Genomic DNA, 60,948 nt, shown 5'->3' with positions numbered 1-60,948 from the left:
TGGTGGCAGGTGGATCTGCCAGAGGCTGCATCCAGGTCAGAGAAGCCCAGATCCACAGCTTGCACCCCCAGGCTGGGGGCGTGGGGCTGCCTGGTGAAGGGCTGCAGGTGCTGGGGGAGGCTGAGACTTTTTAAAAATTTTTTATTTTATTATTATTTTTTAATCCTCACCCAAGGATATTATTCCATTGCTTTTTAGAGAGAATGGAAGAGAGAGAAAGACGGAGAGAAACATCGATGTGAGAGAAACACATCGATTGGTTGCCTTCTGCATGTGCCCTGACCAGGGCCCGGGCCAGGGAGGAGCCTGCCACCCAGGTACGAGGTATGTGCCCTTGACCGGAATTGAACCCGGGACCCTTTGGTCCACAGGCTGACTCTCTATCCACTGAGCCACATTGGCCAGGGCAAGGCTGAGTCTTCAACTGTGGCACGTGCCTGGGACCTGGGGCAGGCTGGCTGACGGTGCCAGGTGAGGGCCTGAGAGGCTTGGACAGGGTGGAGAGACAGTCTGCGGCAGGGGCGTGAGGAACCTCGAGCACGGATGCCCCTGGGAGTGCTCAGGAAGCTGCATAGCCTGGGGAAGAGTTACCCTTCCCAGCTTCTCCAACGAGGCTCCAGGGAAGTTCACCGACTCCCTGTGGCTGAGCAGAAATGGAAGATCCCCGCCCCCTCAAGGCTTCCGGTTGGGGTCTCTATTCTGAATGAGGGTCAGCCCTGGGGCGGGGGTGGGGGGGTGGGGGGGTGTCGGGAGCCCTCAGTGGATACCGGGGCCACCTAACCTGAACCTGCAGCAGGAGGCAGCCAGAGGGGGCCCAGGTGGGGAAAGGTGGGGCGCACCACCCAGGGTCTCTGTTAGGATTTCCTGTGCACCTCGCTCCCTGGCTGGGCTCCTGCAACACCAGCCAATTGGGCTGCGCCGAGAGGGAGAGGGGAGAGAGGGGGCAGGAGAGGGGTGGGGGGATGGAGGTGACCTCGGGAGGGAGCGAGGCGGCTTCCTGAGCCCGGTACCCCCGTCCGTAAAGGGAATTTGCTGAGAGAGAAAGGATGTAATGACTCAGGAGAGAGTCTGCAAAGTGAGGCACGGAGGATGCGAGTTGCCGGCTGGCTCGGGGGAGCAGTTTCAGGACTGAGGAGCGGGGAGGGGCCGTCGGTGAGGCTGGATGTGGGGGCGCTGCGCAGCTGATGTAGGGGCGCCTCCCGGCATCCTGCATCCAGAAGGGGAGCGGGCGCCTGGAGGCTGAATTCACACGGGGAGGGGCCCAGGGAAGGCTCACATTTTCCCAGCATTTCTCACCCAGAATCACTTCCTTTGTTGAGCGGAGGGGGTGAGGGAGGAGGTGGAGGGCGAGGAGGGAGGGGCCCCGAGGTGCCGCCGCCCCCGCCCCGCCAGTGTGTGGAGCCCTGTTGTCACTCAGCCCCGTGCCCCGCGCCTGAGCCAGGTCCACACCGCTTGACCCGGCCTGGACCTGGACCTGGACCTGGACCTGGACTGGACGTGGACCTGGCGGGCTGGCCGGGCTGCCCGGGTGCCCCACGCTGGCGGAGGCTGAGCGCCTGGCTGGGAGGCTTGGACCGCTCAGGTGGCTGAGCGCTGCCGGCTCCGGTGACCTTGGACAGGTCTGTGTTCCTTCGCATCGGGCTCCGGAGGGTGCGGGAGGGCGAAGCAGGCGGCTAGGGAGCCCCCTTCCAGAGCGGGTGGGCAGCGCGGTCCTGCAGAGCTGGAGCGGGGCCAGGGCGCCGCTGGGAGCTGGTGCCCACGTCTCCGGTGGCGGTGGCGGGCTGGCGGGCGGGCGACACGGGGAAAGGGACCCCCGCCCCGCCGGTGTCAGACTCAGACCCCAGACCCCGTCCCAGGTGAGGGCAGGGTGCTGCCTCTTTAAAAGCGGCCGGGCAGAGCCTCCCGCACCATGTGATGCTGGCGAGGCTGGGCCAGTGCTGCAGCGGAGCGAGGACATGAGCTGCCGGCCGGCGTGGTGCCCGGAGCCCAGCCCAGCCCAGCCCCGCGCCCGCGCCCGTGTCCCCAGCTCTGGGCGGCAGCAGGTGCCCCCAACGTTGGGCACCACCTCTGGGCCCCCTGGCGGCCAGCAGACAGGCTGGTGAGCTCCTGGCACCCTGATCTGGGGCATTGGTGGGCAGAGGCAGGCTTGGGGACCTTGTGGGACGTGTGCAGTGGAGCGGGAGGGGTGAGCGCTGCTCTCCCAAGTTGCTGAATGAAACCTCGGGGGTGCTAAGGGGAGGGACAGAGACCAGGCAGAGAGAGGGCCAGGGGGTCTCACTAGCCCCAGCGGGCACCATTGTACCAAGTGGGCACAGCTCCAAGGGGAGGGAGTCCTGTCCCCTGTGTCCCCTGCCACCCACAGCCTCCCCACCCCAGCTTCCTGACCACAGGTGCCCCTCGCCGATGTGCCCGGCCTCTGCTCGCCATGCCGCCCATCTCGGCCTTCCAGGCGGCCTACATCAGCATCGAGGTGCTCATCGCCCTGGTGTCTGTGCCGGGGAACGTGCTGGTGATCTGGGCCGTGCGGGTGAACCAGGCGCTGCGGGACGCCACCTTCTGCTTCATCGCTTCGCTGGCCGTGGCTGACGTGGCCGTGGGCGCCCTGGTCATCCCGCTCGCCATCCTCATCAACATCGGGCCACAGACCTACTTCCACACCTGCCTCATGGTCGCCTGCCCCGTGCTCATCCTCACCCAGAGCTCCATCCTGGCCCTGCTAGCCATCGCCGTGGACCGCTACCTGCGCGTCAAGATCCCGCTCCGGTGAGTCCCCCGCCGTGGAGGGTCCTGGCCACGCCCATGCTGGGTGGCGTGAGGGCCCTCGGGAGAGGACAGAAGGTGGACACAGACCCCCGTAAGCCAGAGTCCTCTGGGCCAGGTGTCCAGTCCCCAGGCGGCCTCCTGCCCTCCGCTCTGGGTGCTGGGCTGAGCTGTGGTGGAAGCGGGAGGGTGCTGGTGGCTGGAGGATGGGACCCTGCAGTACCCAGGAGCCCTGAGCCAAGCTGCTGCTGTTCTCAGGGCATGGCCAGCTGTCCAGCCTCGGGTGGGGGTTAGGAGGACAGCCAAGGTGAGCGCTAGGTGGACGAGCTGGGCCCACCAGTCCCAGGGGAGCATAAGGGGAGCATGTTGCTGTGGTGGGGTCGTCTTGTGCGGAGGGTGCCGCCAGGAGCCAGACAGGGCAGCCTTCCCAGAAACACTCATCTCTGTGCCCGCCGGCTCCACCCTCCGGGCTGCCCGGGGAGCTGAGCACTCAGAGTCCCTCTGCCCCACTCCCACTGCCGGGATCTCGGCTGCAGGCAGGAGGAGGGAGAAACAGGGCCCCTTCTCTGGACATCCTTGTTCCGTCACAAACCCCTGCAGGTCTTTGCGGGTCACAGCAGGGGGACCCACGCGTTGTGTCCAGCAGCACCCTGGTGGGTGGCCTGGCGGTGGCCGTCCTCACGTGGGTGTCGAGTCCGCATGGGGCCCGTGCCCAGGACTCCCAGGCCACAGTCTCATCACAGGCAGTGCCTGGGCCACCAAGTGCCAGGGGATGCCCGTGCGGCCCCTCAGTCCCGCCAGGTCAGCAGCGAGGAGCTCTGGCCGTCGCTGGCACCTGCTTCCATATCTGGGACACGGGGCCTCTGGCCTCACTTGGCAGTCTGCCCAGGCAGGCCTGGCCGCCCACGTATCTCCCGCTTGCGTTCAATTCGTGGAACTTTGCGAAGCTTTTTTTCCTGCAGCATCCGCCCCCCCCGCCCCTTCTCACCATGATCCTATGGGAAGCACCAGTGGAGCTGGTGGAGGGAACACCGACACCCAGAGGGTCCTGCTGCCGTTGGGAGGGAGCCTGGGTTCCCCGGCCCCTGACTTCCTGGTTCCCCCACACCCAGCAGCTCTGCCTGCCTCCCCCGGCCCCCAGGCTTCCCGGGAGGTGGGGCCGAGACCGCTGCTGGGGGAGAGGCAGGGACGTGCCGGAGCCCCAGCCGGAGGGCACTGAAGGGCCTTGGTGCTGCCGTGGTCCCGGGGCAGTGGCTGTGCAGGGGAGGCTGGTCCTGCCCGTCAGGGCGGCGGGACCGTGAGCCGAGCACAGAGTGTCCTCCGTCGGGAAACGCAGACGCACAGAGGTGGGAAGCGGCTCAGACTCTGTCTGGAGAGGGTGTGAAGGTGATCAAAGGCCTGGTCCCCATGTGACAGCGGAATGTGCCCCACTTGCCCGGGTGGCGGGTGGCGGTGGCTGCAGGCCTGCCCCTCCCTCCCTCTGGGGGCAGCTTCTGTCTCTGGCCCGGAGGAGTGAGGAGCGGGGCCCTGAGGGGCTGTGTTCTAGGGCAGGAGGCTAAGCATATGGACCTGCGGGCAGCCCTCCTGGGAACCTCTAGCTGGTGTGGCAGCTGCACGGGTAGGGGTAGGTCTGTGTTTGTCGTTGCGTCACTGTTAACATGTGGCTCCAAGGGGCTGAGTAGGGAAGCTCTGCCCCACCCACTCGTCCTTTTACACAGTAGCACCCCCCCACCACCACCTTTTAAGGGGCCGTCAAGGTCCCGTGAAGTCACGTCTGTTCTGGCCTTGCTCCCTTGGGGGGTCGTCAGAGTCTCGGGGGCAGCGGCTGAGGCAGCCGGCTCTCTGTCTGTTTCTGCTGTTTCTCCAGAAAGCCAGGCTCGGGGCCTGGCCCAGGACAGGCCCTCAGGAAACATGGATTGAACCAGACGAGAGCGCAGAGTTCACGCGGTTGAGCCTCCAGCAGGCCTTCGGGGCCGGGGGGGGGGGGGACCCCCTAGGTCGCCCTTTTGCTGGGGCTGGACCCCTGTGCTTCTCCTCTGCAGCCCTGACCCATGGCTCAGGCGCCGCGCCGGTGCCCACACCGAGGAACCTTCTTCCTGCGGGGGCCGGTCCCCAGCTGGGGTCCTGGAGGCCGGGCGGCGGGGAGGGGCCCCTCCAGGGACTTGCCTGCCCTGCTCCCGGCTGGTCCGCCTGAGTCACCTCTCAGCCAGAGGGCCCACCTCGCTCCCTGCTCTGGTGAGCCAGTCAGAGGTGAATGGGCCCTGGGCACCAAAGGGCAATGCTGACCAAGCCTGGCGAGGCTTTCACGGGCATCTGGGTGACGTGTCCGCTGGGCCCCTCACCAAGCCAGGCATGGTTTGGTCAGTCAACCAGAAATGTTACTTCCTTCCACCTGGCAGAGACACAGAGAGAAAGAAGGTTCACAGCAAGTACTGTGATCCAGTTACCCCCGAAACACAACAAAAACAAACCTCGAAGGGCTGATTCCTCAATAACCTGTGGTCATTTGCATGTACTCTGCATGTCATTTGCATAACACCTTCACAAGCTGGGTGACTGCTGCCTTGTTCCCCTAGCTCCTGCTCTGGGCATTCGCCCCAGGGTTTCTTGGTGGCGCCCACCCCAGGGGGCTGGCTGCTGGAGGAGTGCCAGCAGGGCTCCCTGACCCAAGACAGGTGGGGTGAGAGGTGGTGGGGGTTTGGGAGTCAGAATGACCTGAGTTTGAACCTTGCTCTGTTGCTGACTAGCTGTGCAGCCCTGGATAAGCTGTTCAACCTCTCTGAGCCCTTCCCCTCGGATGCGGGATGTCAAGGTTCCTTCCAGCTCTCGGTGGCTCTGCCTTGTTGTCGTCCTGACAGTGCTGTTTTGAGATCCTGGAACAGTTGTGTTGTGTTTTTAGCTCTGAGTGCTAAGAACTAGCACGATGCTGTGTTTTTATCTGCTTTTCTCACTTAATGCTCATAGCCTCTCAGTAGTAGATGTTATTGTAAATTCCTATTTTTAAAGACTTTTTAAAAATATATTTTATTGATTTTTTACAGAGAGGAAGGGAGAGGGAGAGGGATACAGAGTTAGAAACATCGATGAGAGAGAAAAATCGATTCAGCTGCCTCCTGCACGCCCCCTACTGGGGATGTGCCCGAAACCCAGGTACATGTCCTTGACCGGAATCGAACCTGGGACCCTTCAGTCCGCAGGCTGACGCTCTATCCACCGAGCCAAACCGGTTAGGGCTTAAAGACTTTTTTTTTTTTTTTTCAAGATAAATTGAGGTCTGAGGCTCAGGGAGGTTCAGAAATTTGCCCAAACGTCCTGTCAGGGGGAGACAGGATCTAACTCTGGCTTGTCCACCCGATGTCTGTAACCAGCGAGTCCCTGGGCTTCTGAAATCAGCCCAAGAAGCTGCAGGTTCATGGAGGGGTTTCCTCAAGGCTGTCAGCAGGGTGATCGCTCTCCTCTGGGCTTTGCCAGTGTCCTCTCCCACCCTCCCCTCAGCCCATGCGCTCCCTCCCTCCTCACCTTCCCTCCAGTGGGCAGGGGAGCCCCTGGTAGCCTTGCCTCTGTCCACAGCTGGAAGCCAGCCTGCTGGACCAGGCTCCAGTGGGGAAAGGAATCTGGTAGATTAGGGTGTGTTTGCTTTTAGCCATCAATGTGGCCTCCTCCCCGGACCAGCTGGGGCTTTTCCTGACAGTAAAGTGCTCCTGGGCTGGGCCCCCGCAGGCTGCGGTCTGTGTCCTCAGGTCCTCAGGTCCCAGAACAATTGTTCTGTCGTCTTGGCACCTGCTCTCAGCTCTGTGTGAGGACAGATTAGTCAGAGGCCTGGAGTGGGAGACACCAGAGGAACCCTGATGTCCAGCCTCTCACCAGCGAGGAGGAAGCAGAGGCCCAGGGTTCTGGGGTGGTCAAGGTCACTCCTCCAGGTGTTCAAGGTCACTGCCCCCCCAGTGGGACTTGCTCCCAGCCTCGGACCCCCCGCGGCCCGCCCCCCCCCCCCCCCGAAAGGCTCGGCAGGAAGCTCTCAGCAATGACCCTTTGCAAAGAACAGAGCTGAGATGTGCAGCCTCCGCCAGTTGAGAGCAAATCAGTGGTGGGTCGAGGGGGAGAGTGATGGGAGGATGTTGATTTGTGATTAAAAAGCTGGCCCGGCCGCCATGGCTCAGTGGGTGAGCATCAACCTATGCACCAGGAGGTCACGGTTTGATTCCCGGTCAGGGCACCTGCTTCCAGGGCAGGGGCAGAGCGTGGGCGCTGGCGCTGGGAGGTGAGGCGGGAAGCAAGGCCATGGTGGAGAGGGAGGATGCGGGAGGCGCGACGGGGAGTCGCGGGTGTGAAATGATTCTCTCGCGAGTGGGGCAGTGACGAGTCAGGAGGCCTGTGAGATTGGGGGCAGCGGGACCGGCCCCTGCAGTCCCTGGAGACTCCCGTGGCCCGGCCGGCCCTGAGGAGATCTCGTTCCGTCACGGATTCAGAGGTGACAGATTCTGTGACAGGTGTGAGGGCACTGCCTTTGTGGAACCCGGAGACCCGTGGGCACAGAGCTGCCTTGACAAGCGAGAAGAATTCGAGGGAGGGAGCCACCCTGCATTCCCCGTGGCTTCTCCAGATTCCCGTGGACAGTGTCCCGAGAGGCTCACAGGGGCTGAGGACTGAGGTGGGGCTGGTGGCTGAGGCTCAGGGTCAAGAGGTCACATTGTCCTCTAAGTGCACTCAAAGTGCTTTAAGCAGGGAATGACATAAAACCAATTACATATCTAAGAGGTCAAAAGTCCTGAATAAAATATTAGCGCGTGAGATCCGGTGATATGTGAAAAGCACAGTATGTCCCAGCCACAGAGGGCTGTTCGCCGGGTGCAGGGTGGTGCGCTCAGCACATTAACACGGAAGGTCCCTGCTGCCGGGTGGCGGGCAGGGTCCACGGGGGCGGTGAGGCTGGGGGGTGGAGAGGACAGGAACATCACAGCGTGTGAGCGGTAGAACCGCCTGGCACTGGAGCGGACGCGCCAAGTGGGAGAAGGAATCGCCGGGGGGAAGGTGCTGCCGCTCCGGGAACATGGAGGGTGAGGAAGGAGCTGGGGAGATCCGCATCCTCGAGACTCGAGACTCCAGAGGAGCTTTGGAGGTCCCGGGGGGCCCCTCTCGCTCACCCCTGCTTCTGTCCCTTCCTGTGGTCCGGCAGACGGTCCCTACTTGCTTGGCTCAAGGAAGGGGTCTCTCGAAGGCCCAGCCGGCTTCCCCGGCGCGTCCAGCTGCTCCAGGGGCTGAGCCAGGGGTTCCTCCCTCCGGCCAGGTTCCATCTGGGACGAGACTCGGTGTCCATGTCCTCACGGTGGTCAGGAGGCTTTCAGGTGAGACGTGAAGGGCCTGCAGGTCCCAGTGCCCAGCAAGGGGGCTGTTACTCTGTCAAATCCCCGGGGCTTGTGTTACGTTAACCGCGTGATGCCATGTGGCCTCAGCACCCACTGGGCTCAGCTCCGTGTCAGGAGGGGCTGCCGGCACGCGAGGGCAGGTGTGGTTCTCTCCCGTCCTCCCGTCTTGCTCACCGTGTTCCTGTGCCGAACACACGCCTTAGCGGGTGGTGAATCCGTGCCTGTCGGGGAGGATGGGAGAATGCGCAAAGGGAGGGGACATCTTCCTGGGGAGGTTGGGGAGCCCTGGAAGATGCTACGTGGGCATTTCATATCCACCCACAGGGCAAAGGCAGGTCCCGGAGAATGAAGGGTTATTGCATTAAAACATTCCCAAGGGAGCAGAGGGGGTGGGGCTGGGGCACAGAGAGCTGACCTGGCAAGTTAGGGCCGCATCCTCGCCTCCCGACCCCCAGCGCGCTCCTGATTCTGGGGGGAGGTTTGGGCTTAGCCCTCCACAACCCTCCTTGTCTCCCGAGGCCGCATGCTGGGCAGCTCCAGGCCCTGGCATCTCAGGGAGCAGAAGCCAGGCCCCTGGGTGTACCGGCTCCACAGGTCACCCCGGGAAGAAAACATCCGGAGTGTGGGGGCTCCTGTGCTCAGCGGGCACACACACGGGGCCTGTCCCCGGCAGGGTGAACACCGCACCCGCCTCCGTGCCCCGTCATGGTCTCCCAGGGCCCCTGTGATGACAGTGGCTGAGAGGAACACAGACACCATTCAGAGCTGCTGGCAGGCCCAGGCCTGGGGCTGACCGAGTGGACTGAGCCAGGAGCCAGGAGCCAGGAGCCAGGAGCCAGGGGCCGAAGGCAGGACACCCCTACCCCTCCCCCCCCTTAATCACTGCTGGAGGCCACAGTGGCTTTAGGCAATTAGTGGAAGACGGGGAGGTGTATTCACACATTCACACCTGTGTGTGTGGAGGGGTTATATCTTTTTACTTTTATTTTTAGAAATCAAAAAATGCTGTCCCACCCAACCCCTCCTTCTCCCAGTCCCAGATGTGAGTCCCAGCCAAACTACCCTCCTTCCTGCATGCGCCCCACCCCCACCGTTAATCTCCCTGAGGCAGGAACATGATTTACATGTTCAAGTCAGCAAGTGTCTTCTGGTGACACCAGCCCTGTCCTCCAGGGCACAGGCCCACAGGCTGATCATTCACCAGCTGCCCCCGCAGGAGGCCTGAGCAGGCCTGGCCCACACCAGGCCCACAGCGCCCACAGCGCCTTCTACTTGTGTTCAAAACACTTCCCTGCCCCCTGGCCACCTCTTCTGGACCTGCCCGGGCCTTGGAGTTGAGAGAAGGATAAGACCACTCACTTAAACACCCAGAAAACTGTTCCCTTCTCTTGTCTGTCTAGTTCTTACTCATCCTTTGAAAGTCAGCTCAGACAACACCTCCTCCAGGAGGCCTTCCTAGTTTGCCTTCCTCTTCCCACAGGTCCATATGCTCCCCTGTACACAGCCCTTGTCAAATCTCCCGCACTGGCTGGTGAGCAACTTGAGGGTGTGGTCCCAGCCAATCTCTCTGTGCCCACAGTGCCCAGCATAGGTTCTGCCCATTCTTGGTATCTGATAACTGGCCCAGCGAGTCACTGAATGAATGGTGGTAGTGGCAAGTGACTCTTGAGCACCTAGTGTTTGCTGGGTCCTGTGCTGAATACTTTGGATTCTCTTATTTAAATTCTTGCACAATCTTATAAGAGGTACCAAGAGCATTTTATATTAACAATATAACATATCGCTATTTCCCACATTTTCTGAGAAAGCTGAGGCTAGCAGCCACATGCCTGCTAAGTATGACCAGAATCGTCAAATGAATAGCTGAACAGATGAATGAAAAGACCCGGATTCGAGCCTTGATTTAAACACTTAATGCTGAGTGTACGTGGGTAAATCACTTACCTGTTTGGGTCTCAGTTTCCACATCTATAAAATGGGCTTAATTCCAATCCCTACTGCAAATATTTGTCTGTAAGGCAGCGCTCTGGAATGGGAAGGAAGAATAGCTTCATTGTTCACGGGTGAGCTGGCTCTGGGTGTGTGGGGGAGGAGGGTTAGGCACCCTGATCCATCCCCCACCTCATCTTCCCCATCTGGTCTCTGGCCTGCAGTTCAGAGCTGCCCAAGGCCTGCCCTGATTGCTTGGCATTGAGCTGCAGGCCCGAGTGTGGGAGTGTGCAGTTAGGAGTGCGCGTGCCCCACGCCTGGAGCTGACCTGCTTCCTCTCTGTCTCCCACCCACTGGAGCTGCGGGATGATGAGCGTGAGGCTCGGTGATCAGTGGGCAGTGAGCAGCCAGCGGGACGGAGGCTCCGCACCCACAAGAACTCCCTGACCCACGAGGTGGGGAGGCACCTGGGGCTGATCCAGGTGCTCTAAGCTCTCGCTGACGGGGCTGCTCCAGGGCCTTGGGGGTCTGCCTAGGGGTGCGCCTCCCCCCACTGCTGAAGTTGCACAGCCAGGAGGGGACATTCTCGAGGCCCCCCTTGTCCCGCCAGAATGTGGCCCGAGTCTGAACTCAGTTTGCAGTCAAAGCATGAAGAAAAATGTTCAAGGGAAACATCTTTGAGGCGACTCAAGAGTAGGGGAGCCCCTCCCACCTGGGGGAGGCTGGGAGAGAAGAGATCGGCTATCCTCCCAGTAAAGAGGGGAACGCGGGACTGGGAACCCAGAGCCCCGAGCTCAGGGCCTGGTCTGCCCCTGGCCCGCTGGACAAGCTCCCCATCGGTCAGGGGACCGCAGTCACGGCCCAACCGCTTAGGGTGCTCAGGACCAGGGCATGGGGGGCAGACTGCCATGCTGGCCGCCCGGCCTCAGCTCTGCCCTCACCTCGGCCACATTTCTAGCCTCAGTTTCTTCTGCAAGCTGGGAAGACTCGCCTGTGCCTCTGGGGACTGTAGAGGCTCGGAGGTAAAAGCTTCCCTCTTCCCCTTTCCTGCAGCGGCCGGGAGGCGGACGAGGGGTGGACAGCGGTGTCCGCGCGCGTGTCTGTCCACCTGTGCGGTTGGGGTGGGCAGCTGACACGCCCACCCACAGGGAGGCTTGAGGGTTCCTTTACACGGACAGTGTTGGCGCTCGACCAGGGGGAAGTGACTGTGGCGGCGGGAGCCACAGAGAGCCCTGTGCTCAGGTGAGGGCGGGTCTGCCGCTGCTGCCAGGGGCCCCTCCCTCTGCTCTGAGCTGGTCTGTGAGGCCTCACCCACCGTGGGGCGGGGCTGCGGTGCCCGCCGGCTGACAGTCCCCTGGACATCGGGGCAGCTTGGATGCCTTCTTTGTAGCAACTTTAGTTGTGTTTACTTTGCACGGCTGGTGTCCACAGCATTTCACAAAGGCAGACATTGAGAAGCAGGGAGATGAAGGAACTGGAAAACGAGTGAGTAGGAAAACGGGATTTGAACACCTGCCTGGCAGACCCCAAAGTAGATGCCGTGTGACAACCGCTCCATCAGCCACTGTCCCCAGGGAGTGTCCCCGCTGAGACTGGGCGACGAGAGATCGGCGCTGGCTGAGTGGAGAGGGCGATGCCAGGCCCGAGGCTACTGGTGGGCGCAGGCTGGCGTGGTTTCCTGCCGGCCCCGACTGCTTCCTCTCTGGGCCCAGGGCCTGCCTGTGCTCCTCCACACGGCTGCCTGGGTCACAAGGGCAGGGAAGCTAAATCCGGGTGTTGCTAGCATCACGGCAGCAGAAATAACCCTCCAGGCGCTCGGAGGTGAGAGGTGGAGATGGGCCCAGGGAGGCCTCTCTGCACCACAGGAGAGAGAGGCACGCAACAGGGCAGGGGCCAGTCTCCACCCCAACCCCAGCCCACGCTGCTGCGGCTCAGGGTCTCCCTGACCCGTCCTGGGCCTCGGCTTTCCCATCTGTGAAATGGCACCAACGGAAGCCCTATGAGTGGTGCTGTGTGCCCTGCGGCCTGTGAGGGGGGGCCTCTGCCCGCTTCATCTCCCACCTGGTCCCGCCTTTTTCTCTGCGTGTGCTGGGGATGCTCTCCATGGGGGGCTCGCGGTCCCGTTTCCTACGGGATCCAAGACAATGCCTTCCCTCCTCCTGGGCTCCTCGCAGACGAGGTTGGGCCAGGCTTCTTGGGAGCCAGACCTGAGGGCCAGGGGCCTGGGAAGCTCGGTGGGAACGTGGACTAGGAGGCTCTGTGCTCACTTCCTCGCGGCCTCGGCCCGTTCAGCGACCAGCTGTGACCTGGACTAGCCACCTGGTGAGTGGGCCAAGGAGGGGAAGGAGACTGCTGGGGAGCTCGGTCCCGGTGACCATGGAAACCTGGGAGGTGGCGACAGATGTCACTCACTCCGTGTCACAGTCGAGGAAACAGGCTCTGAGAGGCGGTGGGACTCGCTGACGGCAAGTGGAGTCTGAGTCAGACCTTGTCCCTCTAGCGCGACCTCTGTTGGGGAAGCCGGCAGCCACGGAGGCCAGGGGTCAGGGTTGGGGAGGGACAGGTGGGGTACCTGGCTTTTGGGGACCTGAGAGCTGGTGCTGGGCTCTAGCTCCTATGGACCAGGACCTCCGGGCTGGCCCACGTGGTGGGGATTGGTTTCCGTGGGGGAGGGAAGGACTGTGGCTCCCCCTCACCCGCCGAGGCTGCAGAAGGCTCTGGCCTGTGCAGCCCCCAAGGCCCATTGTTGCTCGCAGACTGATGTTCTTTTTCCAGCTCTGAGCACTGTGCTTTCAAGCTTTCGTGAATGGTGGGTGGGGAAAAGGCTCTGATTTAATAAGCTTCCTTTCCCCCTTCTCCTCCCCCCTCCCCCTCTCAGCTCTCCCCCCTCCCCCGCCCCCCACGTCATTGAGAGCCCCATCCAGGTCCTGGCCCCTGTGAGGGCTCTGCAGGGCTCTGCTGAGGTGGGAGAACTGACGGAGAATGAGCCGCTTGATCTCCCCTCAAAGGCCCAGCTCTGGGACGCTGCCAGGCTGCAGCCAGGCTCCCTCCGCTCCATTCGGGGCACAGGCCACACCCCCAGAGAACAGGCTGTCCCCCTGCACCAGGGCCAGCAGAGCAGAGGAGCCGAGGCTGGACTCCTGCTAGAACCTCCTAATTAAGTGGCTTAATGTGTTGGATGGGGGCGGAGGCAGGAGCGTGGAATTGAGATCCCGAGGCTTCTACGAAGGCCCCTATCTGTGTGGGGGTGGGGGCAGGAGGGATGGAGAGGAGCGGGAAGCCTCGACCCCCCTCCTGCTTCTCTCACCCGAAAGTGAGGCTTGCTGTGGTTGAGCTCACCTCCCATGTTCGTCACTGGTTTCTATTCGTGGGGCTCATTCTCTGTTTCTTCCCCGGCCCCCTCTTCTGCGTTCTCTGCTGTTGACGGAGCATTGTGTAGGAACCTGCTTTCCTTCCCCAATGGCACTGGATGCCCACTGTGCGCCAGGGACGCTGGCAGGTGCTAGGAACCCACATGGAACCGGGCCTGGTTCCCACCCTCGGGTACTTGCAGGGAATGCTCAGGGAGGAAAACAGAGAATTGGACTGATGGTCCCTCAGGGGACCCGCTCCACCCCTGCATCCCTCTGGGCCGGCCGGGTGCCTCCCACCTCCCACCTCCCACTGCACCAGGCCCTCCTGCCCCAGCCCATCTCTGCACACCCAGGGGCTGGAGGGGGGGAGGGGGCACACGGCAGGGGCTCCTCTGTGCGCAGCTGGCTGAGGAGAGCTGGCTCCTGGTTGGTCCTGGCCTGCTGGTGCGGCTCGGTGAGAGCCTGTGTAGTAAACAGGAGGGAGAGAGCACCAGAGACCGGGGAACAGCTGTGCCCTCCCCGCTCTGCCCGGGCTGTGGTGCAGCAGGAGCCACTGAAGCTAGACCCCAGGGTGGACTTCCTGGTGTAAAAACACAAGGGACGGAGTGGAGGCCCCGGGGGGGTGTCTTCTTTCTTTGGAAACGTTTCCAAGATGGGGAGCTCTGCCTGTCCTCTCTCCGCCCCCCACAGTCTGCCTTGTGTTGCATCTTTTCCAGAGTCGAGGGCTAGACACCAGGGACGGTGGGGAGCCCAAGGTCCCAGGTGGCAGAGACAGAGATGGACGCAAGGCGGGAGCGCAGCTGCCCGCTGAGGGCAAGCATCCTTGTCCCCAGACCAGGGCAGGTTTGGGCACGGGGTGCCCGTCTGCACAAGATCCTTCCCACAGGGAACTGGCCCCTTAGGCAGAGGCGTAGTCACCCCTGGTTCCCAACAGCAGAGAGTGAGGGAGACAGGGCCTGGGCGCCCCACTGCAGTCTCCACAGAGGCCACTACCCCGGGGCTTTCGAGTCCCCCAGGGAGCAGGGGGAGGTGCTGGGCCAGCTCCCACACCCACCAGTCCCTGCTGGACTCGGACCCCAGTGGGACAGACCAGGAACACAGTGCGATTTTGTCCTGAGGAGCCGGGTCGGGAGCTGGATACAAAGTGGACACTGAAGCCCATAAACAGCCCCCCAGAGGGAAACAAGGACTTTCTGTTTCATCGTCCCAGGGGGTCCCCTGGGAGGGGTGTGTGTGTGTGTGTGTGTTTGGTGTGAATACAATGGACACCAGTTGCTACTGCTCACCTTGGGGGGCCTGGCTTAGCCTCATGGCCAGCCAAGCAAGCCTGACACCCCATTGGGCCCCAGACAGGACCTGGGACAAGGAACTGAGACCAGCTGGAGGCACCAGCTATTAGCTGGTGGGGGGGGGGGGGCACAGTTTGAACTCAGATCTGGGTCCTCAGCGAATGTTTATTTCTCTCCATCCCATGGCGCCCCATCTCCCCTCCTTGGGCGAGTACTCCCTGTCGCCCTGCCGGGAATTGAATGTGCCCGGCTCCTCCCACCCTCACTGGTTCTCTATTCCGCCCTCCCTCCCGCGGGTGCCCAGCTGGCCTTGCATTCAGTCCCAGTCAGCCTGTCAACCCGCTGAGGACACAGTTGCCGCCAAGGGGAGGGGTTTCACCAAGGACAGCTCCCTCCCCAGCGGCCTGACTGACCCTGTTCTCCTGACGCCAGCGCCACTATTCCAGGCAGGAGGCCGCTCTCGGGGTCCTGACCCGGCTGCTTCCGGTGCAGGCCCCCCTCGCTGGGCAGTGTGGGTCCCTCTCTGCGCTCTCAAGCCCAGGACAATGAGATGAGACACTAAACAGTTCAGCTCCCTCCTCCGTGCCAGCCAGGCCGTGGGACTCCCCCACCCCTTTAGGTGACCACGGTCTGCTCCCTGTCCCCACAACGCCAGGCCTTTCCACTTCACTGGGAAGGAATGTTACCTCCTGGATGCTGTGGACGCCCCGGGCAGGCCTGGCTGCACAGCCTCTCACAGGTCATTGAATCCCTGCGCAGACAGGATGGATTTTTCCATGCCTCCTGATGAGCTGGAAAGTCACCCACAGCAGGTGGGACCGTCCTGGCTTTGCTGGGGCTGGAGAGAGCCAGGTCTCCAAGCGGGAAGTGGCTGGAGTGCTGCGGTCAGGGCAGTCTCCCAACGTAACTGCCGGGTCAGACGCCCTCTTCCCCAAGGACCGTCGGCCCCTGGGATGTGGGGCCTGCAGCCGGCCTCGGGGTCAGAGAACCTCCCCCCAGCACCTCTCCCTGTGGACTCCTCTGGGTCAGAACTTCTGAGCAAACCCAAGCCCTTCGGTGTGCGAGCGGGAGCACCAGGGACAGGGCACCTGTGAGGTCAGTATCTGTGCGACCTCTGAGGGGGTGTGGCCTCAGATGCTACCGCACCAGCTGGCCCTCCACTGGGAGCTCCCTTTGCGCAGGGGCTGTGCCTCCATCGGACAGGGCTCCCTGAGGCAGGGCTGTCTTCCTTCTGCTCCTCCCAGATGCGCAGGGGCAGGAAAGGACCAGAAACTGAGTCGGAAAGGGTGGGGAGGCACCCACAGAGGCTGGTCTTTCCCGCCAGCCTGTGGGTTAGTTGTCCTCACAAGTGAGCAGGAGCGACTTCCAAGGCCCATGACACAAAGAGCCTAGAGACACATTCTGCTCCTTCCTTCACGGAGCCAGGGCCCTCCCTCCCGTAGCACTGGGTGCTGGCCGGGTCAGGAGGTGTCCTTGGGGACGAGGCGCAGACATTCCCAGATGCCGGGAGATGCCACGGGCCCAGGCAGTGAGATTCTCAGCCGGATCTCGGGGCCCAGACGTCCAGCCCCTCCTGGGCCCTTCACCCACACTCCTCTGGGCAAAGTTAATGCTAAAGACGTGGCCCCTGGAGTGTGCCAGAGCCTCTGATGCCCTTGATTGTATCTGGTTTCCTGTGCTCCTTGGGGAGGAAGAATTTCTTGGCAGGAAGTAGTTTAATGATCTGAAAGCCATACTTCCTGGTCTCAAGATCCAAGTTTTCAGTTACAAGTGGCTGAGATCCCTGCCGAGGAGGGAGGCAGGGGAGAGGACAGGCGCAGTGAATAGCTTCCTCCTCAGACGCCGGCGAAGAGGAAGCCAGACAGGGTTCGGCCGGTGCCACCTGAGCCTCAGGGCAGCAGAGGGTGCTGTCCCCTGACCCCCACCCAGCCGTGGGCTCCTTGGGGGAGTCGGCGACAGGGAAGCGGAGGACGGCCAGGCCTTGGGGCCCTGCCCCGGTTTCAGCAGTTGGCTGGACGTCCTCACCCTGTGCCGTTCCCAACCCCCTGTACGATTCTCTCTCTTTCCTTCGGAGTCCACACAAATCTACGAAGCAGCTGGCAGTCCTGAGTCCCCTGGTGACACACTCAGTTCTTCCCGCTCCAGTGTCGGGCCGAACCTTTGGGGCCGAACCAGGACACGGGGATCATGTGGGTGTTTACCACGGAAGGCCTTTGAGGCCTGAAATTGGCCACAGCCGTGACGACACACCCGAAGCCAGGCAGGGGTCAGCGAGGAGCAGAGGTCGGCACCACCAGCAGGCGACCCCACCCTGGGCTGCAGGGCGCAGGGGGAGGCGGGTCTGGGACCCAGGGCTGCAATGTGGTGGCCTCCCTGTGGGAGGTGGAGCCAAGGAGGAGACACGGCTGCTGCCTGGCACCCGCGGCCTCGGTGAGAGAGAGGGGGGAGCTGTCCTGGCTTCTGTCCCTTCCCGTGGGCACTGCCGTGCCTCCCAAGGACCCACCTGGCTCACGAGCCGGGGAAATGCCACTGTGGGGGCTCAGACCGTGGGACGCAGAGCAGGGCTTCAGGACCAGCGTGCTCCAGCCGCTCCTCCATCCTCAGCCCAGCAAAGGGGCTGTAGGGCTTAGAACAAACCCCAGAACCTTGACAGTTCTCCGCCCAGCCCTGGGTGACCAACCCAGATCACACCTGTGGCCCCGCCTCCCGCCCTGGCCCCCTCCTCACCCGTCACTCTTCCTGGAGCCCCAGGGTTTGTAGTCTTGGCCTCTAACCCCACTTCTGAGCCTTTCACTTGCTCTGGCACCAGCTACAGTGGGAACGACTTTCCCAGGCTCGCTCTCGGCATGGGGACCCCCTCTCCTGTCTTTCCTTCAGGCTCTGCCCTCCCTCTGAGAGTCTGTGCCCCCTCCCCCCACTGTCCTTCCACCTTGATCTTCGACAGGAGATACTAATAGATTGACTCATGCCATGGAGCTGGAGTTATCTCTGCTCCTAAGAATAACAGAGAGGGCAGCTCTCAGCCGAAGCACAGGCTCACAGTGTGGGTCTCAGGCCCTGAGGGGTTGGAGGTGGTGGGCCGTCCCTTTGATGGTATCTTCAAGGAGCTGCCTGTGGACAGGGCCCCACTGGGAGTGTCACTGCCTCCTGTGGCTCCCCCTCGGCTGGGCAGCTCACTCCTGAGGGCAGCGTCTCGTCTCACCTCGAGGGCTAGTTCCCAGCACAGCCCCGAGGTGGCCAGGCCTTGCACCCTGATTTGGGAGGGACACCCCAAGTGTCGGAGGCACATCAGCGTGCCTCACCCGCTGTGCACCCCGGACGAGCAGCCTCCGCTTTTCTTTCCCACGTGGAGGAGAGGGGGGCTGCTCTCTAGCCGGCAGGGGGTGGGAGGGGCAGCCCTTCCTGTGAGAGCCTGCCCCACCTCAGCCAAGGTCCTGAGTCTGGCCCTTTCCCACCATGGAGAAAATAGCAAGAAAAACAGATGAGAACTGATACCCTGGCTGCAGGGTCTGCTGGGACCTGGCCCTGGAGGAGCCCAGGAACGAGGTGATCCAGGGGCTCCAGGAAGTCAGGAAGGGAGGGGGGCCTCTCTCACTAGGAGTTGCCTCCCCACCGCCTCCCACCTGGACACTGTCAGTACCCCCTCCTCTCTCGGTGGGTCCTCATGGCCCACCCCTATCCCTGGAGGTTCTTCTTAGAACAGGGGCCAGCCGTTCCCACGTGTGAACTTGTAGGAAAGGAACCTTCTCACTCTGCCAATCATCCTGCATCCAAACAGCCCAGGCAGCTGTCGCCCTGAAGGAGAGCGGGTCTCAGAGCAGGCGACATGGAGCCAGGAGGATGGCACACGACTGCTGCTTCTGGGTCTTGAATCTGAAATTGGGGTTCCTCCCAGGATGCTACGGGGTTCCCTGAGGCATGAATGTGAAAGGGCTTGTCGACAATAAACGCGCTATAAACCCTGCAGATGTGGGTGGTGCCCGGCCGCCACCCTTCCTTCTACAGCTGAGGTGGCCCGGGTCCCTGTGCCCCTCGCCTCCTTCTCTCTCCACGGGATGACCTGTGCCCTTCGGTCTGGCCCCGTAGACTCATGGCCAAGCTTCCTGGGGACATTGGAGACACTCGAAGTCTCAGGAACAAGCCTGAGCCAGATGCTGGCAGAGCTTGCGTTTGCTGAGCACCTTGAGACACCAGAGGATTCCAGGTGGGAATGTTTCAAGGGGCTTGGAGGTGTGGGAGCCCAGGCCCAGGAGGACTGGGGGTGTTTATACATGTTATCGGGTCCTCACCCTCTGACGTGGGTCCCACGGGCCCATTTCTCAGAGGAGGAGTTGATGTAGTAGCTTGCAGACTTGGGGGCCAGATTTGGTCTCCTTCCTGCTGGGGTCCCCGCGGAGGGAACGGCTTGAGCAGGCGGAGAGAACCCCAGGCAGGTGCGGCCAGTGGGGCAGCTCTCAGGGCTGTGCTGTGGGGACACAGGATGCATGATCACAGGGGAGGGGAGGATGGGGGAGTCACCTGGGTTCCTCAGTGTCCCCACCGGAAAGATAAGGAGATTAGAAATGAGGCTCCCATCCACCTCGCTTTGCAGATTCCTCCCACCCCAAACTGCCCCTCCCCTTCCCGTCCGTGGTGGGTGGAAAGGCCCCAGGAGGAAGGGCCTTGGGCGTCATTGCTGTGAAGGCGAGAGCCACAGGCGCGGGAAGAGAAGCAGCTGGAGGGAGGCCCCTCACACCCTGGGTCTCAGTAGCTGTTTACAGGCTCACAGGGCAGCCACCGCTGGCTTGGAAGCCGCTTTGGAAAATAACCACGGGCGGGCGGCAGTGCTGAGCCAGCTCCTCGCATGGAGCCAGGGGTCCGGCCTTTGGCTCCTTCTCCGAGGCCGTGTGTGGCCAGAGGACACGGTGGCTGCTGGCTGGGCGTGCTTCATGAGACGTGGGGACATGGACACCCTCGGCCTCAGTGGGGGGGTGCGGGGTCGTCACCTCGGTAGATTCTGTATCATCCACATGTTTACATCGTCCGTGTATCCTGTCCTGTGACAGCTCGTTCCCTCGACATCTTCCCTTGCGTTTCCTTTCAAGGACAGGTCACAGCCTGCAGCTGCCTGTTGCCTGATATCCTCCTTTTGTGTTCTCTGTGTCTTCTCCCAAAGGTGAGCTGAGAGAGGCGGGTCCTCGTCTCACTCCCAGCGGAGAGCAGTGCCCGGGACCCACAGCACGCAGAGCTTGCTGAACATGAGCAGAGGCGCAGGGAACACAGCTTTCTCTCCTGAGAGCCACCCCCAAGGGGCCCGGGTGTGCACAGCTGGTTCTTGAGGCCAAGCCGTGTGCAGTGACGGGGAGGGGAGGGGAAGGGCGGGCGGAGGAGCTGGGTGATGGGGGGCTGGCCGGGTAGTGGACGAGCCCAGAGGAGGGTGTGGATGCTTCCTGAGCGTTGCCACTCGGGGAGGTGGCTTGTGCACCAGTGGCTGAGTGGCCGGTGGGGACAGGAGTTGGGGAGCTGGCAGGTCGCAGGGCGCTGTGCACCTCCGTGTCTTCACCTGCTGACACTCCCCACCCACGAGGGGGTTGTAAAACAGGGATGAGGCCACCAGGGGACACGCCCAGCACACACGGCGATTTCACGTTGGTGATTTTATTAAAACTCCTAAGGAGCTTTCAGTTATGATTTCTATCATCAACCAAGAGAGGTGAGCCAGTGCATGTCCGAATGGCAGATCCTGAGAAATTGGCACTTTAGCCAAAGTCACACACTCCCCGCTCCCTGGGCCCTGGACCCTGGCAGGGTGGCCTCCTCTGGGGGGGGGGGGTCGGGGAGCCTCACGGGGGACTCACACTCTGCCCTCCCTCCCCAGGTACAAGACGGTGGTGACGCCCCGCAGGGCCGCGGTGGCCATCGCCGGCTGCTGGATCCTCTCCCTGGTGGTGGGCCTGACGCCCATGTTTGGCTGGAACAACCTGGGTGCGGTGCAGCGGGCCTGGGCGGCCAACGGCAGCGCCGGGGAGCCCGTGATCAAGTGCGAGTTTGAGAAAGTCATCAGCATGCAGTACATGGTCTACTTCAACTTCTTCGTCTGGGTGCTGCCGCCGCTGCTGCTCATGGCGCTCGTCTACCTGGAGGTGTTCTACCTGATCCGCCGGCAGCTCAGCAAGAAGGTGTCGGCCTCCTCGGGCGACCCGCACAAGTACTACGGGAAGGAGCTGAAGATCGCCAAGTCGCTGGCGCTCATCCTCCTCCTCTTCGCGCTCAGCTGGCTGCCCCTGCACATCCTGAACTGCATCACCCTCTTCTGCCCGAGCTGCCACAAGCCCAGCCTCCTCACCTACATCGCCATCTTCCTCACGCACGGCAACTCCGCCATGAACCCCATCGTCTACGCCTTCCGCATCCAGAAGTTCCGGGTCACCTTCCTCAAGATTTGGAACGACCATTTCCGCTGCCAGCCCGCACCCCCCGTGGACGAGGGCGCCCCGGAAGAGAGGCCGGACGACTAGACTCTCCCTGCCCACAGCCAGAGCACCTCAGCGCGGCCCTCACTCTCCACCATCTAACTGTCTCCATGGGCCTCCACGGGCGGGCTGGGGGTGTGGGGGCCGTCCATGGGGGGAGACCAGGCAACCTGAGGGAAGGAGGGAAGTGGCTTGAGCCACCCCACCTGCTGCCTGTCCCTGGGCAGCCCCTGCTTCAGGCAAAGGGCACTGTGGCGGGGAGGCCATCTCCGCTCCTGCAGGTGGGGGCGCTCTTGTCTCAGCGGCTTGGCCCTGCAGCCTGGGACCAGGCCTCAGGAGGGAGGACATCCCCTCCAAGATGCGTGAAGAAGATGCTGTCTCTGAAGGAGAAGGTGGCCCGAGCCAGTGAGGGGCAGCCACGAAGGAGCCTCAGGCCCTACCTCCCCAGCCCCAGGCTCCCGGCCACGCTGGGGGCCACGGTGCCGCCCCCTTGCTCTGAGCAGCCGAGACTGTACTTGAGAGGGAGATCGGAAGAGCCAGTGCAGACGTCATTTCCAATGTTCGCTTTATTCTGCACCAGCCTTTGGAGCCTGGTGGGGGCTTGGAGCCCAGCAGCCAGTAGGGAGTGGTGGTGTGGGCCTCACCCAGCCATCAGCTGGGAGCACTGAGCGTCCCCAGGAGGAAGCTGGAGTGTGACTAGCTGCCACCCAGGACCAGCCCAGCAGGTCCACCTGCCCCCAGAGAGGCCTGGACTCTCCTAAGTGGCAGCCTTCCCTGCTGGGCCTGGGCCTGATGGAGACCCATCAGCTCTCGAGAGCATCGTGCCTCCTGCCGAGGGCTGGGCCAGAGGAGTGGCTGCCTGGGCCTCCTGGGATGGGGGGTGACAGGCCGGAGCCAGACAGAGGGTCCAGCCCCTGAGAGAGGAGGCGGAAGGTCCTGCTGGCCGTTCACTACCCCCAGGGCCCTGGCATGCAGCCCGGTTTTCAGGGCTGTGGGGTCCCTGCAGAGCCGAGGGTTTCAGGGTTTCTGGGGAAGACCCTCCCCCCCCCCCCCCCCCCGCCTGGCTCAGAGCCCTGGTGCAGAGGGTGGAGGGGCGGATTCTGTGTGAGTAGCGACTCCAGGCCTTGATTCCAGGTCCTGGCCTCTCTCAGAGGTGCTGTGCCCTGCTCCCAGGGGGCACATGACTAATAAAAGACTGTGAATCCACATGCAGAGCCACTGCTAGGCACCCACCGCCACACCCGAGGGCGACAGACAGCCTCGCAGAGAGGACTCACTGGGGAGGTCAAGGAGTGGGAGCCAGGCAACGTGGAGCCCCCCAGCTCCCCTCGGTTCCTGCGAGGGGGGCGTGTGTTCTTACAGCTATTGGCTTGGGCTGGCAAGCCCTGAACGTGAGAGCAAGATCCTGAAACATCTCAGGTCAAGAAACCCCCTGACTCCCGAGTCCCCTCCCGTGGACCTTGCACGTGGGGTCCCATGGGGAGACCCCTAATGGCGATGCATTCACCACTTTGCAGTGACACGGTGCCTCCCCCCAGACGATCATCACTGTCAGAGTCCCCGATGGTACACATGCACCTTTATTGGACTGTTTCTTGCCCAGCATGCAGCTCTTTGCAGGGCACAGCAATCTTGGCACCATCCAGGGCCCTTGTGCCCAGTAATCCTGTCTCGGGGGCTGCCAGGCCCACTCCTGGGCACTGGGCTGCAGCCTCGGGTAGAGGGAGGTGAGGCTGGTGCCAGGGAGCAGAGCTGTCCGTCCGTCATCACAACAGAGAGGGGTCTGGAGACTCATGGCGCCGGATATGGGCCTGGCGGCCCTGACCCCTCAGGCCCACAGCACCTGGCAGAGAACACGTTCCATGACCCTGGTCTTGGCAAACCGGGCTGAGGGTTGAGGAGGGCAGGGAAAGCGGGCCCTCTCTCCTTCCTCGCGTCTGTGCTCAGCCCCTTCCCCCCGTCCAGCACCTAAGAACCACCTCGCAGAAAAGGTGGGCACACGCTGTGGGCCCCAATTTTCTGGCGAGAAACAGGTCCAAGAGGGCACCCCAGCCCCAGGTCACTCAGAGCCAAGACTGGACCGTCCACCAAATCACTGTCCCGAGGCCCCACCAGCATTGCCCTGCCTGCCAGCTGCCCCGTCTCTGGACTGTGTGTGACTGCAGACCTGTGCCCACGCTGACTGCCCCTCCCCTTCTCACCCGCCCCCCCCGCCCAGCATTTACCTGTGTCTCCATCACAGCCTCCTCGGTGCTCCTCAGTGTGTGGCTAAGGCTGGAAGAGATCCCACAGGTTAGAGCTGGGGGGTCCTCGGGGGCCCAGGTTGGGGGTGGAGAAACCGGAGCAGTTCATGGACACCTCCCAGGTGGACACCCCTACTCCTCTGCCCACATAGGCCGCCCTCCCGAGCGTGGACAGTCCTGGCGGCCCCCCCCGCGATCGCACTGCCCTGTCCTGCGGGTTTTCAGGGCTCGGCCTCCGCTGGTCTCGCAGGAGAAGAGGTGCATCTCCTGTTCTCCCCCCTGGCAGGTCCCTCAGGAGAGACCCTCCTCCAACCCTCACCTTTGACCTCCAGCCGGCAGTCCACAGACGCCTCCCCCAGCATGTTGACCGCCTTGCAGGTGTAGACCCCGGAATCAAAGGGGCTGGGTTTCCGGATCTCCAGGGTGTAGACGCCTTGCTCAGAGAAGGTGCGGTATTTGGGGTCCCCCTGGATGTTCATGTTGTTCTTCATCCAGATGATCTTTGGCTGGGGAGCACGGCCACAGGGAGGCTGGGCAGGCTGTGGGCTGGGACGGGCTCTCCCAGGCCAGACTCCTCAGCCCCACCGCCCCCGAGGCACAGCCGGGCCTGCGCTCACCTTGGGTGACGCTCGCACGCTGCAGGAGAGCTGGGTGCTGTAGCCGGAGGTGGTGGTGTGGTCAGCCAGGGGCTGGGTGAAGGAAGGGGCTTCTGAGAAGTCTCTCTCAACAAACCCTTTAAGTTTGGCAACAATATCTGGGTTCATGGGAGAAAATGGGGTAAATTTGAGATTATAGGAGGAGATCTCTTAGGATGGACCTCAGCCCTTTCCCCCAAACGATCGCTACAGCTTCCATCTAGGCATCTTCTGACGACTGTGGCTCTGACGGCCTGGAGGAAGGTCTTAGCGTCCAGGGGACGATGACAATCCATGCCCTCCTGCCCCTCCTCTGAGCGCCCTGGCAGGCCCCAGGCTCCTGGCCCGTGTGTGGGGACGTAGGACAGAGTGTCCCGGGGCAGAGCAAGGGGAGCTGAGAGGGTGTGCAGGAGAGCCAGAGAGAGGAGAGGATCTTGGCTGATGGTGGAGACCAGCAGTCTGGAGATACTACATTTTATTTCTGTTTGTCTTTGGAGAAATAACTGGCTTTCCTTTTTTAAACAAAAATTTCTTCCTAATTCTGTGCAACTCAGGCTGCTGTTAACAAGTGTGTGCCTCTGCGTGGGGGAGGGCCTTGGAGCATGCAGGGTGACGGAGAAAGGGCCTGGGATTTAACCTTCGACGTGAGGGGTCTTGCCCCATGTGGAGAGTAAATGCTGAGTCTCTCCCGTCTATCCACGTCGAGTTATATTAGGGTTGGAGGTCTGTGCTATCGGCAAACTTGCCAGAGTCCACTGGCCCCACTGCCCTCATGCTGGTTCTTTGGGGACAGTGCACCTGAGGCCTAATGACCACTCTGATGTCGGCAGCCACAGGGCATCTGTGGAATAAATACACAGTCTCCCTCTCCCAAGGGACCCTTCTTATTTGCATGAGACACTCGAATGTACTTGTTCAATCATCCACCACATCCATCCCTTTGCAGTCGCGGGTGTGTACACGGCTGTGCATGACTGTGTGTGTGTGCATGGCTGTATGTGTGCATGGCTGTGCGTGCATAGCTGTGCATGGCTGTGTGTGTGCATGGCTGTGTGTGTGAATGGCTGTGTGTGCTTGTCTGTGTGTGTGTGCATGGCTGTGTGTGCATGGCTGTGTGTGTGCATGGCTGTGTGTGCATGTCTGTGTGTGTGCGCATGGCTGTGTGTGTGAATGGCTGTGTGTGCTTGTCTGTGTGTGTGTGCATGGCTGTGTGTGCATGTCTGTGTGTGTGCGCATGGCTGTGTGTGTGAATGGCTGTGTGTGCTTGTCTGTGTGTGTGTGCATGGCTGTGTGTGCATGGCTGTGTGAGTGCATGGCTGTGCGTGCACAGCTGTGCATGGCTGTGTGTGTATGGCTGTGTGTGTGTGCATGGCTGTGTGTGCATGGCTGTGTGTGTGCATAGTTGTGTGTGGAGTGGCATCCATGAGAGGGCAGTTGACACACCAGGAAAAGGTAGAGGTGGAGATGGAGACGGGGAGAGAGTCAGCCTTGCTGGGCCTGGCTTACCTCCTGTCCGGGCCCAGACCTACCTATCTTCCGGATGTGGGCCAGCTCCTTGGTGATGGCGGGCGAGTCACTGAGTCCACATAGGTTTTCCGAAAAGACCCGGAAGGAGTACGAGTTGCCCACGATGAGGTCGGAGATGGTGCAGGTGGTCGGATGGTAGCGCTCCAGCACGGTGAACCATTGCTGCGGGGACCCGCCCTGTCACCACAGCCCACCCACCTCACCCTCCTGCTCACCCGGCTGCTACTCCCCGGGGAGGCTGCAGCATCTACCTTGGGCCTGAGGGACTTTCAATTTGGGAGGAGGGGCCTCTGGGTCATTCAGGTGACCTCTCGTGGTCATTCTGGGTCATTCGGGTGACCTCTCTGGGGTCCCCAGAGAGCATCCTCCCCCCTCCCACGCCCCCTGCCGTCTTCATGGGGGAAATGAGGCCCAGAGATGAAAGGGATCGTGCCTGAAGCCGCAGGAGGAGTCAGGCCAGTGGCAGGCAGACCTGAGCTCAGTCCCCGACTCTCAGTGGGCTGGGCCTCCCCCGACCTCGCCGCTCACACTTCCCCACCCCGGCTGGCCCGGGAGCTCACTTCTGTCTTCTTGTCAGCCTTCTGCACCGTGTAGCCCAGAAGCTCAGTGTTGCCGGTGTCCTGGGGCGGCGTCCACTCGAGGGCCACATTGCAGCCCCAGACGTCCACTAGCCGGATGCTGCTGGGCGGGTTGGGCTTCTCTGCAGGACCAGTGTCAGGAGGGGTGAGGGGCGGGCTGTGCTGGCCGGACAACCCCCACCCCCCGGATCTTGCTCCTGTCACACTCCCCTGGCCTGACCCCATGAGCATCAGCTGTGGGGCAGGAGGCGGGGGTGTCTGGCCCCTGGCGAGGCACGCTGCCTCCCCTGCTCCTACCAATGACCAGGATGTTGATGGCTGCCCGGGCCTCCAGGGTTTCCAGCCGCACAGTGAGCTCATAGCAGCCTGAGTCTGAGCGCTGGGCCGAGCGGATGAAGAGGATGGTGTCCTGGTCCCCGGTGCGCACGCTCACTCTCTTGCTGTCCAAAGCTTGGCCGTTGTGGGTCCACGAGACTTGAGGCTTGGGATTCCCCTGGGAGGGAGGAGCCCTCAGGGTGTGCAGGGAGGTGCCAGCACCTACAGCCACCCCACGCTGGGGTCTCTGGAGCTGTGTGCAGGGAGCCATCCCCACCAGTCCTCCCAGGAGGGGCAGCAGAGGCTGGAGCCCCAGCTGCTGCCCAGACTGTCACCCATGGATGTCCAGCCAGCCTTGGGGCGAGCTGCCCCGTCCATAGGTTGGAGAACGTGCAGGAGGGGGAGCCTCTGGGAGGGGTCCCAGACAGACCCCCCACAGAGATCCTGCCATTTCCTGGGCTCTTCTGACCGCCCCAAAGGGGCCCTGATTTCCACCCAAGCTGGTACCCTGATTCCCACACACACCTGGAAGGGAATCTGCAGGTTGACCATCTCTCCCACCTGGCGGATATAGGTCTGACGCAGGTGGCGGGGCACACGGATCTTGGGTGCCTCTGCATCGAAGGGAGAGTCGGCTCAGCACAGCGCTGGGCTTGCCGATTGGTGAGGCCTGAGGGCTGGGCAGGAGGGCTCTTGTGTGTGTTGTGGGGCCATTATGTGGGATGAATGAAACTTGCTCCTGAAATCGAGGGGCCCCAACTCCCCTAAAGCCCTTGGGTAACTAAGCCAGAAAGTCCCAGCAGGGCAGGCCTCCATGGTGTGGATGGAGAAGCATCTGGACTCCCAAGGTTCCTGTACCCTGCTGGCTGGGATTCTCCTGCAGCCCCAGATTCCTGGGTCCAGATGTTGGGGACCTGCATTCCCAGAAAGGGGCACAGCCTAGGCCCGAACCTAGCCCCTCCACCCACAAGAGCCCAGGACCTTCCAAGAGACCCAAGTGCTCGTGCTCTGCCTCCTGGTCACGTGGGAAGGTTGGGAGATGTCCTTCCTAGAAGACGCCAGAGTAGATAATGCTCTTCTTCTCTGCCCCACCCCCCGCTCCCCCAGCTCCCCCCTCCCCGCCAGCCCCCCAGCCCCCCAACCCCCCAACCTCCTGCTCCCCCCAGCTCCCCCCTCCGCACCCCCCCGTTCCCCCAACCCCTGTCCCCCCCGATCCAGTCTCTCAGTCGGGAAGCCTTTCTGGAATCTACGAGGACAGGACACCACGGTCCTGACCATCACCCAACTAGGTGCAGCCCTGCACCACGGGCATTCCTGGGGAGGCAGCCCAGCCAAGCCGCTGCCCCGGGCGGGGGTGGGGGTGGTGACTGAGGCTTCTGGTCGGACAGGTGGCGGCAGTTGGTGGCTCACAGGGCGGAGGGAGGAGACAGGGAGAAGGAACACTGTGTCTCCGAGGATTAGCTGTGTGGGCACTTGGCTCTGGGAGCTTCGGGGTGGAATGCTTGGCAGCTGCAGGTGGCCAAGGAGGGACAGCTGAGCAGCCGAGGAACCTGGACAGGCCCCCACCCTGCCCTGCCCACCAGGAGGGCTGGCTGGTCCCTGTTTGTTCACAGTCTCTCCCCTCTTCTCTCCAGGAAATCCCCTTCTCGGCTGCCAGAGGAATTCTCGCGGAGTAGCAGGGGCCGAGGCTGGCTGTCAGCGCTGGGCTTCGGGGTAGAGGCTGGGCCCTGCGGCCTCTCAGAGCCTGAGCTCCCTGGGGCCCCAGGGAAGGTCCAGGGCCCCCCCCCCCTACAGGTCTTTGTGTCTGTGCTGCAGACTCTAAGGCTGGGAGCACCCTTGGCTTTTGAAAACCAGGAAGAACATTCCATGCCCCCTGGAGGCAGGAGAGGTCCTGTGTGGAGGCAGGTCCTGGGAGGGGCTGCACCGGAGCCTGGGTCTCCCCAGAGTCCCTGACCCTGGGGACCAGCTTGACAGCCAAGGGTTCTAAGTTCCCGTGGTCACATCTCCCGGGCCCTGGAGCTGAGATTATCGCCTTGAACCCAAGCTTGACCCTTCCTGTGGCCGTGAAAACCCCTGTTTCTGGAGGCCTTGCTCAGACCTGTGGGTTCCCCCTGGAGGCTGGAGGTGCGGAGCAAGGATGGAGGTGAGGAGGCCTCAGCCACCTGCTGGCCTGTACCTCTCCTCACTGCGCCCTGGGCTGTCCCCAGAGACCTTGGAGCCAAAGGAATGACTCACGGCCGTGAACAGACTGAAATCTGACCGGCTCTGGCAGGGAACAGGGGTAGGTGTGAGGCTGGTTGCACCCCACAAATAGAAATCTTAGCAAGGGAAACAGCTGGGCTCCCAGGTCCCCATGGTGGTGCTGTTCTCTGGGGATGGAGAAACCTTCATGGGCCGTTCGAGGGCCCTGTCTTCCTCCCACCAGAGACCTGGACCCCAAGGGAGCTCTGGAACCCAGGCCAGAGGAAGGAGCAGGAAGGAGCAGGAAGGAGCAGGAAGGATCGTTCATGGCTCTCAGGGGGAAGACTAGACAGGAAGACGGGCAGGATGAGTGTAGCATTGGGGCCCTGAGGCAGGTGACCAGGGGAGCTGAGCCTTCATTTTTGGGGTCAGGAAGCCCTTTCCCCAAAGCTTGGGTGATGGGCCACTCAGAGAAAGGGCTCTTGGACCTTCAGAGGGTCCTTGCTGCTGGGAACTTGGAACTTTCTAAAGGCAAGATGGCGACAGCACGTGGCTTGTGCGCATGATAGGGACAGGAATGACGGCCTGTCCCCTCTGCCCATTGGCCTCAGCTTCTCCATCCACCCCATGAGTGCCTGGGACGGGCTGGGGTGGGATGCCAGGCCTTACCGATGATCTCCCGGATGTGGATGGGCTGGTCCAGCGTCGCGGGGGGGCCGGCTCCCGCAGGGCTCACAGCAGCCACGCGCAAGAAGAACTTGTCTCCCGGGGCCAGTTTCCGCACGGTCTGCTGGGTCACCATCATGGGCCGGGCGTTCACGGGCACCCATTCCGAGGCTGAGGAGGGAGAGGCCGGGAGGCCCTGGCTTCGTGGCCACGGGCACCCATCTCGCCGAGGAGCTGGGCCTAGTTCCCCTTTCCTCCCATTTCCGGCCCCTCGTTTCTATGCATGGAGGACACCTGATGGAAGGGCTGGGCGAGTGGCCAGAGGAGGGTTCTCCAGCTCAGAGGGAGGACACAGTGGCCAGAGGAGGGTTCTCCAGCTCAGAGGGAGGACACAGTGGCCAGAGGAGGGTTCTCCAGCTCAGAGGGAGGACACAGTGGCCAAGTCGCACAGCAAGGTCGGGCCAGAGGCCGAGGCCAGGCCGAGCTTGGTGCCATGGAGGTGGTAACAGGAATGTGTCCCATTTCTCCTCACCGTCTCACCCTCCCTCCACCCCCAGCTCCTCTGCTCTGCCTGCTGCTTGCCCTCCCCCTGCGGGGTCTTCTGAGAGGCAGCCCCTCCCTCACTTCTTCGCAGAGCCGTGCCCTGTCCCCATCCCAGGCGCTGCCACTCAGGGGCTCCCTGGAGCTGGGGGACAAGCACTTCCTGGGGACACGCTGACCCTCCTGCCTCCTCGCCTCCCCGGCACGGAGTCGGGTCTGGGGCTGGCGGCCCCCAAGCCCACGCTCTGGTGCCCGCGGGGCTTTGCCCAGAGCTCACCTCCCTCCTTGCGGAGCTCCAGCAGGTAGCCCTGGAGGCCCTGACTCCCCAGCCTCTCCGGAGGCTCCCAGCTCACGGTCACCGAGCAGTCGCTCACGTCCTCGATGGTCAGCTGCAGCGGGACACTGGGCACGTCTGTGGGAGAAGGAGGGGAGAGGAAAGGTGTGTGGCCCAGAGTCCCCCCATCTTTGGCCCTGCCTGCCCCTCCTCTGCCCGCCCCACCTCTGGTCACCTTCACTTCGAGGTGCAGGTGTAGTGGCTTCGGGGGCAGGTGCCTCAGGGGTTGCCGTGGGAGCCTGCTCCTCCCCCGTGGCCTCCGATGCTGCCCCTTCTCCTGAGGGCTCCGTGGGCACCGTGGGCTCCGTGGGCACCTCTGAGGCGGGCTCCTCCGGACCATGGTCAGGGGCCTGCGAGGCTGCAGGGGCAGGAGCCTCAGCGGTTGCTGCAGGAGGCTGCTCCTGCCCTGAGGCCTTCGATGCTGCCCCTTCTCCTGAGGGCTCTGTGGGTACCGTGGGCACCTCGGAGGCGGGCTCCTCTGGACCATAGTCAGGGGCCTGCGAGGTCGCTGTCATTGCCGGGCTGGCTGTGGTCAGGCTGAGTGTGCAGAGGTCAGCTGTGGAGGGTCTGGGCCTCCAGGGTGCCTGGGACACCTAGGACCAGGCTTATATAGGCAGGGCTGCCCCACCCCCGGCCAAATGGTTCCCAGCTGTGGGGTCAGGCCAGGTGGGGGCTGGGAGTGGGGAGGCGCCTCGGCCAGGAATAGCTCTGGGGGAGGGACGGAGGGTCCCTTGAGAGGGCACTGTGTCGTCCATCACCCGGGTTGGCTCCCAGCAGCCAGGGTGCTGGTGCCCAGATGGGAGGAAGGCACAGATGGGTGAGATAGGACGCTGGCAGTGGCTGGTGCCAGGGGTCAGGGCAGTGGCAACAAGAGCTTCCATCTGGAGGGTGAACCCAGCTCAGGCCGCCTTGGCCTCCTGGGGGTCACGTGTGGCCAGGCCCCGGAGCCTGGGGCTGGGGCCCAGACAGCCCGAAATAGCCTCCCCTGGGAGCCATGCCTCTGCACGCCCCCCCCCCCCCATTCCCGGGGGTCTCCCTTGTGCTGTACGTTGCCGAGGGCCCTAGGGAGGGAGGAGTTGGGGTGCCAAGGTGGGTCTCTCAGCAACGGGATCCCAGGAAGGGGGTCCAGGGCCCTGTTACTGGCTCTCTGAGATGCTGGCAGGACCCTCTTGGGGCCTCCGTTGCCCCACCTATCACAGCGCCGCTGACAGACCCCCAGCCCTGGGGTGGTTCATGTCAGTAAGGCAGGTGTGGGAAGGACCATGGAGGAAGCCAGCACTCGGAACCTTCTAGATACTTCAAAGCAGGGCCTGGCGTGGGCATTGGCAGGGGAGGAAATGAGGCAGGGACATATTTGTAGTTGCTGGTTCGTTCATCCCTAACATGCCAGATTGGTGACCATCTAAATCCGGACAACACTAGGGTCAGGGAGACGGAGACCAGAGCTCTTACTGCTGCTGGGCGTGTGGACGGAGGAATCCCCTTTGGAAAACGTGGCCGAGCACAGTGCACACTCCACGCCCCGCGGTGCCAGCCCGAGGCTCTCGGGAGACAGCCCTGCAGGAACCGTCCCCACAGGATCATGCGCCACAGCTGGCAGCTCAGAGAGTGCTGCCCCGGCAGGGGGTGCGTAGGCGACTGTGAGAGAGTCTGCACCCACCAAGCACCACGCCGTCATCCCACCCACATCCAATGCAGACGCAGTCAGTGGCCGGCTCTCTGCTCCCAGGGGCGTCCCCAGGTGGCGAGACCCGGAGGAAGCCAGGATGTGGCTGCCGCGAGCAGAGTTTCAGGAGCATTTCTGAGGTCTCGTTTCCTGTCCTGGGTGGCGGCTACACAAGTTTTCACAATAAATCAATTCTTTAAATGAAAGAAACACAGGCCAGGCCTGCTTCAGCCTGGACGGTGTCCCCCATGTCAAGTCCAGCACACGTGTAGCTTATGCAGGTCCTCAGCCACAGGCACCGTCTTCTCTGTCCCCGGGGTGAGGCCACGCGCGTGGCTGCCTCTCTCCCCTGGCTGTCCTTGTGGGGAGTGGCGTGGGGGCCGGTGCCAGGCGACTCAGGGTCCTGCCGGGCAGGGGTGGGCCCTGGAGACCGATCCCCATCCCTTGCGCTGAGTCTGCAGCTATAAGTGAACGTGACTAAGTGCAGGACCCTGAGTCACCCCTGCCGGGCGTGTCCCAGTCGGAGGAAGGCTGGGCCAGGGGGCAGGGTGGAGGGGTGGCCGCCCTGGAGGGCTCATAGCCCGGCTTTCAAAGACCCTGTGTGGTGGGTACACCGTACACGCGAAAGCACGCATGGCCTGTATTTCTTTCAGGGATCAGGGAAGCTTGGCCCCACCGGCCGGCGGGGAAAGGTCACGTACTCCCAGGCTCTGGCCAGGTCCCCACCTTCCCTGCCTTTGGCTGAGCTGTGACCTTGAGACCAGCTGCATCTGCCCAGCTCCAGCTGGTTCAGATTTCAATGCAGCCAATAGGTATTTCCTTCCCTGCACCTCAAACCAGCGTCACAAACCCCTGGCCAAGTCACAGAGTCCAAACACCAGATCCTCCACGAACGAATCCTCGAGGACTTTCTCTGCCTGCACAGCTGTCATCCCACACGTCCCCTCCTGCCCACCCCATGTCTCAGGCCAGCCTGGCTGAGGAGCCCTGCTGGATTGAGGGCTCAGTGTGTCCCAGGAGAGAGATGAGGGGACGGGGTTGCTGTGGCGATAGGAAGGGCCCCTCCATGGCAGTGAGCCCTTGGGAATGGCAGGACCATGGGGAAGCTGGATCCAGACCTGGGCGAATCCAGGAGGACGCGTGATGCAACCTGGTGTCTCCTTCCAGCTGGAAGTTGAGTCAGAGCTCTGCACCCTGGCCCTGTGCTGGCGCCTACATCTCCCCTGGCAGATGAAGGGTTAGGATTGGGGCGTCCCTCCTTCTCCTTCCTGCTGGCCTTACAGAAACAGGGTTCTCTCAACAAGGAGCTGAGGCGAGAGCTCTGGATGACAGTGAGTTCCAGTGGATGCTCTCAGCCCTGCCGGGTGGAGCCAGGCAGGCGGGTTTGAAGAGGCTGCCTCTTTCGGGGACTCCCAAGGCCCTGGCAGTGACCATGCTGGCCTCTCCTTCTGCAAGCTCAGGGCCCCCAAACTTGGGAGAGAGGAACCCAGACGAGAGGGGAGAGAGGAGCCCATGGGCCTCAGAGACGGGTCAGCAAGTGCCAATACAGAAGTTCTGGTGCTTTATTGAGCAGCTGGGGGTTGGGAGGGAGGCATGAGGACGCTCCTGGGGGAGGTTTGAAGCTGGGCATGCGGAGGCTGTGGTCTGTGTGGTCACTGCTTCCTGCACGACGTCTGTGCTGGGCGGAGGAGCTTGCTCGTGTGGGCTCTGCCCAGGAGGCCCAGGGAGGGAGTGGCGTTTTCACTCCTCGACGTGTGCGCTGTTCCTGCCTGACACTGTGGGGATCCAGCCCTCACTGCCCACAGCCCCGCCGCCCCCTGCAAGCCCACAAAGCTGAGCGCAGAGCTCAGAGCTGGACCCTCTGCAGGGCCAGGGACGGAGGCTGAGGTGCAGCTGGGCAGGTGACCAGCTCCTGAGCAGCAAGAACCCTGGGAGCAAGAACCCCTGCCCAGCATGTGCTGGACGGACGGAGCGCTAAGCAGCAGCCAGGGCTTCCTTGATGGCGCTGGTGAGGGGGAAGTGAAGATTCTGGCCGCAGAAGGTGCCCCGGAAGTCGTCCAGGTCCAGGGCCCACACCATGGCTCCTGCCAGCCCCTGGTTCTTCAGGTACTGCACCTGGCAGGGGAGGCCCAGAGGGGCAGCGCTGGGCTACCTGCCTGATGTGCGTAGGGGGGACCTGCTGTCCTGGCCCCTCCCCAGGTGACTCAGCATCGCCCTCCAGCAGGGCACCCTGGGCTCCTCTCCCTCTCCCTCCTGGGGCATGGCCTGCGAGACCTACCTTGTTTTTGACGCTCTCCTGGTCATCGTACCCCACCCACTGGTTGCCCTTGGTGGCATAGGGGACCTGCTGGTCAGGGAGTCGATGCACGGTCGCTCCATGAAGGAAGTCACAGATCTGAGCAGAGGACAGTCAGGGTGTGAGGGGCTGCAGGGCACAGGGTGCAACTCCTCCAGCCTCTCAGCCGCAGGCACATGTGCCCTTGGGCAGACGCCTGGCTGCCCGCTCGCTGTGGGAACAGAGGCCAATGTCCCCAGCTGTGTGGTCCTGGCTGCGAACAGCAGAGGCCGCCAGAAACCAAAGCACCTGGGGCTGGCGGACAGAGGAAGACCGGGTGTGCCTGACTCCCCTCAGCCTGGACGCCCGTCCCCTGGAACACGAAGAGCAGAGGGGGTGGGCGGCGGCTCACCTTCCCCAGGAACTCCCTTCTCCCGAGTCACACCTCATAGTAAGCGAGTATCCCGCCTTCCTTGGTGAACTGGCCGGGCAGCCCGGGCCCCGAGATGGGGGCTCCCACTCCGCTCTTCGAAGAGGCCAGCGTGAAGCTCCTCCCGAAGGTGGGGATGCCCATGAGCAGCTTCTTGGCCGGGACCCCCAGCCTGAGCGCGTAGCCCACGGCGTAGGCCTGGGGGGTGGGGGACAGTGGAGCTGTCAGTCTGTCCTACACACACCTGGGGCTCCCCTTCCTCCCAGGGACCCATAACCTCAGTCTAAAGGGCACTGCACAGCTTGGGTCTCAAAAAGCCTCCTGAGCACAGGGAGGAGTGTCAGCTACGACAGCTGTGAAACCGGATGGCGGGCTCAGGCTCCACGGTCAGCAAAAGGCAGGTCTAGACCCAACCGGCCTCCCCAGCACCGGGCCTCCATCCTCTCGTCCCCCCTCGGCCTGCACGCGCCCCCCGGGGCCATCAGTTGAGGTCTGGCTCCTCCACAGAGGGGTGGCGCCCTCTGTTCTCCGACTGTGGGGACACGTGGACCCTGAGCCTCAGTCTCCGCATCTATGGCCTGGGCCCGAAGCCCCTGCCATGCAGGGCCCTCCCCCACTCACAGCGTTGCTGTATCTGTCAGAACTGGCGACCTCCTGGCCTCGGAACAGGGGGCTGTGGTGTCCCGCGCTCTGGCGCCAGGCTCCATGGAAGTCGTAGGTCAGGAGGTTGATGAAGTCCAGGTGTCTGTGGGAGCGGAGGGAGAGTGAGGTGGGAACTAGAGAAGCTGCCAGTCCCGCGGGATGTGAGCAGGGCAGACTGGAGAGACGGGCCATCCACCCAACCCAGTCTGGCCCAGTGATCCACTGTCCAGGCTCCCAGACCAGACTCCTCCAGCCCATACGTTCATTGTGCTGAGAGCAGATTAAGGCTGTTATCAACTGCCCGTCTGCTGTGGCTCAGTGGTTGAGTGTCGACCTATGAACTGGGAGGTCAGGGTTTGATTCCCAGTTGGGGCACATGCCTGGGTTATGGGCTCCATCCCCAGTAGAAGGCATGCAGGAGGCCGCCGATCCATTATTCTCTCTCAACATCGATGTTTCTATGTCTCCCTCTCCCTTCCTCTCTGACATCAATCCTGTCTAATAAAGAGGAAATATGCTAATTGACCGTCACGCTGTCACAAAGATGGTGGCGCCCACAGCTAATGAGGAGGGAATATGCTAAACGACTGCCCCACCCTCAGAGATGGCGGCACCCACAGCCACAAGATGGTAGTGCCCAGTCCCCTCAGCCCCGCCAGGGCAGCAGGCGTGCTGCAAGGCCGGGCCTGCCCCCAGGCAGGCCCGGCCTTGCCATGCACCTGCCTCTAGAGTTCCCCAGTCCCCTTAGCCCCCAGCCTCCCAGGGCTAGCCTTGGATGTTGGCCCTGGGTGGCTAGGGTGCTGAGGGGACTGTGAGACTTCAGAGGCAGGCACACTGCAAGGCCAGGCCCCCAGCCGCCCAGGGCCGGCTCAAGGCACAGGCAAGCCTCAGATGGCAGCTGCCCAGCCACCCAGGGCCACCCGAGGCTCAGGTAACCAGGGCCGGCTGAGGCTTGCGCTGCTGGCAGTGGCAGCAGCAGAGGTGTGATGGGGGCGTCGCCTTCCCCTGATTGCCAGGTCACCACCTGCCCCTGAGGGCTCCTGGACTGTGAGAGGGGGCAGGCCGGGCTGAGGGACCCCCCTCCACTGCATGAATTTTCATGCACTGAGTCTCTAGTAAAAGCATATTTTTTAAAAAGTGTCATCAACAGACAGCAGGACAAAGGGCGCCAGACCTGGACATGCACACAGGAGGCAGCAGGTAGACTCGTGGACCTGAGCGTCAGGTGTTGGGGCGAATGCCTGAGTCCTCCCCTCCTCATGGTGCATTTAGGCTCTGAGTCTCCACCCCCCAAAGGTGGTAAAGAAGACCTGATGTCATAGCAGAGCTCTTGTCCTTCAGTCCTGGCTTCCTGAGGCCCAGGCCTTAGCCCCAGCGGCCATCAGGCCCTTGGCTGTGGCTGCTCCTCATTTGGGGGTCGGGGGGCAGGCTGAGGAACAGGGGGACCTGCCTGAGTGAGCCTCTCAGGCTGCCCTGGCCTCCTGGCAAGGAAGTGCCGCTCAGGTAGGAGCACTGAGCCTCCTGCAGACAGCGCCGGGGCGGGCCGGCGGGCGTGGCTGGCTGGTGTGTAAGCTCCTCCTACTTCCTTCCCACAAACTCCTTCCCGGCCACTCTCTCCACCGTCATACAAGACCCAAGTGGAAAGGAAGGAGAGGTGTTGTTCTCCCCACGACGGACGGGGAGACGAGACGCAGAGGGAGCGTGGCCTCCTGAGCTGCCTCTGGCTCTCACGGAGGGCAGGCGGCGGGCACTCACTGGGCCAGCTGGGACATGTCGTAGCCTCCGTCCAGGGCCACCTTCCCGGCGGACACCGCGGCGGTCAGGAGCAGCGGCTGCTTTTCCTTCGGGGCTTCCTTCACAAACTCCGCCTTCATTTCCTGGTGAGAGGGAGGCCGCAGGTGAAAGGGGTCCCGGGGGTGGGAGAGAGCCCCGTGCTGGGAGGCCAGTTCTGAGCACCTCACGCCCCCTGAGGGGCTCCGGGGACCACGGGCGGCACCTCAGTGTCCTGTCCCCAGGCCTATCCTGGGACCCATCCCGTGCCCACCCCCTACCCCGTCACTCAGCGACTCCTGCCCTGGAGGGACCGCGAGATCCCAGGTGGACTCCCGGGGCCTGCCTTTCGGTCTGCGCGCTGTCCCCGCAGGCACACGAGACCAGAGTGAGCGTGCCAGGGCTGGTGCTGTGGGCGATCTGTCTGGACGGTCGCTCTCCCCGGTCCCTGGAGATGCTTGGGCTGCCCTCCCTGGATGTCCCGGACCCGACCAGCACCTTGACCAGAGAGGTGAGATGCCGCTTGTCCTTTCGTCCAGGGTAGAGCCAGGCCAGGTCCAGCCCGTCGAAGCCATGGGTCCGAAGGAACGGTGGCACCGACTTGATGAAAGTCCTGCGACTCTGGGTGTTGGAGGCTATTTTGGAAAATCTAGGAATGAAATCACCACAGAAGAGTGCTTAGTGCTGAGAACTGGGCACGGTCCCCTCTGGGGGGTTTCTGTGCCCCGAGGAGCAGGGAGCCTGAGCCCACAGCCCCAGGAGACACAGCCAGGGTGGGACCCACTCTAGTCATGTGCTTTGGAGCCAGACACCCCTGGTTCCCAAGGGAGGCTCCGTCACCCACTATCCAAGCCACTCACAGGTTGTAACCTGGGTCTCAGTGCACTCATCTGTGAAATGGGGATGAATATAGTCTCTCGGTGCCACTGTGAGGATTTCATGTGAAATGGCCTGAAAGGGCGCCTGACACTTAGTAACCACTCACTGAATGGGAGCTGCTGTGGCCGTGCCCCGCCCCTCTGTACACCCCGCCCCCTCTGTACGCCCCGCCCCCTCTGTACACCCCGCCCCCTCTGTACACCCCGCCCCCTCTGTACGCCCTGGCCCCTCTGTACACCCCGCCCCCTCTGTACACCCCGCCCCCTCTGTACACCCTGCCCCCTCTGTACACCCTGCCCCCTCTGTACGCCCTGGCCCCTCTGTACACCCTGCTCCCACACCACCCTCTCCGGGAAGTCCTCCCAGGCTCTCCACCCGTTTCCCATTCTTTCCACCCCACTCCGTCCGGCCTCAGGTCTGAGGTGGTAAAAAGGAGCGATCAGCTCCACTGTCAGCTGTTGTGCGGCTCTTGGCACGTCCCTCTTGTTTGTACACAAGGTGGGGCCCTGACGGCATTTCGGCTCCTGTGCCTAACTAGTCTGGGGTCCCTCTGAGCCTCATGTCCACACTCCTAGTCCAGCTTCGTCTGGGGAGGGTCATACCTTTCAGAACCGAAGTTCCATCCTCCCACAGACAAGAGGGTCTTCAGGTTGGGGTTCCTGTGCGGAGGAGGAGGCGGGAGGCAGGTGACGCAAGTGCCGAGACACCGGGTGGCCCCAGGTTTGGCTTCCAAGGTCCTTCCAGCCCTGAGACTCTGTTTCTGAGACTAAGGTGGGCTGCCTATCCCCCCCCCCCCCTTCCTCAGTGGGGAATCCAGGATATGGAGAAATAGAGCAGCAGCAAGGTCCATGCGCCCGAGAGACGCCCTCAGTGACAGTGATGGGGAGGCCTCCCTTCTCAGAGCTCAGTGGTGCCCTTTCTCCAGCCGCCTCCATCATCACCCAAACACTGCCCAGCACCTGCCGACGTCACCGCCTGCCACGTAAGCTAAGGCCTCAGATGATCTACCCAGAGGCTGGGCCACACGCTGGAGAGAGGTGCCCTGCCCAGGACCAGCCGGCCCACCTCCATCCTCCCCCTGCCCTGGCCCAACCTGGTCTTCAGTGTGTTCAGCGTGTCGTAGAGAGACACATCGTTCCACTCCCAGGTGTCGATCTCGTCGTTGCTGATGTTGGCGAAGCTGTAGATGACGTGGGTGCAGAGGAAGGGGTCTATGGCGTCTGGGAAGCAGCTCCCGTCCCCCTCTCGGTACTGGGACCAGCTGGTGTAGTAGCAGACCAGCTGGTAGGCGGCACCTACAGGAAACGTCAGGTGGGACCTGGGCCAGGGTTCCACCGGCGACCCTCTCGCTGAGCCCTGAGCTCAGCACTCAGGGCAGAGTTGCAAAGGTAGAATGTGAATAAAGGGGCGCCTCCGGGAGTCCCCAGGCTGATCAAGAAGAGTGAGGTCAGGAAAGGTTCCTGGAGGAGACCCCGGCCTCTAGGGTGGACCTAGCAGACCCCGTGGTGGGTCCTTGACCTGAGAGGCTCTGGCGGCCTCTTCTCTGGGTGTCCTGGCTTGTCAGCACCAGGCCCTGCAGCCCTTCCCCCAGCTGTGCCCCAGGGCAGCGGTCCCAAGTCCTCCTGGTGCCAAGAAAGCGTTTCTGCCCTCCTGGTCCTGCAGGCAGGACAGCGGGCATCTCCCAGCCACACTGCCCCTGGGCTCCCCCAGGCCTCACTGAACCCTTGGAAATATTTGTATTTTGAAAATTTTCAAATATACAGACAAGTAGACACTTGTAAAATAAACATCCAGATAACGATGGTAACTGTTCTCCACCTCCTTTAACAAACATGAATCTGCCGATCCTTCCTCACCACCCCCCTCCTGGGACCCAAGGGGGTACTCACAGCTCTGCACCACCAGCAGGACCACAAAGCCTGTGGGAGAACCAGGGTCAGACCCTGCAAGTGCACCTGCCCCTCCCCCCTCCTCCTCCTCCTCCCTCCTCCCCCGCCCCTGGCTCTGCTTCCTCTCCCGCCACTGCCTCTGCTCTCCCCACAGCAGGTCCAGACCCCTCCGTGCAGTGGCTCTGCAGGCCGTCTGGGCCCTTCGGCCTGAACACCCACAACCCAGACCCTTGGGCAGCCCAGAGACCTGTCTGAGCCACCCTCAGACCCGTCCTGGCCGCAGCAGAGAGGGGCATGGTGTGGCCTCTTGCTGTGCTCCTGTGACCAGCTGCCTCTTCCGGGGCCTCGCCTCCTTTTATACCTGTTCCCTCCACTCCCTGTGCCCAAAACCACCCCTTTTATGGGAACTGACTGGCAGTGAGGGAACCAGCCCGCTGGGAAGTGGTGGGAGGAGCACTGTCGGCCCAAGGGAGATTGAGAAACCCGCAGAGTTTTGAAAACTCGGGCCAGGTCCTCATGAGCACCTGCCAGCCAAAGAGCCAACAGGATGACGGGGCTTCCCGCATTTCCAAAGACCTCCACTTCCTGGCCTCTGCAGCCCCCGCACCCAGCTCTTCCAGCCAGCAATTACCAGGCTTTCCTGGCAGCCGTGTCCTTCCCCGTCCAGGCTCCTGGCCAGGTGGAAACTGTTGTGTAACCCACTGCGCCCCAAACAAGGCTGTCCTGTGTTTTCTCAGCGAGCCCAGCAGCACCCCGCCTCTCCGCTCAGCGTTCCCCTCTGCACGCTGTGTCCCGCAGCTTGGCCCTAGAGTAGAGGCCTTTCAGCCACGGACGTGCTGGCTCTGAAAGTGGCCCCGGAATGAGCAGAAGAGGGCGCGTTGGGAGCCGGGGTCTGCAGGAGGCACCAGGGAGCAGTACAGGTGACTCCTGATTCCCCAGGAGCAGGCCATGCCTCCTGATTTCCACAGCCGCTGCTCCTGTCTCCCACGGGCTTGTCCAGGCCAGGCCTAATGACGTCACTCGGCCTAAATCCCTCTTGACCCTCCTCGCTCTTAGGATAAGAGCCGAACTTCTGACCAAGGCTCCGCAGGGCTCGGCCCTGTGTGTGGGTACATTGTTTGGCCAAAGATCCAGGGCAGGCTCATTCCTTGCCGGCTCTAAGTAATAGGCAGTGAGTGAAAAGTTCAGAACAGCACGAGCCAGAATGGGTCAGAGGGCTTCTCAACCAAGTGCCTTTCCTGGGACAAGAACATTAGGTCCTAATCGGATGTTCGCCACACGAGTCTCCCCGCCTCTCCTGTGAGTCTCCCTCTCGTCTCCCATCTGCTCCCTGCAAACCGGGAACAAGTCCTTGTCTGGATTGTGCGTGGGTCCCAGTCACCCTCTGTGAATACTGAAGGGTCAGCGCTTCCCCCTTGGAGGCCTCTGACTCCTGTGTCCAGATGGTTGGCTCACTGACCATCGATGATCACTGCTCTTCACCCATTTGGGTCCCGGGGATGACTTCCCCTAATCTCTAACTGGGCCCTTCAGAGCTGCAGGCAGGCAGCTTTTCATAATAGGATGCAGGGAGTTAGGAAACACCTCCTATTTTCACTCTGACTTACCTCATGGGCTCAGATCCACTCAGGCCCGGAGACGACTTCTCTACGACTAAGAGGCTTAGCTTAGCCTTAACCAAACCCTGTCCATTTTTCCACTTTTTAAAATAATATTTTTTATTGATTTCAGAGAAGAAGGAAGAGGGAGAGAAAGAAACATCCACGATGAGAGAGAATCATGGATCGGCTGCCTCCTGCAAGCCCCCACTGGGGATCGAGCCCGCAACCCAGACTCGAACCTGGGTCCTTTCAGTTTGCAGGCTGACATTCTATCCACTGAGGCAAACTGGCCAGGGCTTATTTTATTTTATTTTATTTTATTTTATTTTATTTTATTTTATTTACATCTAGGTTAACACACCTTTGTAATGATCTGTAACTTAAAAAAAAGAAGAAAAATCAGAAAAAGCATCCTCCAGAGAGCACATAATGTTGTTAACTACCTTGTAATCCAACCCTTGTCTTGCAAATGCAAAAAGCACTGCAGAAGTGTCCTTCTCTGAGATCTTCCTGGTAATTGTGTTCATTTTGACTCAAATAACAATCCCAGGTCTGGCATCTTTTTCAAGACTCTCTGAGTTCCCTTAAGTCCAACTTTCTCTCTCCTGCCCTCCACACAGCTCTGATCATTCCTCATCCCCACCCCATCCCAGGCACCCAGGTCCCACCCGCTCCCCACAGACCAGCACACTTAAGAACAGAACTATTTCCAAAAACAAGATAAACTCGACAGGAAAACGGCCATAGCCTGGAGCTTGCCCTCCATCAAGGCCAAAGGCTGTCTCAAAACAGTTGGCTTCATTTCCTGCAGTTGAGAAACCGTGTGTGGTGAGTAGCGTGCATCTCACACTGAGGGAGAGAGAGGGATCTGTCTCACCGAGCTTCTGAGAGAGAGAGAGAGATGAGGTCAGCCCCTGGGGACCGCAGCTGAGGCCCTCACCGCACGGACAGCGCTCAGGGCGGCGGGCAGGGATGCACGTGCTCACTGAGGCCTGTCTCTCGGTGCCCACGTGGCTGCACTCAGTCCAGGAACCTGCGCAGTCTGGCCCCCGCCTCTCCTCCACCCGATGGATGGCGAGCCCATACCTGGTTTGTGGGAGCGTGCCCTGGGCATCCTGGCTTAGTCCTTCCTGGGTTGTGGTCTGCCTGGGAGTCTAAGGAAGGTGTGACCGCATTCCAGGCTCAGCCTCAGGGCTGGCGCCTCTGTGTGAAAGCCCTTGCCTACCATTCAGCCAGAGATGGCAGCTGATCGATGTTTCTCTCTCATTGATGTTTCTAACTCTCTATCCCTCTCCCTTCCTCTCTGTAAGAAATCAATAAAATATTTTTAAAAAATCAGGTGTGTGTCATGCTTCCTACATCGCTTGCAGTTGAATGGAAGCCTCAGCATCATCCACACCTAAATTAAGTGACTTGACATCGCTGTTTGCCCCTCAGATGACTATTTTTTTCCACCGAGTTCACTGTCTCTTAATAGAATATGGCTCCTGCTACTGGATCAAAGGATTAGAAAGAGATTCTCTTCAGGCATGTGGGGCCTGGTGCGCTGGAGATCTCCCCACCGGCTGGGGAGTGGAGATGTGGACGCCGTCCAAGGCCAGACACCTCTGAGTCACTGCAGGGATTCTCTGGACACAGCCTGGATGTCCTGCTCAGCTGCTGGCTGGCGTGGGCTCTGGCTGCCCCTGCAGATGTGGAGCAAGGCAGACAGGAGGGAGCGAGCCCCATATTCAGCTCAAGTCTTCCATGGGGAGGAGGCCTGTGGTTAGGGGAGCAGGGTGAGGGGTGACACCTAAGGCAGATGGAAGCGCAGGTTCCCTTGCTGTGCTTTTCCTGGGAGGGGCCTTCAGTGGCAGGTGGTGGCGGCCTGTGGTTATTAGGTTGCCTAGTCCGTGTCAACCTATGAAGCATGACATGGTTTCATGGTTCAATTTTCCACCAGGGCACATGGCCGGCTTGTGGGCTCGATCCCCAGTGTGGGGCGTGCAGGAGGCGGCTGATCCATGATCATCTCTCATCCCTGATGTGTCTATTTCTCTCTCCCTGTTCCTTCCTCTCTGAAATCAATAAAAACATATTTTAAAAAACGCATGGGGTGGAGATTCCCATGCCTATGGAAGCCCACATAAGGTCATAGGAACGATTGCTACAGCTTGAGGATCTCAATTATATGCCGGGAAGGAGTTCAGGGAACACAGCCAACTGGCCTGTAGGTTCGGCCCCTCAGTGCCGTGGCTGCTCTGCCTCTGAGGAAGGCCAAGGGCAGGTCCTAATGAAGGTGGAGTTGTGGGCACTGGGTCCTTTTGCCCCTTTCCTTCAGATGCCTCCCCTTTCAGGTGGCCCCTCAGCGTCCCTTCTTGGACTGTGGTCTCCAAGGAATGAAGAGGTTGTGGGGGTGCAAGGACTGGGATGGTGTCCATGGCTAAGCCTGGGGCTGGTTGCTTGGCCACATCAGTTGTTATTGGCCTGGACGACAGCTGGGAATGGCAAGAACCCACTGGAGGAGGGCCGCCCCAAGGTCTCACCTGCCATCTGTGGGTGGCCACGGAGAGGAATGCTAGGAATGGCATATGTTCTCTCCTCCCCACTCCATGCTGAACCAAAGGAGACACGACCCCAAAGAAATGTCACAATGGACTTTGGAAGGAATACTTCTCCCTGGAGACACGTTTGGAAAACACTTGTTTCCTGAATGGATGAAGTATTGGAGGAATCTGGCTATTTCCTCTTTTCACTAAGCTCTGAAGAAGGGGAACTGGGTCTGACGCTCAGCGAGGGATAGTGGGATGAGCATGGGAGACCAGGTGGCCTCTGGGGAAGGTTCTGAGAGAAAGTAGTTGCCTGGACAGCATAAGTAGGGGGGTGAGGTGGGGGTGTGCCCAGGCATCTGTTAGCTGCTCCCCACTCCTGATAAAATGCCCTCCCCCGACCTCTCAGAGGCAGCTTCGTCCACAATGCTTGGCCATCGCTTTCCACTCTGTATCTGAGGGTGCTGCTCCCTCAGCCAGACTCTCCCAGAACAGAATCTTACAATGTAGGGAGAGTGGCACTCTGAAGCTTTAGCCTTGCCTGGTGGGGTGGTGGGTCAAGGAAGAGGAAGGAAGAAGGAGCAAGTGTTGGGGTTAGTGTACTGGGCCTGGACCCCTGCATATCCCTGGGGAACTCTGTGGACCCTCTCTGTGGAAGGAGGTAAGGATGGTGGCTCTAGATGAAGAACTTCTTCTGGAGGCTCATAGCTGTCCAATGGACATTAGACCATCTCAGTGGACTCCAGCAACCTCCGGGAAAATTGCAGGTTTACAGCTTGACCCAGCCTTTGTCAGGGCCACTTGAGAAGGACAGATGGAGGGGAGAGACAACCAACAAGCTCCCTGACTTTATCTCAAAAGAGGGTCCTACAGAGGGAACCCAGCTTCTGAGTTCAGAATAAAATAGAAGAAAGTTTTAGTCCTTGATACCCTAAATTAGTTCATTATTAGCCTGGGCAACACCTGGGGATGGCAAGGACATCCTGGAGTGTAAAAGAAAACACGTAGGTCCATCTTTCCCATTAACCTATAAACGCAAAGATGTGCAACACAATGTCCAGCGATATACAAAAATAACAATCTATCAAGACCTAGTTGGACTGAAATTAGGAATGCGAGGTGAATTTAACAGGAAAATTGAATTGTATAATTTACATTATCAACAGAATAGAGGCCAAAAATCTATCCTATCTAATAAAAGAGAAACATGGTAATTGGCATACAACCGCTACCCGTCCCATGGGCTAATCAGGGCAATATGCAAATTAACTGCCAGCCAAGATGGCAGCCGGCAGCCAGGCAGCTTGAAACTAACATGAGGCTTGCTTGCTTCAGTGATGGAGAACTCCAACGTTCCCCGCCTGCTGCTGCAGGCCTCTGAGCTGCAACTCTAAGCAACTATGTAACAAATATAGAAGCTAAACAAAACCCCAGAAACCTGTTTTAGTCCGCCCGGCTTTAGCCAGCAGGATCGCAATATTGTAAGCAAAGGCCAGAAACCTACTTTCAGCAGCGGAGGCCTAAGAGCTGGAGCCAAGCCTCAAAGCTAAAGCTGGCCCAGAATAAAAAAAAAGGAAAGAAAAAAAGGAGCGGTTGGGAGCTTCAGTCACCCCCAGCCTGAAAACAGCCCTCAGCCCCTCACCCAGACTGGCCAGGCACCCCAGTGGGGACCCCCACCCTGATCCAGGACACCCTTCATGGCAAACCAGCCGGCCCCCACCCGTGTACCAGGCCTCTGTCCTATATAGTAAAAGGGTAATATGCCTCCCAGCACTGGGATCAGCGGAGCTGCGAGGCCTCCCGGCACCAGGATCAGCGTGACAGGGGGCAGAGCCCAAATCCCCTTATCGCCCTGCAGCTCTGTGTGTGACAGGGTGCAGCTCCCCACCCCCCCACCCCCCCATGGGCCCTGCTCTGTGTGTGACGGGGTAGAGCCATAACCTCCCCATCGGTCCTGCCCTGAGTGTGAGAGTGGCGGCGCCCCAACCCCCTGATCAGCCCTGCTCTGTGGGTGATAGAGGGTGGCGCCCCAACCCCCTGATGGGCCCTGCTCTGTGCATGACAGGGGGCAGCACCCCAACCCCCTGATTGGCCCTGCTCTGTGCATGACAGGGGGTGGTGCCCCAACCTCCCCATCGACCCTGCCTTGAGTGTGACAGGGGGCGGTGCCCCAACCCCCCAATCGGCCCTACCCTGAGCGTGACTGAGGGTGGCATCACAACCTCCCGATCGCCCTGCTCTGTGCATGACAGGGGGCGGCACCCCAACTCCCCAATCGGCCCTGCTCTGAGCCCGACCAGGGGCTGCACCTAGGGATTGGGCCTGCCCTCTGCCACCCGGGAGCAGGCCTAAGCCAGCAGGTCGTTATCTCCCGAGGGGTCCCAGACTGCGAGAGGGCACAGGCCGGGCTGAGGGATCACCCTCCCCCCCAAATGCACAAATTTTTGTGCACTGGGCCTCTAGTTATATAAATAAAAACCATTTGACAAATTCACAGCCCTTCTTTTTTAAAAAACATATTTTTATTGATTTCAGAGAGGAAGGGAGAGGGAGAGATAGATAGAAACATCCATGATGAGAGAGAATCCTGGATCGGCTGCCTACTGCATGCCCCCTACTGGGGATTGAGCCCACAACCCCGGCATGTCCCCTTGTTGATATTGTTTGTGAACAGTGACGCTGAGATGAGCCTGACGTGCAGGATACAGAGAAGCAGAGGGCTACCGCTCACTCAGGCGAGTAGCCAAGCCGCCAAAGCCCTCATGGCTTTTATTTGGGGAGTACAGCAAATAACAATGGAGTACAGCAAGTAACAATGATTAACAGGCATGCTTATGAGATCATCAGAGCTAAGTTATACATTACACTATTCATTTCCTATGTTATACAAAGACTCTTTCTACCTGCAGCCGTGCACCCCCCCCCCCCCCGGTACTTTCCATGCCCTTATGGACTATTTATCGCCTCAAGGAAAGTTCTGCCTCTGAACAATAAGCCTGGCTTGCAGGCTCCCGTCCTTTCTTGGCAGAACGTTCTCTTCTAGTTAACTTTTCATTCCACTTGCCCAGCTACATGCCCTTGGCTGGAATCAAACCCTGGACCCTTCAGTGTACAGGTGAATTTGCTTTGCAAAAGATGAATTTTCACCCTAGCTGGTTTGGCTCAGTGGATAGAGCGTCGGACTGCATACTGAAGTGTTCCAGGTTCGATACCGGCCAAGGGCACATGCCTGGGTTGCAGGCTTGATCCTCAGTTGTGGGCGTGCAGGAGGCAGGCGATCTATGATTCTCTCTCATCATGGATGTTTCTATCTCTCTCTCCCTCTCTGAAATCCATAAAAATATATTTAAAAAAATACCTTAAAGACAAGATGATTTTGCTTTTCAAAAGGTGAATTTTGTCTGGTTGAATTTCAGCAGCATGAAAATGAGTCACCCCTGCCAGGATCTTAGTAAATTCCAGTATTGCTTCATATTTTTTCAAGTTACTTCTGTGACATTAGGTTATTATTACTAAGTACTTTTTTCTCCTAGTACATTAGTTGTAAACAGATTTTTTTTCTGAACATAAGATTCTAGTTAATAGTTTGGTGTTGAAACAGTGGTTTCAAAACGTGTTCTTGTAACTCAAAGGGTTCTGCTTGGTCCCTGTGTCGGTCTCTTTCAGAATGAAAGAGAAAATAAACTGTAGAAATGTGCTAAGACCAAGCATCCTGCTGTCAGTCAATTCCTGCTCAAAAATAATCCTCTGCTGCCCTCCTGTGGCCATTCAAGGAATAACACATTGTGCCTCTGACCATGGTGCTGATATTCCAGCTAAGGCCCTGTGAACACAACCAAAAATTCTACCACCCCCCCCCCCCAAAAAAAAGAAAAGAAAAGAAAAACCCACAAAATCATCGAGGCTGTCCATGGCGGCAATCATTCCGTCCCTGGATGGACCTAAGTCACGGAATGGGGTTAGTCTGCACCTCTTCCCATCCCTACTTTGCAAAGGGAGGCCCTGGAGACTGCTGCATTGAGGTTCCCTTTAAGGTGACCCACCACCCTGCCTAATATTTTCCTGATTCCTCTGTTAGCTAGAGAGTAGTGAGTGTATGTTTGCCAAGCCGATGCTCTAACCAGGAGCCACACCAGCTACGTATTCTATTCACTTTTAAAAATCTAAATCGGAGTGTGGGTCAAGGGTCAGAGGTCAAGGCTGGGGGGCTGAGGCTGGGGCTGGGGTTGGGGTTAGGGTTTTCAGGTGAGGATGAGTTTTAGGGGGCAAGGTCGGGGTCATGGCCAGGGTCATAGGTGGAAAAGGTGAATTTTCTTTGGAAACGGAGAATTTGCCTGAATGTATTTCAGCAGCATCAAAATGAGTCGCCCTTTCTAAGATCCTAGTCAATTCCAGTATTGGTTCATATTTTTTCAAGTTACTGTATTGACATTAGGTTATTAAGACTGAGTGCTTTTTTCTCCTAGTAAATTAGTTGTAAACACATTTTTTTTTCAGAATAAAAGATTCTAGTTAATACTTTGGTTAGGAAATACAGTGGGGTTTTTTATGTGCCTCAGGCATGAAATAGCTCTGGCCACCCACACAGGCATCTAGCTAGGATGAACTAAGGACTGTACATCTGCTTTGCCCCTGACTGATATAAGAGCAACACCACCAATGAGGTGTCTCCTTGCTCATTGCCAGTGGGTGAAACACAGTGGTTTTGAACCGTGTTCTTGTAACTCAATGGGTTCTGCTTGAAAGATAAAATAATCCTGTAGAAACGTGCAAAGACCAAGCATCTCTGATTTTGTGATTTATCAGAATGTATTCATAGAGCAGACTTATGCTCTGGTTTTATAGTATAAACGCTTATATTTTTCCTTCAAGTAAGTTACTGATTATACTGTGCACGTCTATGGGATCTAGATATTTATTATGCTAGCAGCTATCCCTTAAAGGACGCTGTCAGCCAATTCCTGCGCAAAAATAATCCTATGGTGCCCTCGTGTGGCCATTCAAGGAATAACAACCTGTGACTCTGTCCATGGTGCTGCAATTCCAGGCAAAGCCCTGTGAACACGACTAAAAATTCTACTCAGAAAAACACCCACTCACCAAATCATCGAAGCTGTCCAGGGGGGCAATCATTCTGTAGTCACGGCCCTGTGTTCTTCACCTCTCCCCGCCCCAGCTCTGCAAAGGGAGGCCCCTGTAGACTGCTGCACTGAGGTTCCCCTGATGTGACCCACCCACCCTGCCTCATATGTTCGTTAGTGCCGTTTTTAACTAGAGTGGTGAGTGTATGCTTGGCAAGCAACTGCTCTAACCAGTGAACAACACCAGCTACGGATTCTATTCACTTGTAAAAATATAAATTTGAGCTTGGTCAAGGGTTAGAGTTCAAAGCTAGGGCTGGGGCTAGGGCTGGGTTTGGTGTTAGGGTTTTAGGGTGAGGGTTCATGGTCAGGGTTGGGGTTGGGGTCAGGGTCAGAAGTTGAAAAGGTGAATTTGCTGTGGAAATGGAGGATTGGCTTTGCAAAAGTTGAATTAGCTTTGCAAAAGGGGGATTTCCTCCGGAAAAGGTGTATTTGCTTTGGAAAAGGTGAATTTTAACTGTGAAAGGTGAATTTGTTTTGGAAATGGTGAATTGGCTAGGAAAAGATGAATTTGGGTTGCAAAATGTGAATTTGTTTGATAGTATTTCAGAAGCATCCAAATGAATCGTCCTTTTCAGTATTCTAGTAAATTCCAGCATTGCTTCCTATTTTTTCAAGTTACTTTAGTGACATTAAGGTCATTATTCCTGAGTATTTTCTTCATCTAGTGAATTAGTCGTAAACACATTTTTTTCGGAATAAAAATTCTAGTTAATAGCTTGGTGCCTTAGCACAGTGGGTTTGAAACCTGTTCTTGTAACTTGATACCGATGTCTGTCTCTTTCAGAATGAAAGATGAAATAGTCCTGTAGAAATGTGCTAAGAACAAGGATTCCTTATTTTGCGATTTATGAGAATGTAATCCTAGAGCAGACTTATACTCTTGTTTCATAGGATAAACGTTTTTATTTCTCCTTCAAGTAAGTTACTGCTTATACTGTCCACGTCTATACATCTATGTACTTTTTACAGAAACCTCAAAGGATGCTGTTAGCCAATTCCTGTGCAAAAACGATCCTCTGCTTCCCTCTTGTGGCCACACAAGGAATAACACCTTGTGCTTCTGTCCGTGGTGCTGAAACCCCAGCTAATGCCCTGTAAACACGAGGAGAAATTATACGGGGGGGGGGGGGGGGGGGGGGGGGGGACCCACACACAAAATCATCGAGCCTGTACAGGGCTGCAATCATTCCGTCCCTGGATGGACTGAAGTCACGGGTCTGGCTTTTGCACCTCTTCCCGTCCCAGCCCCGGAAAGGGAGGCCTTGGCTGCTGCACTGACACGGTGAACTTAAGCCTTCACGCTGTCATTCCGAAACCTAGAACCCTGGAAGACGCCATTACTGAGTCCGTCCGTACCGCGGTGCCTCCGGGACCGAGGCGGCCCGTACGGGGCAGGTGGCTTTTACTGAGGCGGCCGGCAAGCTGCAGCGGCGTGTACTGAGGCAGCGAGTTGGCTGTAGGCCGCCGTCCGTGTGACGTGGAGTGCGCTTTGAGTGCGATATTCCGTACGGTGGCGGCCGCCATTAGTGAGGCAGGAAGTCCGTACAGCCAGGGTGTAAAGTTCCGGGAGACCAGGCGACCTCGCGAGAGTGCGCCGTTACGTACGCCGGAGTCCGCCATTACTGAGTCCTTCCGTACAGCGGTGCCTCCGGGACCGAGGCGGCCCGTACGGGGCAGCTGGCGTTTGCTGAGGCAGCCGGCAGGCTGCAGCGGCGTATTCTGAAGCAGCGAGTACGCTGCAGGCCGCCGCTCGTGTGCCCTGGAGCCCGCTATGAGTGCGGCATTCCGTCCTGTGGCGGCCGCCATTAGTGATGCAGGCCGGGCCGGAAGCCGCCATTGCTGCGGCCGGAAGTCCGTACAGCGAGAGTGCGCCGCTACGTGGGTGCAGCATACATTGGAGTCCGCCCGTACGGAGTCCTTCCGTAGGGCAGTGTGTCCGGGACCGAGGCGGCCCGTACGGGGCAGGTGGCATTCACGGAGGCAGCCAACAGGCTGCAGGGGCGTATACTGAAGCAGCGAGTATGCTGCAGGCCGCCGCTTGTGTGCCCTGGAGCCCGGTATTAGTGCGGCATTCCGTTCGGTGGCGGCCGCCATTAGTGAGGCAAGCCTGGCCGGAAGCCGCCATTGCTGAGGCCGCAAGTCCGTACAGCCAGGGTGTCAAGTACCGCGAGACCCGGCGACGTCGCGAGAGTGCGCCGCTACGTCGGTGCAGCATACATTGGAGTCCGCCTGTACGGAGTCCTTCCGTACAGCATTGTGTCCGGGACCGAGGCGGCCCGTACGGGGCAGGTGGCATTCACGGAGGCAGCCAACAGGCTGCAGCGGTGTATTCTGAAGCAGCGAGTACGCTGCAGGCCGCCGCCCGTGTGCCCTGGAGCCCGCTATGAGTGCGGCATTCCGTCCTGTGGCGGCCGCCATTAGTGATGCAGGCCGGGCCGGAAGCCGCCATTGCTGAGGCCGGAAGTCTGTACAGCGAGAGTGCGCCGCTACGTGGGTGCAGCATACGTTGGAGTCCGCCCGTACGGAGTCCTTCCGTACGGCAGTGTGTCTGGGACCGAGGCGGCCCGCACGGGGCAGGTGGCGTTCACAGAGGCAGCCAGAAGGCTGCAGCGGCGTATACTGAAGCAGCGAGTATGCTGCATGCCGCCACCCGTGTGCCCTGGAGCCCGCTATGAGTGCGGCATTCCGTCCGGTGGCGGCCGCCATTAGTGATGCAGGCCGGGCCGGAAGCCGCCATTGCTGAGGCCGGAAGTCCGTACAGCGAGGTTGTCAAGTACCGCGAGACCAGGCGACCTTGCGAGTGTACGCCGTTATGTAGGCCTGCGTACGCTAGAGTCCGCCATTCCCGAGTCAGGAAGTTTGTACATCGCGGTCATAAAGTCTCTGGAGTGCAGGCGACCTCAGGGGAGTTTGCCGTTGTGGAGGCATTCATTGCCCTGTCGCTTGTACTGCCTGTCCTCCCTGAACGGTGCTGCGAGGATGGGACAGGTCACTGTTACTGAGGTCACTGGTTACTAGCTACCAGGTTACTGGTTCCCGGTTCCTAGTTACCGTTGTCCTGGTTACCAGTGCACTAGGTTAAGGATGACCACTTACTATTTTCTAGGTCAGTAATGAGGAGGTACTGGTTGCCAGGTCAGTAGGTTCCAAAGGTTCCTAGTTGCCAGGTTAGTAGGTTACTAGGTACTGATTTTCTAGGTATGAGCTACCAGGTTGCTTGATAGCATTGAGTAGGCTAATGGTTACAGGTTCGTATGTTCCTGGTTACCAGTGTCCAGGTGACTGTTTCCCAGTTTTGGTTAAGTATTCTATGTCTGCACGTGCATCCTTATGCCAGAAACCTTTCCAGAAGCTGTCAGCCAATTCCTTTGGGAAAAGTATCCTCTGCTTCCCTCTTGTGGCCTTCTAAAGAATACAACCCCCATGTTCTGTCCGTGGTGCTGAAACGTTAGCTAATGTTTTGTGAATTTGATAAAGTCTTGTATGTACCCCCCAAAAACACAACCAGCCCTGCCCGTTTTGCCTGAGTGGATAGAACGTCGGCCTGTGGACTGAAGGGTCCCAGGTTTGATTCCAGTCAAGGGCATATACCTTGTTTGCGGGCCCATCCCCAGTAGAGGGTGTGCAGGAGGCAACTGGTGGACCTTTCTCTGTGATGGATGTTTCTGTCTACCCCTGTCCCTTCCTCTGTGTCCAAAGAAATCAATAAAAATATTTTTAAGAAAATGCAAACACACCAACAAAGAAAGACCACAGAAAACCCTAGAAAACGATCGAGGCTGTCCAGGTTGCCATTATTTTTTCCCCCTGGATGGACTGAAGTCAGGGGTCTGGATTTTGGACCCCTTCCGGTCCCATCCCCGGAAAGGGAGGCCTTGGCTGCTGCAGTGACAAGGGGATGCTGTGCGTTTACTGTGTCAGTCAGTCCGTAACCTAGAGGCTGCCATCATTGAAGCAGTCATTCTGGGGAGGCCATCATTCCCAAGGCAGCTAGTACCAGACAGGTCACCTTTCCTGAGGCAGCCAGTCAGCCGGAGGCCCTTGTGATTGTGGCAGGCAGTCCCTTGGATGACACTATTATGGAGGCAGCCATTCTGTGCAGCGAGGTGCAGGGGTATCGGGAGAAGGTGTTATTCCTGCTCGACTCAGCGGCCTCTGGAGAGGCCTCGTTTACTGAGTCAGCCAGTCCCCTTGCGGCTGCACTGATGGATGCAATGAGTAGCCTAGAGGTGGGCATTCCCGAGGCAGTCCCTCCCCTGTAGGCTGCTATTACTGATGCCATCAGTAGCAGGGAGGCTGTGATTATTGATGGCACCTCCAGATGCAGGGTTCTCATGGGAATGTGTTCTTACCACGAGAAAAAAATTCAATGTAAAATTTTTTGTAGAAACACACTGAGTTTTTTAAAACTATTTTTATTGATGTCAGAGATGAAGGGAGAGGGAGGGAGAGAAATGGAAACAGCAATTATGAGAGAGAATCATGGATTAGCTGCCTCCCGTCCCCCTCCCCCGACTGGGGATGGAGCCCATAAGCAGGGCATGTGCCCTGAATGGGAACTGAGCCAGGGACTTTTTAGTTTGCAGGCCGTCGCTCTACCCACTGAGTGACGGCGGTTAGGGCTACAGTGTGTTCTTTAGAAATGTTTATTTGTCCCATTTCAGAAAGTAAGGGAGAAGCATGAATGATGAGTGATTATCATCGATTGGCTGCCTTCCTTGTGCAAGAAGTAGAGTGACACGTGCTGTCATCTGCTAAGCGTAAGGAATAGGCCCTGGCCAGTGTTGCTCAGCGGTTAGACATTCGGATGGCCAGGGAAGGGTCGCTGGAGGGATTCCTGGTCCAGAGCACATATGTGGGATGCATGTTTCATCGCCTGCCCTGGTCCGGGCTTCTGTGGGAGCCAAAGATGCATGTGTCTGTTGCATACTCATGTTTGCTTGTTTGTTTTCTCTGTCTCTCCTCCCGCTCCCTCCCTTCCACGCCGTCTAAAAAAATGAATGGTGAAAACATCTCCTGTGTAAAGAATTAAGCAAAACCTACACACGAAAAAAGTAGAAAGCAGGAAAAGATTTGGAGGGTGTGAAAAAGCACGATATCCGCCAAGAAAGGCACCATGATGTGCAGAGCATTCAGCTCCGCTGATGTTTTTCCACGCGTTGTGTGTATAAGATAAAAATAAAATGTTCGAGTGTCCCCGATCTGCCAAGTTTCTGACACAAGAGGATGAGGCCACTTTAGCAGGGTTCTTGCAGGGTCTCCCAGGCCACCATGTCAGGGGTGAGGCTCTCAGGGGTGAGTCCAGGAGGAGCAGGGGAAAGTGAGGTGTGAAGGAGGCGGGCAATGGACAGAGGAGAGTCCTGTAGGTGTTCCCATCTACTGCTTGGTGTCGCTGCTCCCAGAATCCTCCCCCCCCACCCCCCACCCCCAATGAGAAGATGCGAGCAGACTGAGCTGGTGTCGGTGACCGCGGGACACACAGACCTAGGCACACACGGACTGAGGGCCAGACACACCATGGAAGCCACAGTGGCCTGGAGAGGTGACATCTTTGAACGTGTGGCCAGTGTGCTGGTTCCTCGTATCCTCCCGGAGGTACCTTGTTAGTGTTTTTTGACTCCAGAACCGTGTATTTCATTTCCCCCCACACACAGCCCTTGATGGTGACTCTGCCCAAGACACAAGACGTGTTTGGACATCCATGTACATAACAGTTGTTTGTTTGGAAAGTGATGTCCACCTTTTTTTCTGTAGTTATTATCTGCCCAATCAATGAGAGCGAAGCAGTTATGTGTTTGATGTATCATACATTTGTATGATAGGTAGATTTTATTTTTGGAAATGACATTTGTCGTACCAAGCTGACTTTGTAAGTGTCATTGAATGATTATGTTAAAAACCTTGTAAGTGTGGATGTTTTACTTGGGAAATGTTTATAAAGTTGGTTAGTATTGAAGGGACAGAACGGAGCTTGAAAGAACTAAGCAGAACTAAGCAGAAATGCACCCTCCTCCCTCTCCAAGGACGAAGCAGGAACATACTCTTCTCCCTCTCCTCTATCTTGTCTTGCAAGGCTGGGCCCTCAGCCCAAGCCGCCCCCCCCCACCCGAGAGTGACCACAAGAATGCTGGTATTGTCCTAACTCTCCCAACCACCCACCTGAGTGGACCCATGAAGCTTCAGAAATGTAGCTAAGGTCCTAATAAGGCTATAGTGGAGGACGGCTCCAACCTTCATAATGTGATGGTCACTTCCTGACCCTTATGCTGTAAAACCCTGACCAATCTCTGTAACTCACGCCACCCCTAAAGCCCACCCCAAATAGCTAGCCCTATATAACCTTTGTTCTCCTGGGACACGCTCTCTCGCCTCACCGCTTGTGCCGGATAGAGGCTGGGAGCCAATTCTAGAATTGATCAATAAAGACTCATTGCTTTTGCATCGGAGGAGGCTCCCTGGTGGATTATTATTGGGGACCCCGAGCTCTGGGCATAACAGTATGAGTGTGTATCGCTGCCCACTGAAATGTTGGGCGTCATGTGTTGTGAGCCAAGCCGAATCTTTGTGAGGTCAATGATTGTCCCCGTTGTTGAGACAGCCTGCATGGGTTTCCCTTCATTGTATGTTATGAAGCAGTAGGCAGAAGGTAGAAGTAGAGTTGTGCCGGGGTCCAGGCCCAGTGGTGCAGGGGTCCGCCAAGGTGTGGACGGCATGGGCGAAGAATGGAGGCCACGGAGACAGCGTTGAGCTGATGAGCATGATCAGGTTCTGTGTGTATTGCCCTGTTCCAAGTGTGTTTATAGTATTTGATTCTATAAGCATGCGTCCATCGTTCTATCACGGTATTTTTTGGGTCCTCCTTTGACCTGTTAACGTTTCTTGTTTTACGTTGACAGTTTCTTATGGGACCTTTGTTTAAAATGTCCTTTCTGTTTAGCTCTGCTGATTTTAATGTTATGTATTGTGTATGTTTGTCCATTCTATTGTGAAGGTTAGTGTGTGTGTTCCATGATCAGGGCTAGTTTGTTATTTGCATTGTATGGTTCCTATTGTATTGTTCCAGTGTGAAGGTATAAGGCCAAACCGGGAGGAGGTTTTTGTATTGTGTGTTGTAAGTCCAGGTTGTGTAGCTTAAGCATGATTGTTGTTAGGCAGGGGTCCTCCAACTTTTTAAACAGGGGGTCAGTTCACTGTCCCTCAGACTGTTGGAGGTCCGGAGTACAGTTTTAAAGAAACTATGAACAAATTGCTATGCACAGTGCACATATCTTATTTTGAAGTAAAAAAACAAAACGGGAACAAATACAATATTTAAAATGAAGAACAAGTCAAGTGAAATGCACAAACTTAGCAGTGTTTCAACGGGAATATCAGTTTTAATATTTTATCTTTTCTGACTTCTCTGACCAAACAAGCCTATTTATCTTTATGTTGAGTTTGATCGTGTTGATGGAAATTGTATTCTTTGAACACAGACACTATATTCTGGCATATGAAACACACAGCTCTTTCGTTGTCCTGCATGAGAAAGTCATCCTAAGTCCACTGTTGTTTGAATATCCTACACTTGGAGTCAATTTTTCTCTTTCTTGACATCATTGTTTCCTAGGGATTCCCAATTGCTATTAGTAAAATACCAATATATATATACAGTGCTCCAAAAACAATATACCAACAACAACTTTGCCCACACAGAGAGATACAGACTGCACTGCCCATCAGTGCAGTGTGATCAGTGTCCATCAATGCAGCCTTCCAAGCCCACATCATTTCCGCCTCAGCAGTGCCCATAGTGGTGGAAGTCCACTTTTACCTCAGGCTCACACTGGTGCGGTGCGGGGACCGGCACGATTCCAGAGCCGGCTCCTCCCCCACCTTTCCAGTTGACACCACCCTGTGCGAACCGCACTGCGATCTGCGAACTCGCCTAGGAATCTGATCGCCTGGGTGAGAAGACGCATGCATGCGATCAGATTCCGCTGCAGGAAAGAAGACGGCACGTATGCCTTTTTCCTTCCAAATCTAATGCAAGTTCAGCCATACAAGCATAAGTCTGAACTCGCACTGCTCAGAGATCGCAACAGTATGACCCGGGGCTTACACAGCAGACAACATACAACATCATCCAGAACTGAATATCAATGAAAATATAAATGCACTTACTGTCAATTCAATTGTGGTTCCTACTCCTCCCTGGGCTGTCTGCAGAGCCGGAATAAGTTCCCCTAGGGCCCTAGGCAGATGACCATTTTAGGGCCCCCATGCGATAACAGTGAGCACTGACCATTTGCATTAACACTGACCGCTGACAATTTGCATTAATACTGAGCACTTACAATGATCATGACCACTGAGCACTGACTATTTGCATGCCCTCTGAGCGCTGACCATTTGCATTATCACTGTGACGCAACCCCCCCAGAAATCACCCCCAACTAACTAATGAACTTCAAAAGAAAAGGCTCTCCTAACTTCGAAAAAAAGGCCCCACTAATGGCAAAAAAAAAAAAAAAAAATAGACGTCCTAACTTAAAGAAGAAAATCCTAACTTGTTCTTACCTTGGTCCTCAGGCAGCAGCAGGCTCTGCACAGGCAAGCTTGTGACTCATCCGATCACACCCGAGACTGAGAGGAGGAGTCGAGAGACAGAGACAAGGAGGGGAGTCGGAGAGCGTGGCGCACATTGCACACACGCGCACTGCGGGCCGGGACGAGTTAGCTGCTAAGCAACAGGCAGCGGTGGCCAAAACACCGGGCGGGCCGGATAAATGTTTTCAGCGGGCCGCATGTGGCCCGCAGGCCGTAGTTTGAGGACCCCTGTTTTAATGTGTAACTTGGCTCAGATGATGTCATAGGCATGCCTGTTAATCATTGTCACTTGCTGGACTCCCCAATCAAAGGCATGAGAAGTTTGTAGGTTTTGCTACTTGCCAGAGCGATCAGTAGCCCTCTGCTTGTCTAAAACTCAATGCCGCTTGCCGATCTCATGTCTGCGTCACCATTCACCTGCAGACCACCTGGACGGTGTGTGAAATAAAGTGCGGAAACACAACACATCTTTCACGGTCAGAACATGCATGGTGGCATCCTAGGTCTTGTTCTTTTCACGATGTTTGGGACATGGATGCTACAAGAAATGGGTACAAGAACAACATTGGGTGTTTCCGTCTGTAAAACAGTCATTCCGAATGGGCATACGCCCCTTAGAATTGAAATCTGGACAAGAACATTAGAGTATTAGCAAACTTTGTCATCAGGAACCTTGACAAGAGCCCTTGTGTCTCTGTCTGTCTCTCCGTCCGTCCGTCCGTCCGTCCGTCCGTCTGTCTGTGCTGCTGGCTGCTGAGATAAATCCAGGAGCAAACACCTGGATCTGTTTCCAGACCAGGGAGAGCCGAGTCCAAATGAAGGAGCAAGGTCTGCATAGCTCATGGTCTGTGATACACATCCCTGTCAAGCAGGATCTCATGGCTCTCACTGGGCATTGAGACAAGAACAGCACCTTTGGAGGCTGTGCAACAAATGGGGGATCCACTCACCTGCTCTTAAAGACAAACATGCCCTCCTTTCCACAATGTTCTCTGAGGCACCTGATCACCCTCCCGACTCTCTTTGGGAGTTGAGCATTCCGCACAAGTGTCTTACTCCTGATGTCAGCACTTGCAAGTCTTGAGACCAGCTGTTTGTGGGAGGGTTTTTTTGCAGATGGCAAAGGCCATGGCATCTAGTGTGATGTGGAACACTCGTATGCACAGAGTCCTTGAAAAAACGATGGCCTTGGCATGTCAAGAATGGGAACCTCTTTCCCTACAGTGATGGAGGACTTGGAGGGGGGGAGTGACGTGAACGTCTGAGAACCAAGCATTGAGGCACAGCTCGACACTCGCCTTTTCCCACATGGACCTTATCCTGGCATAGCACCTGGGGACCAGGTGCAATCTGCCCCTTGGAATACTGTTTTCTGCGGTTCTCAGCGTACTCGGGAGGAGCCAGCCCTGACTCCTGGAGCTGATGATGCACAGGCAGGGGCCCCAGGTGCACGGTGGGAGCTGGGCTCTGTCACCCAGGTCCCGAAGGGCACCCCAGCCCCGAGCCTTGCCTTGGAAGACCACACATTGGCAAGTGTCTCAGCACCTCTGGTGACTATCTCTGAGGGGGTGAAGGAAAGCTTGTCACAATCAAGTCCTCATTCCCATGAGCAATGCTGCTGGCCCCTGGTCCCAAACGTCCACATACAGGATCTGCTTGCAATCAGCACGCCTTCATGTGTTGCATACATCTTTTCCAGGTCACAATCAGTAGCCTCCATCTTCAGGCACAGTTTTTTCTCCCATCTCTTTCCATTGACAATGGCAGGAATCTCACTTCCTTTGCAAGGAACTGTGAAATTGTCCAGGGTGGGATGTTCAGGTGTTTGTGTGGATGTGTGTTGACAGGTTTGCATGGTGCATAGTGGTAAGATTGAGGAACCAGAATTCTGACCATGAGTAAGGAAGAAAAGGGTTGTGTGGTTGTACTAAATAAACTTGGATACGTTTTGGGGGGAGGCTACGAGGAAAATGGACATGTTGCAGCTTGACTTTGAATTTGTTGTGGATCTGAGACACACAGGGAGAGGGGCAGGGAGAGGGAGAGAAAGGGAAACCTGGATGTGCCAGACCAAAAATCAATCGATTGATAGGTGTGCCCTTACCAGGAATCTAGGGGACTTGTTGCTTCATGCCTCCACAGTGAATCATTGAGCCTCCCTCGCTGACCTGTGTGTCGCTGTTTGCATGACCTCTTGACTACAAACAGAAGGCGGCCCTGGCTGGGGACACGACACGGTACGGTGATGACAAGGTTTCCATTGCTGCTGTTGTAAGGTTGCTTTGAGCATCAAGCCTGGCCTGTTTCCATCATCACAGCAAGTGGCAGGTGTGGCATCACTCCAAGTCTGCCAGAAGCCTTGCCATCCTGGTGCTTCACACCGTGGCTGCAGGGAACAAACACCTGCACAGCAGATGTTCCCAGGGACCTGGCGTCTAGGGCATGCTGTTCTGGACAGGTTTGCTCCCCTTGTTAGCGCTCTGTGTTGTGAGCACGGCCACCTTCCCAGGCAAGGTGGTTTCCCCAGCTGGGTATGTTTCCCTCCAGTTAGGGCTGAATGGGACTGACTACGGAAGGGAAGAAAGTCAGGACAAGCACCTGATGGGACAGCAATACACTAGGACACTGAGGAGGAACTGACACTTAGACTCTTAGCAATACATTGAGGCCTTGCTAGGCCCACATCCTCAGGACTGTACCAACCCGAGAAAGGACCCAAGCCTCCACCCCGAAAAAACCACCAAGGCAGGGCACTCCCAAGGAAGACCACGAGAAAGGCTAAAAGCAAGAGCATCACTTTTAGAAATCTTGCTGCAAACAATGCAGGCAGTATGTGGCTGCCAGCAAGGTCCATGGCCCTGCTGAGTGAATGGTTAGAGCGCTGTCTGTGTGGGAGGCTGAGAGTGAGGTTCAGGATGTGAGGAGAGCCCCCCCCTCCCGCCCATGTGTGATGTGGGAGGTGCCAGAGTGTCCTGTAGGAGTGGTGGTGTCCCAGGTGCGTCCGCTGTGGCTTGGTTCCCGTTTGTTGGTGTGACTTTTGTTTGTGAGGCGGGAGGCAGAGCCACGTGGTCCGTGTATCCTGTGTGTTGTTGTGTCCCTTGCGGTTTTGTGTGTCCCATTGTCCATGGTGAGTGAAGGCTGTTGTAGAAATGATGTGTTTGAGGTGTCCTCCTATGTCCTCGTGAGCCGTGTCGCGTCTGTGAGGTCAGGTCCGATCGTGGTGTTTGTGGGGTTTTGCTGCGTCATTGCCATGGTGTGAAGTGAGCGCAGATGAAAGGGTGTTTTGATGTGTGGGTGTTGGAAGCTTGTGAGTTTGTGAAGAGTGCAGATGGAGGTTGTGGAGGTGAAAGTTGCCCGGAGCGTTGGC

At 58.6% G+C, this 60,948-nt stretch overlaps 3 protein-coding genes across 6 annotated transcripts; 1 reads left to right on the top strand and 2 right to left on the bottom strand.

Moving 5' to 3' along the window:
- The first annotated feature begins 1,215 nt into the window (after positions 1-1,215).
- ADORA1 (adenosine A1 receptor) lies at positions 1,216-23,133 on the top strand. 3 transcript variants are annotated; one of them, XM_081114607.1, is made up of 3 exons: positions 1,216-1,619; positions 2,391-2,763; positions 20,555-23,133. In XM_081114607.1, exons 2-3 carry the CDS (start codon positions 2,426-2,428, stop codon positions 21,192-21,194), a joined length of 978 nt encoding a protein of 325 aa, XP_080970733.1. In that variant the 5' UTR covers positions 1,216-1,619; positions 2,391-2,425; the 3' UTR covers positions 21,195-23,133. The 3 variants fall into 3 exon arrangements, with proteins under 3 accessions (XP_080970733.1, XP_080970734.1, XP_080970735.1); XM_081114608.1 differs by lacking the exon at positions 1,216-1,619 and adding an exon at positions 1,936-2,098; XM_081114609.1 differs by lacking the exons at positions 1,216-1,619; positions 2,391-2,763 and adding an exon at positions 19,965-19,994 and having other exon boundaries at positions 20,555-21,718.
- Positions 22,712-30,683, bottom strand: MYBPH (myosin binding protein H; the record flags this gene model as incomplete). Of its 2 annotated transcripts, XM_081114606.1 has the most annotated exons (11): positions 22,712-22,992; positions 23,375-23,423; positions 23,712-23,898; positions 24,010-24,146; positions 25,557-25,716; positions 26,115-26,254; positions 26,430-26,625; positions 26,973-27,061; positions 29,298-29,465; positions 30,112-30,246; positions 30,344-30,683. In XM_081114606.1, 10 exons carry the CDS (start codon positions 30,681-30,683, stop codon positions 23,407-23,409), a joined length of 1,569 nt encoding a protein of 522 aa, XP_080970732.1. In that variant the 3' UTR covers positions 22,712-22,992; positions 23,375-23,406. The 2 variants fall into 2 exon arrangements, with proteins under 2 accessions (XP_080970732.1, XP_080970731.1); XM_081114605.1 differs by lacking the exons at positions 22,712-22,992; positions 23,375-23,423 and having other exon boundaries at positions 23,483-23,898.
- A 2,689-nt stretch (positions 30,684-33,372) lies between these two features.
- On the bottom strand, positions 33,373-40,328 carry CHI3L1 (chitinase 3 like 1). Its single transcript, XM_081114582.1, has 10 exons — positions 39,967-40,328; positions 39,720-39,749; positions 38,924-39,125; positions 38,433-38,489; positions 37,450-37,600; positions 36,937-37,058; positions 35,161-35,284; positions 34,555-34,737; positions 34,113-34,229; positions 33,373-33,949 (listed from the first exon to the last, which is right to left on the bottom strand). Exons 1-10 carry the CDS (start codon positions 40,013-40,015, stop codon positions 33,809-33,811), a joined length of 1,176 nt encoding a protein of 391 aa, XP_080970708.1. The 5' UTR covers positions 40,016-40,328; the 3' UTR covers positions 33,373-33,808.
- Positions 40,329-60,948: the final 20,620 nt, after the last annotated feature.

Source organism: Myotis nattereri (genome assembly GCF_964212035.1).
Source record: "Myotis nattereri genome assembly, chromosome: 20".
Classification (NCBI taxonomy): domain Eukaryota; kingdom Metazoa; phylum Chordata; class Mammalia; order Chiroptera; family Vespertilionidae; genus Myotis; species Myotis nattereri.
Note: the sequence above shows the minus strand (reverse complement) of the source record. Positions and strands in the feature narration are given on the sequence as shown.

Excerpts from the sequence above, each read along its gene's own strand:
- ADORA1 (XM_081114607.1), top strand. The coding sequence starts at position 2,426 with ATGCCGCCCATCTCGGCCTTCCAGGCGGCCTACATCAGCATCGAGGTG. Across the intron at positions 2,764-20,554 it reads CGCGTCAAGATCCCGCTCCG|GTACAAGACGGTGGTGACGC; the intron begins GTGAGTCCCCCG and ends CTCCCTCCCCAG.
- CHI3L1 (XM_081114582.1), bottom strand. The coding sequence starts at position 40,015 with ATGCCCCTCTCTGCTGCGGCCAGGACGGGTCTGAGGGTGGCTCAGACA. Across the intron at positions 35,285-36,936 it reads GACATGTCCCAGCTGGCCCA|ACACCTGGACTTCATCAACC; the intron begins GTGAGTGCCCGC and ends CCGCTCCCACAG. Across the intron at positions 33,950-34,112 it reads AGGAGAGCGTCAAAAACAAG|GTGCAGTACCTGAAGAACCA; the intron begins GTAGGTCTCGCA and ends CTCCCCTGCCAG.